General features: G+C 33.3%; 12 protein-coding genes and 1 pseudogene across 19 annotated transcripts; 7 read left to right on the top strand and 6 right to left on the bottom strand.

Moving 5' to 3' along the window:
- Positions 1-655: 655 nt before the first annotated feature.
- LOC108849808 (bark storage protein A-like) lies at positions 656-3,246 on the bottom strand (annotated as a pseudogene).
- Positions 3,247-3,703: 457 nt separating this feature from the next.
- LOC130501267 (UPF0725 protein At4g29550-like) lies at positions 3,704-8,622 on the top strand. The gene is made up of 5 exons (XM_056996156.1): positions 3,704-4,356; positions 4,439-4,772; positions 4,863-5,008; positions 8,071-8,154; positions 8,247-8,622. Exons 3-5 carry the CDS (start codon positions 4,946-4,948, stop codon positions 8,484-8,486), a joined length of 387 nt encoding a protein of 128 aa, XP_056852136.1. The 5' UTR covers positions 3,704-4,356; positions 4,439-4,772; positions 4,863-4,945; the 3' UTR covers positions 8,487-8,622.
- Positions 4,266-4,777, top strand: LOC130501265 (UPF0725 protein At4g28920-like). Its single transcript, XM_056996154.1, has 2 exons — positions 4,266-4,286; positions 4,439-4,777. Exons 1-2 carry the CDS (start codon positions 4,266-4,268, stop codon positions 4,775-4,777), a joined length of 360 nt encoding a protein of 119 aa, XP_056852134.1.
- Positions 8,623-17,235: 8,613 nt separating the features above from the next.
- LOC130501266 (UPF0725 protein At4g28920-like) lies at positions 17,236-19,116 on the top strand. The gene is made up of 6 exons (XM_056996155.1): positions 17,236-17,515; positions 17,719-17,853; positions 17,946-18,144; positions 18,235-18,383; positions 18,469-18,552; positions 18,640-19,116. The coding sequence occupies exons 1-6, from the start codon at positions 17,315-17,317 to the stop codon at positions 18,877-18,879; spliced, it is 1,008 nt and encodes a 335-aa protein (XP_056852135.1). The 5' UTR covers positions 17,236-17,314; the 3' UTR covers positions 18,880-19,116.
- A 387-nt stretch (positions 19,117-19,503) lies between these two features.
- Positions 19,504-22,037, bottom strand: LOC108849975 (protein HEAT-INDUCED TAS1 TARGET 4-like). The gene is made up of 7 exons (XM_018623569.2): positions 21,849-22,037; positions 20,922-20,979; positions 20,674-20,838; positions 20,519-20,591; positions 20,032-20,435; positions 19,744-19,920; positions 19,504-19,554 (listed from the first exon to the last, which is right to left on the bottom strand). Exons 2-7 carry the CDS (start codon positions 20,955-20,957, stop codon positions 19,504-19,506), a joined length of 906 nt encoding a protein of 301 aa, XP_018479071.1. The 5' UTR covers positions 20,958-20,979; positions 21,849-22,037.
- A 1,560-nt stretch (positions 22,038-23,597) lies between these two features.
- On the top strand, positions 23,598-26,004 carry LOC108849499 (AFP homolog 2-like). The gene is made up of 3 exons (XM_018623051.2): positions 23,598-23,807; positions 24,421-25,293; positions 25,364-26,004. The coding sequence occupies exons 2-3, from the start codon at positions 24,498-24,500 to the stop codon at positions 25,750-25,752; spliced, it is 1,185 nt and encodes a 394-aa protein (XP_018478553.1). The 5' UTR covers positions 23,598-23,807; positions 24,421-24,497; the 3' UTR covers positions 25,753-26,004.
- A 791-nt stretch (positions 26,005-26,795) lies between these two features.
- LOC108853415 (E3 ubiquitin-protein ligase ATL42-like) lies at positions 26,796-28,093 on the top strand. Its single transcript, XM_018626827.2, has one exon. It carries the CDS (start codon positions 26,939-26,941, stop codon positions 28,091-28,093), a length of 1,155 nt encoding a protein of 384 aa, XP_018482329.1. The 5' UTR covers positions 26,796-26,938.
- Positions 28,094-30,589: 2,496 nt separating this feature from the next.
- LOC108851848 (casein kinase 1-like protein 3) lies at positions 30,590-33,953 on the bottom strand. Of its 5 annotated transcripts, XR_008939604.1 has the most exons (16): positions 33,795-33,953; positions 33,661-33,701; positions 33,510-33,579; positions 33,278-33,426; positions 33,112-33,207; positions 32,963-33,033; positions 32,801-32,862; positions 32,660-32,723; positions 32,474-32,558; positions 32,263-32,389; positions 32,084-32,160; positions 31,886-31,943; positions 31,660-31,796; positions 31,334-31,528; positions 31,184-31,241; positions 30,590-30,984 (listed from the first exon to the last, which is right to left on the bottom strand). XR_008939604.1 is itself a non-coding variant. In XM_056996153.1 (15 exons), exons 1-14 carry the CDS (start codon positions 33,868-33,870, stop codon positions 31,376-31,378), a joined length of 1,266 nt encoding a protein of 421 aa, XP_056852133.1. In that variant the 5' UTR covers positions 33,871-33,953; the 3' UTR covers positions 30,590-30,984; positions 31,334-31,375. The 5 variants fall into 5 exon arrangements, 3 of the variants coding, with proteins under 3 accessions (XP_056852133.1, XP_056852132.1, XP_018480822.1); XR_008939603.1 differs by having other exon boundaries at positions 31,184-31,528; XM_056996153.1 differs by lacking the exon at positions 31,184-31,241.
- Positions 33,954-35,816: 1,863 nt separating this feature from the next.
- LOC108853302 (protein SPEAR3-like) lies at positions 35,817-37,689 on the bottom strand. The gene is made up of 5 exons (XM_056996151.1): positions 37,374-37,689; positions 36,966-37,049; positions 36,455-36,528; positions 36,255-36,330; positions 35,817-36,110 (listed from the first exon to the last, which is right to left on the bottom strand). The coding sequence occupies exons 1-5, from the start codon at positions 37,599-37,601 to the stop codon at positions 36,018-36,020; spliced, it is 555 nt and encodes a 184-aa protein (XP_056852131.1). The 5' UTR covers positions 37,602-37,689; the 3' UTR covers positions 35,817-36,017.
- Positions 37,690-51,591: 13,902 nt separating this feature from the next.
- On the bottom strand, positions 51,592-53,080 carry LOC108837168 (uncharacterized). The gene is made up of 8 exons (XM_018610237.2): positions 52,948-53,080; positions 52,808-52,864; positions 52,592-52,689; positions 52,432-52,501; positions 52,294-52,342; positions 52,080-52,216; positions 51,922-51,981; positions 51,592-51,836 (listed from the first exon to the last, which is right to left on the bottom strand). Exons 1-8 carry the CDS (start codon positions 53,005-53,007, stop codon positions 51,741-51,743), a joined length of 627 nt encoding a protein of 208 aa, XP_018465739.1. The 5' UTR covers positions 53,008-53,080; the 3' UTR covers positions 51,592-51,740.
- Positions 53,081-53,288: 208 nt separating this feature from the next.
- On the top strand, positions 53,289-54,914 carry LOC130501268 (uncharacterized). Of its 2 annotated transcripts, none has more exons than XM_056996158.1 (7): positions 53,289-53,510; positions 53,724-53,768; positions 53,878-53,936; positions 54,031-54,265; positions 54,362-54,450; positions 54,539-54,589; positions 54,682-54,914. In XM_056996158.1, exons 4-7 carry the CDS (start codon positions 54,031-54,033, stop codon positions 54,709-54,711), a joined length of 405 nt encoding a protein of 134 aa, XP_056852138.1. In that variant the 5' UTR covers positions 53,289-53,510; positions 53,724-53,768; positions 53,878-53,936; the 3' UTR covers positions 54,712-54,914. The 2 variants fall into 2 exon arrangements, with proteins under 2 accessions (XP_056852138.1, XP_056852137.1); XM_056996157.1 differs by having other exon boundaries at positions 53,294-53,510; positions 54,022-54,265.
- Positions 54,915-55,407: 493 nt separating this feature from the next.
- On the bottom strand, positions 55,408-55,888 carry LOC108849977 (uncharacterized). Its single transcript, XM_018623571.2, has one exon. The coding sequence runs from the start codon at positions 55,849-55,851 to the stop codon at positions 55,492-55,494; it is 360 nt and encodes a 119-aa protein (XP_018479073.1). The 5' UTR covers positions 55,852-55,888; the 3' UTR covers positions 55,408-55,491.
- Positions 55,889-57,348: 1,460 nt separating this feature from the next.
- Positions 57,349-60,761, top strand: LOC108849136 (fe-S cluster assembly factor HCF101, chloroplastic). 3 transcript variants are annotated; one of them, XM_018622646.2, is made up of 14 exons: positions 57,349-57,637; positions 57,709-57,845; positions 57,948-57,998; positions 58,165-58,320; positions 58,589-58,732; positions 58,827-58,969; positions 59,078-59,147; positions 59,234-59,329; positions 59,427-59,516; positions 59,603-59,656; positions 59,754-59,877; positions 59,995-60,119; positions 60,251-60,373; positions 60,512-60,761. In XM_018622646.2, the coding sequence occupies exons 1-14, from the start codon at positions 57,397-57,399 to the stop codon at positions 60,584-60,586; spliced, it is 1,629 nt and encodes a 542-aa protein (XP_018478148.1). In that variant the 5' UTR covers positions 57,349-57,396; the 3' UTR covers positions 60,587-60,761. The 3 variants fall into 3 exon arrangements, with proteins under 3 accessions (XP_018478148.1, XP_018478147.1, XP_018478146.1); XM_018622645.2 differs by having other exon boundaries at positions 57,706-57,845; XM_018622644.2 differs by having other exon boundaries at positions 57,350-57,637; positions 57,703-57,845.
- Positions 60,762-61,139: the final 378 nt, after the last annotated feature.

Genomic DNA, 61,139 nt, shown 5'->3' with positions numbered 1-61,139 from the left:
CGTAAATGACTAAAAATGTTTGTAGATAAAGTGGAATGAAATTCATAATTTTATTCCGTAATTTTCATTATCTATTCACGCGCATTTCAGTTTTTAAAATTCCTTTCGTTAATACATTTAATAGACTTGGCTACCACCTACCAGTTGTGTTACCAAAAAAAAAGACTAAGGCTACCACTTAAATTACATTCCGAAGATATGGAAAATGAGAGAGAGAGAGAAGAGAGAGAGAGAGAGAGAGAGAGAGAGAGAGAGAGAGAGAGAGAGAGGAGAGAAGAGAGAGAGAGAGAGAGAGAAGAGAGAGAGAAGAGAGAGAGAGAGAGAGAGAGAGAGAGAGAGAGAGAGAGAAGAGAGAGAGAGAGAGAGAGAAGAGAGAGAGAGAGAGAGAGAGAGAGAGAGAGAGAGAGAGAGAGAGAGAGAGAGAGGTTCTTTGTTCAAAAATATTTTTTACGTGTATTTGGGATCGGGTGGAGATTTTTTTTTTGAATTTGGTTATTTTCTTTTATTATAACAAAATAATTATGTATCGTTCTCTCCGTTGTAATTGAAAGATTGCAATTCCTATTATTTTCTTCTAATAAATTCTTCTATTTTGTTTGTAGTTTTTTCTAGAAACCCCGATATAGATAAAACAAAGCTTCTAATTTTGAACCAATAAACAAAGCAGAGCTCTTATTACTGAAATAAAAAAGACAGACACTGATACATCTTATGTTTTACGTTACATGCATGCTCTTTATCAAAATACACATTTTTCTTATTATTCTGACGGAATCTCGCTTCCGTATGGAGGTAACAAACTAACGAACTTCACGAGAACATCCACGGAGTTTTGCGCGGCGAGACTGCCGAAAATGTCAGCCTCATTGGAGACGTCGGAACCGCCGCCGGCCAGATCGGATAGGGCACGGATGACGACGAAAGGGATGCTTTGCTGGTGGCAGATTAGAGCAACGGCGGCGCTTTCCATTTCTACCGCGGTGGCATTGAATTTAGAGCGGAGGAAAGTCCGGTAAGCGGCGTTGTCGACGAAGACACTTGCACTCACTCCACGGTCAACAATGGTTACCTTCGGTGGTCGAGGGAGGCACGTGGTGTTTACGCACTGTGCTAGTTTCGTATCCTGTTTTTGTTTTGTTTGAATATTCATATCAATCCACGTACAGAAGACAATAATTTTTATATAACAAAACAATGTAATAATTGTACTTACGGATTTTTTATATATTGATATAAATCTAACAAATCTTTGACCAGGAAAAGAAATGAATATAAACAAATCCAATGAATACTATATTTAGCACTAAACGTACATTTTCGATTTTACTTATTCTATACTCGTGGAATACTTACGTTTGATGGACGACACCTATGACCTATATATGATATCTTTATTTTCTGAATTATATAGTTCGATTTGTGAATGATTGTATAGTTTCCATTAAATTTTGAAATTACTTTTTAGTCAATTATGTCTTAATATATGGAGAACTGGTCACAGACACAAGTAAATGAAACATTGGTCTACAAACCTCAAAATTTAACAAAAAAGTTGTTTAAGTTTCAAATCTAGTAAGGTTAGGTGTAACCTCAAATTTAACAAAAATTTAACAAAACTTTCTTCTTTCTTTTCAAAAAAAGTTTCAAATTTGTAAAAAAAAATCTTTTTATTAAAAATTCTTACTAGATTGTCTACACTTTTAAAAATCACAAAGCCGACTCTTATCTAGGTTACACCTAACCTTAACAAAACGTGTTCTATATATTTTCTGAACAGTATAATAAATGTTTTACCAAAAGAAAATACTAATGCAACTTGGATTCAAAATAAATTACAAGTATTATCAGCAAAACAAACCTCGAGTTGGCGTGCAAGATTCAAGTAAGACTTATCAACAGGAACCCAGAAGACGTGTTCCCGGACTTCCGGGGTTCCGGTGACCGGAAAGATTTCTTCCGGTTGGTACCAAACTCGGTTGAGAACGTTGTCGCTTCCGTTACTGTACTTCGAAAACTGGAGATAACCAATATCACGAGTATAGTCTCCAGGGGATTCCAAAGCTAGTTCATCGTCAATCCCAGCTCCATACCTCTGTAATCAAATTTTCAAATGCATTAAGTATATTAGATACCAAGAAAATATATGCAAGGGAATTTTCCACATGGGAATGTCAACATATATACCTACACTTGGCACAAAAATACATATATACCTACTTTCTATAAAAAAACATTAAACATATATACAAGGTCTATAAAGTTCGAAAAGGTTAACATCAAAATATGATATATGAGGTCCAATATGGATTCTAGAAAGCATGTGCATATGATATATGAGGTCCAATATATCAAAATAACTGTTTTTTTCATACAACCCTACCTGCCAATTCCAAAGACCAGATCGTGTGCCCAATATTTAGGAATAGTGACGTCACCAATCTCAAGGTTAACATCTGCGTTTCCAGCGATTCCATAATGCAACACTCCTTTCAGCCTAAACAGGCTCACTAGTAATTGTGTTGTTACTCCTGCATTAACCTGTTCATATATGTATATATATAATTTAGTGGAATCATATATTAAAAGATTAAAATTCTTTGATATGATATAAAAAAAATTCTTTGATATATATAGGGGGAAAAGAGTTGTATTTGATCAGCGACCGAACCATTCCTAATCCCGTCATCACGATCACCACCCGTTGGTTTGATATGTTTCCAAATCGAAATCTTCTACCTATATAAACCCGATCAGTATCTACATGTGTATGTATATTATAGACATACACATGAAAAATCCTCTTAGTAGTTAATAGACCCCTAATGATATCGTATTTTGAAGTTTTCTTTTTTTTGTTGAGAGATATCCATTTTGAAGTTTTGACGCAAGGAAACAAAAACACTTATTAGCTACGTACATACAAGACTGCGTACAAGCAAGCATAATAATAAATAGTTCAAAAATAATGAAGCTATATATAGTTAGATTTGAGAAACATTGTTCCTATAAAAAAAGATTACCTGCAAAATCTATGAAAGGCAAAGAGGGATATGGAACATAAGCTTGAGAAGCGAGAAGAGGATTAAGCTCAAAGTTATTTGGAGCTACAATCCCCAAATAAGGACCTCTCTTGTTCATCCACTCTATCTTGCTCAAAACTGTTGGAGGGATTTCACCATTTGCTTCTTCAATAACATTTACAATCAACAAAACAACGACAAGAAGACCAATCAAAAAGTATCCCATAGCTTATCTCTCTCACCCTTTCTTTTACGCTTAATTATCGTGATGAGTCTCATATCTCTCCTTAGGTTCCTTTTATTGATGTAATACATGAATATTCTAATGCACACGTAACGATCGTGGACATTTATATATGTTCAGCTTTTTTTTTTTGAAAAAAGATATATGTTCAACTATTGTGTGCCTAGAACCGGAGAAAGATTTTTGGACGTAATGTGATTAGTATGTGTATTAGAGTAAAAATAGGTGAGGGAAAAGGAAAGGATGGAAAGACAGAATTGTGGGGGTAATTACGTTTTTAATCTCTTTTTCCTCTATTTCAGTAACGCCGTATATTCTTTTTGCTTGAGTAATTTTCATCTGAAACATAATCACAAAATATAACTTGACGATGATGACCAAAAAAATAGTTTGTTGAAAGGAAAAAACATAAAATAGTCACATAATCACAAATGGTTACATAGTTATTAATTTATTACGATCTTAACAGAAAAAAAGAAGAGAAAATCAAAATCACAATTGTGATTCTATTTAAAACCGTGGGGAAACATCATTAGGCCAAGCAGCCCAAAACCTCACGTTACGATAATGATCTACTACAGTAATATTTTCATCCTAATTGATTTGATTTTGGTTTGGACGTTACGGCTATTGAGCTAAATATGGGCTTAATGATTTGATAGTTTAATTACTAAAATAGATGTTCAATTTTTTTCTGACAATATGAGCTAAATACTTGCTTACATATTTTGATAGTAGGATATGCTTTCAAGGTGTACAGTTACTTACAAAAGCACATGAAGTAAGTTGTCTGATATAGTATTGAGTTAGAGTTGAAAGAAGAATTTAATTGATAAAAATGTTTATTTCCAAAACTAAATAAAAGAAGCTGGGGGGTCTTCTGCGAAAGTTGGAAAACATAGGGGTGTAAACACACAATATAAGTAAGTCAATTAATCGCGTATAAAAGCCTTCCTGTTTTAAAGCTCGAATCGATCAGAGTTTAGACGAAATCGGAGACGATGAGTGAGATTGCGAACTTGGTTCCAAAGCCGCAGCAGCGTAAACGGAAATTGGAATCTTCACGAAGCTCAGGAGCTGCTCAAATACAGCGTAAACACAGCTCTCTCTAGCATTCTTTTTTTTTTAATGTTAAATTTGATTGGCATTGATCGAATGGCTTTGTTATCTTCAGGGGTTCGATGTTGATTACTTCTATATTCCTTATGGAGGTGAACTAATCCCTCACATAGTGGAAGACAAGTATGATTATCCATACGACGTTGGCTTGTTTAGTAGACTTGGACTTCACTGTTACAATCTTGAGAAGGGAACCAGCCTCAGATTGGCTGCTATAAACAAATACAACGATGAGCTGAGGTTTACTCGGTGCCTCTATTACTACATAACGTCGGAGGCCATTGACACATCCACCAACTCTCTTTGCGATTTTCAGACGTGTGTTTTCAAAGATTTCCTTCCGGAACATGCGTCCTTTGTCGCACAGACCGAAATCTCCAGACTAAAAGGTTAATAACTAGACTGGTCATATGCTTTATGTTGTCTAGTATTATACTTCCCCAGTTTTCAATAAGTTGTTGGAATATCTGGTTAATTAGTTCCTAGTGGCCCTTGAACTACGTTTTCTGGGCCGGGGAGAAGATGGAAGGAGGAAGGAGTAGACGATTTTTACAAAGGTAAAATGCCCAAGTGGTTGACCAATGATGAGATGGCTGCAATCAGCGATAAGGGGCAGTTTTATGAGGTATGTTTATGTAATACCCCGATTTTCCAAAATATATAATAATAATAAATAATAATAAATAAAGAAATAATCCTGAAATCTCCATTTATTACTCCACATAAATAATGTCAAATCTCCATAAATCCAATAAATAATATTAAATCCAAATAGTATAATAAATCTCAAAATCTCGGTAAAGCACAAAACCGGAAATCTGGAATAGAAATAAAGAAAACGCCCAAAAGCACCAATCCGATATCAATCACTCCTGTATGCCAGGCTCACCTGAAAGAGAAAAGAAAGAGGGATGAGCAACAGGGGAGTCACTCAGTGAGGTATGGGATGCTAACCCGCAAACCACAGACTCAGTACATAGCACTACGACTATTTAGGAATAGCTCTAGCATGAACAGACAAGATGCCTAGCACATCACACAAAACAAACAATACGCTGATGGTACATAGCTAGTCCACACACCCTGCTTTCTCCTCATACGGATATACGATATCATAATATGCGTCGATAGTCCAGACATCTCTGGACCCCCGCACTCCACCAATATGCGTCGATATGCAAACGTCTCTGCACCCTGCACCACACAATATACGTCGCTAGCTCAGACGTCTCTGGGCCCCCGTACTCATCCACTATGCGTCGCTAGCTCAGATGTCTCTGTGCCCCCGCACTCTATACGTCGCTAGCTCAGATTTCTCTGGGCCCCCGTACTCATATGCGTCGCTAGCCCAAATCACTCTGGGCCCCCGCACTCACCACATAGTCCTTACTATATAACTACACATATACATATATATAATAATCTTTAACATCAATCATTTCACACAATCGTTGAATCCTCTATTATCCTATTTCCAGTTTAACAATCAAAATAATAATAAGCAACCAAGACTTTCAAACATACTCGATTCACAAAGACGGATCATGTTTCGAAACTAGACTTTCAATAATAATAGTACTAAACTAGCTCAGGATTTAACGGAATAGCCCTCACCTTAGCAATAGGCTGGAACGAACAACGGAAATGATCAACTGAGGTCAATAGAAAAACCCACCGAAAGCTCGCCCAGAAATCCGCCGGAAGCTCGCCGGAAACCTCACCGGAAGCTCGCCGGAAACCTCACCGGAAAAATTGACTAGTGACTGGTCGTTGAGTAATTTAACAACCACTTGTCACGCGCAAATAAATACTTTGACTTGATGGGAAAAAGGAGAAGAGAAGGAGTCTCTTATATAGGAGAAAGAAAGAGAGGTAGGATGCTCAAACTTCCAATGTGGGACAAAAAGAATAGAAAGGATTTTGGGTTTTAATTAAAAAAAACAAAAGGGCCACTGCCATGGATCAGGGTCGTTACAATTCTCCCCCGCTTAATCGGAATTCGTCCCGAATTCCAAAGAGATGAAGAAAGAACGTCCACAGCTTCAAAGAAAAGAAAGATACAAAGTAATAGACAATGAAAACAAAAGAAACTTGGTCTTCACCTGCAGAAGAAAAGAAAACCAGAATCTCTAACGACTAACCAAATGATGCTCGAGAGAAGGGTGCATTTTTTTTTTCCAAAAACCCCCACTCCCAAAACATTGAAAAATCACTGAAATCCGAGTCCCATAAATCGCCGTCCCGGGTCAGAGCCGGGACGGAACCCCGCTCTGATACCAAATTGTAATACCCCGATTTTCCAAAATATATAATAATAATAAATAATAATAAATAAAGAAATATCCTGAAATCTCTATTTATTACTCCACATAAATAATGTCAAATCTCCGTAAATCCAATAAATAATATTAAATCCAAATAGTATAATAAATCTCAAAATCTCGGTAAAGCACAAAACCGGAAATCTGGAATAGAAATAAAGAAAACGCCCAAAAGCACCAATCCGATATCAATCACTCCTGTATGCCAGGCTCACCTGAAAGAGAAAAGAAAGAGGGATGAGCAACAGGGGAGTCACTCAGTGAGGTATGGGATGCTAACCCGCAAACCACAGACTCAGTACATAGCACTACGACTATTTAGGAATAGCTCTAGCATGAACAGACAAGATGCCTAGCACATCACACAAAACAAACAATACGCTGATGGTACATAGCTAGTCCACACACCCTGCGTTCTCCTCATACGGATATACGATATCATAATATGCGTCGATAGTCCAGACATCTCTGGACCCCCGCACTCCACCAATATGCGTCGATATGCAAACGTCTCTGCACCCTGCACCACACAATATACGTCGCTAGCTCAGACGTCTCTGGGCCCCCGTACTCATCCACTATGCGTCGCTAGCTCAGATGTCTCTGTGCCCCCGCACTCTATACGTCGCTAGCTCAGATTTCTCTGGGCCCCCGTACTCATATGCGTCGCTAGCCCAAATCACTCTGGGCCCCCGCACTCACCACATAGTCCTTACTATATAACTACACATATACATATATATAATAATCTTTAACATCAATCATTTCACACAATCGTTGAATCCTCTATTATCCTATTTCCAGTTTAACAATCAAAATAATAATAAGCAACCAAGACTTTCAAACATACTCGATTCACAAAGACGGATCATGTTTCGAAACTAGACTTTCAATAATAATAGTACTAAACTAGCTCAGGATTTAACGGAATAGCCCTCACCTTAGCAATAGGCTGGAACGAACAACGAAAATGATCAACTGAGGTCAATAGAAAAACCCACCGAAAGCTCGCCCAGAAATCCGCCGGAAGCTCGCCGGAAACCTCACCGGAAGCTCGCCGGAAACCTCACCGGAAAAATTGACTAGTGACTGGTCGTTAGGTAATTTAACAACCACTTGTCACGCGCAAATAAATACTTTGACTTGATGGGAAAAAGGAGAAGAGAAAGAGTCTCTTATATAGGAGAAGGAAAGAGAGGTAGGATGCTCAAACTTCCAATGTGGGACAAAAAGAATAGAAAAGATTTTGGGTTTTAATTAAAAAAAACAAAAGGGCCACTGCCATGGATCAGGGTCGTTACAGTTTACTTCATCTGGTTGATTGTGTTTGATTTATGAGATATCTGATTTACTCATGGCTTCACAGTTGCAAGAATCAGACTTGCAAGGAAATGAGTGGCTTCATATGTATGCTGAGTTTGCTTTCTACTCTACGTGGATGGCACATGAGGTAGGTTCTTCTTTAATCGAGTGGCTTCTCATGCAAATCACTGATGGGGTGGGAGTTTTCTTGCCATAACTTTTAGTTTTTGTGTATTGTAGAGTAACCTGAGGCCATTTCTACCATTGGAAATCAAGAAGGTAATAATACAAACTAAGGAAGAGTCGCAGCCATGCATGAAGCTCAAGGCCAACAATGCGATATTCTACATTGTCTTCAAAGGCAATGGTGATCCCAGTGGTGCTCCCGTGGAGTACCAAGCGGTTGTAAGAAAGACCATGGATGGGAGTCCTGGACATATTTGCTTAGAAGTCGACTGCTTGGCCTACAAGTCCAGTTGAAAGAAAATTTTCTTCTGAGGCTAATAAAATTTGATGTGTTATCTTTTAGTTTTATCAAAACTGAATAATTAGTAGTAGTGATACTATTGTGTGTCAAATTCAGAGAGACCAATCAAATGGCAATTTTTTTCTAAAATGCATAATTTTAAATATGTTTAGTAAATTCAAAAATTGTTAGTCAAATAATAAGTTCAACAACACTGAATTTTTAAAAGTTCTAAAATTCATTTTTGAATAATATTGAATTTATAATTTTGATGTAAAACATTTCAAATTTCTGATTAAATTCACTCTTGTTAATAAATTATGTATCCGCTCTGTATTTCCAGCAAACTTAGTTTTAGTTTTATAATATTTGTAAACTTTGTTTTTAAACTACTAAAATTTAATTTATAATAAATCAAGTATAATAATTTGAGTTGTACTTATAATTAGGGATTGGTCGGCATTTCATTTCGTGCACAAAGTTAATCTTAATTAAATATGTTGTTTTTTTAACGTCTGATTAATTATGGTACTATTACGCTATTACAATTCTACCATCATATGAGAATACATGTTTTACTGCGTTATTTCAAACCGTTCTATGAGATTCATGTTCGATGATACATCCTACATCATTGAAAACTTTTTGTAACTATTTTTTCCATAATCTGTATAATATGCGTTTTCTGAGATTTAGAACCACATAACTTTTGGCATAGAAACATTAATGAATTTTTAGTCAAATCGTTGGACTAATGAGATTTTCACCATTAAAGTTTGGTAAGATATTATGTGTTTTTTTTGTAACACAGATATGATATTATGTGTAAATGGTTTATTTTAATGATTGTTCTTCTTTATTCAATTTGATTGTTGTAGTTAACTGATTTTTTGTAATACGATTCTTCTTTTTCTTTTTATCGGATTAGATTTTTTATTTGTTTATTTTATTGTATGTTATCTTGCTTTATTTCTACTTTTATGTGTTACTTATCAAATTATTTATATTGTGTTTTCTTTTCGGTTGTGCAACTTTATATCTTTACTAGGTAATTACCCGCGCTACGCCGCGGGATTTATTTTTGTTTTATTGTTAATAAAATATTTTCATTTTATAAATGAAAAATTATCTTAATATAAATTTTCTATAGATATTTCTAATCTAAACATATATTGTATTTTTTTTTATTTTGGTTACTGTATAACAATTATGTTTTTGATAATTTTTAAGGAATTAGCTTCCAAGTTAATTATTTTCGAGTTTGTAGCGTAAATATCATATTGTTCAAAAAAATGAGGGTTTTAATTTCCCGTATGTGGTCTCAAAGACTCTAAAACTATTATCCTTCTGTTTCATATAAGTATTTTGTATTTTCAGATTTATTTAAATAGAAATATTAGTTTTATGTTTTTATATATTAAAAATCAGTTTAATCTTTATTTTTACCTGATTTATTGATTAAATAAAAATTAATTTGAAACTCTAACTAAAAATAATATAAAGAGCTTAATCATTTTCTTAATATATGTATTTGATAGCCGACTTAATTACGAGACTAATGTATTTGATTCTTATTTCGATTTTGTATTCTATCCTTTTTACTAAGGGGGTGTATTGAATTAGAAGTTTTAGGAGATTTTAGGTTTTTATTCAAATCTTCTATTATTCAATTAAAGATTTTTAATTTTTTTTTTCAAATCACCTGTTATTGGATATGGAATTTGTGTAAAGTCATTAAAAACCACTTGAAATCCCCTGTTATTCAATCACAAATTTATAAAAGTTCTTTCAAATCAAGTCTTATTCAAAGCTAAACAATATTTTGAACAAAAAATTTGTAAATGGGATTTCAGAATACTTGCCATCCATTCCTAGTTCATACGAAATCACACCTCTATTGGTGTTATTTGGAGAAACTCGTAAAAAACATTACAGAACAAAAAAAATCAGAAATATATCAGTTTACTTCATTGTTCATTCGGATCCCAATTCTGCTCTCGATCGATCCGTAAAACATCTCAAATTCGTGCAAATGAAAATCTGTTTCAACTTTGAGTACACATGTCACGTATCTTCTTCTTTCTTGTTCTGGGTCAGTTTAGATGCTGTAACATTATAATTTTTTGCTCTCTTCTTGTCTCTTCGTTAAGAAAATAAAAAGCTATGACGATAGAAAAACTCTGATTTTGTTAGATTACTTTAACTCTTTACAATCAATTGCTTTTCGTTCTGAAAAGTATTTTAGCTACCAATGGTGTCTCTCCACTTCAAATTGGAGGTGATCTCACTGATTCTCTTGAGGTACCAGTGATTAATTGACACAATATATATAGTATATGACTCTGTTCTAGTTCTGGAAATGGGTTCTATTGATGAATCGTAGTGAAGGTTAAGGATAAAAGTCTAAATATATATCACTTTTATATTTATACTTATTATTTATTTATTTTCAAATTGAGTTTAAGGTTAAGGATAAAAGTCTAAATTTATAATTGAGAAATTTGCAAAATATAATGAAACATACATCTTTGTCTCTTTAATATAAATTCTTTATTTTTGTATCTTTTTGACTCAATTACCCTTTTTAGTTTTCAAACTTGGTGAAAAAATAACTTTAAAAAATGAAAAATAGAAAAAATAGATGAAATACTTATATACACAAACTGGTATCTTTTGGGTTGTAAGACTTGTTAAATTAAATTTATTTAATTATGTTCTACGGAAAAAAAATCATCTTCTACGGAAAATAGTATAAATTAAATTTCACGTTAAACAGGTTATTATACTTCATCTAGAACCAATACCTTTCGATTGACTGTATGAGGAATGCGAAGTCTACGCATTCTAAAAAAAAAAAAAAAAAAGTCTACGCATTCTAAAGATAACTACATTATTTATAAATGCAACTTCTACTTTTATGAGTAATTCGAAAGTTCTACGATTTCGAAATCTACACACAACTCAGAAGTTTACACATGGTAGAAACTGCTTATGGAATAATTGTCTCTTATTTACGCAATGTATAAAGTACATTCGACGGATAAGAATAAAAATAAAAATATTTTCGAAAATATGGTAAGTTCAGTTACAAAATATTCCAAAAATATTTAGAAATCTTTTTATTTTCCCAAAATGTATTTCACCGATTTTTTGTCAAAAATAAAAATAAAAATTGATATTCATTTATTTTGATTTAATTTCAAAATTTGATTTTCGAAAAACTAAATAGTAGACAGCTTTCATTTATTTAAAATTATGTTAAAAATATATATATGTAGATATTTAAATTATAATCTTAGATATATTTTAATTTATTTATTTTGGTTTAGATATTAAATCAAGTTGTAGAGAACTTATTTAAAAAAATGATATAAGATTTTATAGTATTAGAAGTAAATATTCTCCATCACCAATATTTTGTATTGGCTTTTGAAAAAATATTTTATGTAGAGTATATTATGTGATATTTTCGATCAAATTCTTCACATAAATGTTGGTGCATTCTTTATTTGCTGATGTCCATTTTGATGAACTTGGCTAGTAACTTTGAGAATGAGATCGATCATCTGCATCAGAATTAGACCATAGCTCAGATTAGTTTGAGCTTGACAACTCATCAAATAATTCCATCATTGGTTTGATACCCATGGAATTATGGATTGTGGATTTGTGGTCTTCTGCATTTTTTAATGTTACTAATGATCCCTAATAATGCCATGTTACATGGTCTTCGATTTCACCAATTTAATAATAAATTGTAATATCTCGGTTTACTAAAACCGGTTTGGTTTGTCTAATTAATTTTTTTCATCAGACCAAAACTCAATTCTTTTATTCACTTTAACCTAACCGGTGTATAAATTATATAAGTATATCTATCTCCTTCTACCTAAAGCCAAGCCGTCATCTCTTTTTTCTTATCTTATCTTCTCTTATTTTCCTTTTTTGCCTTCGCATGGTTCTACGTTATTCCTTCAAATCTTCTTGGTTCTCTGTTTATATGTACAAAAAGACATTGCGTTCATCGTCTCCACCACTGCCTCTTGCAAACTAATCACCACCGGATTCATCGTCCATAGAGTGATAAAGTCATCTTACTCTTGTTGATTTAATGTAGTGGTACCGAGACGTGGAGGAGAGAGCGACGTCGGAGCTGCCGCTCTTCACCATCACTCGATGCTGGAATATATCCACTGGAGATCCACACCGTTACCATATGAGCCGTACCAAACCACCAACGTCGAGAGATCCGAGCAAATGAGATCACTATGCACTCGTGCTTGCACACTAAGCATTTTCTTCTCCCAAAGAAAACTCGTATTCTCAAGAGATGACTGGTTTGCGGGTCACACAATGACATGGAAAAACAAAATGTTTTGATTGGATTTTCAACTTTTTCATTTAATGACATGTCAATCTTTCAAATTCTTAAAAATCTGACATGTCAATCTTTCATTTTCTAGATAATTATCCGCGCTACGCTGCTGTGCTTTCATATGTTTTATTTGTTATTATGTTTTTATAAAATAAAATTATTTTAAATAAATATTTTAAATAAAATATCAATATATATGTATTGTGATTAAGCAAGAAGATAAATAAAATATGTGATGTTATAACACGATTTTGGTAATTTATACATTTTCTTAAATATTATGTCTAGTCCAATTTGCTTTAGGAAAATTCTTTCAGATAGTTTTTTCTAAGTTTTTGTCACAAAATAGCATTCAAAAAATAAAATGACCAGAATAGATTTTTAATTTTAAAATTTTTAATTTTAATTTTTTAATTTTTGAAACTTAAAACTCCATCTCAAAACACACCTTAACTTTAAACTCTAAGTCTAGATTAGTTAATCCTATTTAAATGTATATTTTCCCCTGTAATAAAATTTCTTTTGGTCATTTTCTTTCTTGAAGACTATTTCCGTGAAAATAAACTAAAAATGGTTATCCGAGAGAATTTCTCTTTGTATTACCCCCATTAAACTTTTTTATTTTCTAAAATAAGAGAAAGTCGATTTTAACTTTTCTATATTTTTTCTTTTAAATTTTACGATTTTAATTTGTCTAACATTTCTATATTTGTTATAGATACGTAATTACTTTCACGTAAATCTACTGTGTTATCAATGTTTTTGAAGTTGCTCCAGCCCTGTTCTCTTAGTTACTACCATTCTTTGAACTTTCATCCATGTCGTACCAGTAAACAACTTCATTTTTGTTCTTAGTACTCATTCACATGTATCTCTTTTTCTTGTCTCCAAATCTACATATAATTTATCAGCATAGTTCACCTTTTTTTTAACACCAGCATAGTTCTCTTACTATCCATTTTTATTGGACTGATTTTGTGTACAAATGAGTTTGGGTACCTTCTCACATTTTGCTTCTAAACTTTGGATCCAACCATACTTAGACCTTCTTACAACTATTTTCCTTCTCTGTATTAAATGAGCAACAGATGTAAGCTCCGTTGTGGACCGTGGAAGCGCTTGAGAGACGGATGATCCCGTTCACGGCTAGCTACCCGGATGAGGCTCACGTCCTCCTCCCTTCACCATTATAGTTGCAACTGTTTCAGTTTTTTAAAGTTGAATCGCAACAATTATAAAAAAGCTGAAGTTTAATGACAAAACCAATCAGGTTGGTTAGTATACTTGAACCGTGAAACACTCACGTTTTGCCTTGTTGAGTTACTCTTATAGAGAGATATCTATCTCCTTCTGAATCTGGCCAGAAAAAGATAGAAGAAAAAGGATGATATACCTTCAAAGACTCAAAGATAGAACATGATACTAAATTCATGTATGTGTGAGAAGTGGAATCGTCCGAGAATTAAACCTTGGCGTGGTCTATGAAACCTCAAAGTATTGAATATAGTGTCTCAATTTTGCTGATGTGTAAACTTATGTGTATGAATAAAATGTTTTCACTGGGTTTTCAACTTTTTCATTTATTGACATGTCACTCTCTCATGTTCTTAAAAATCTGATGTGTCATTCCATGGAGAGAACCTTGTGTTATTACTGTGTGGATTTTCCTATCAATTTTTAACTATGTTCAATGATTTTTTGGAATTACTGACATAACATTTAATATACCTAAATTTACTTAGATAAAATAATCTAAGATATATGGTTTATATTATTAAAAATACATTTATATTTATATTTTTATATTTTATTGTTTTATTTTTATATACTGTTGTATTTTGGTTTTTAATGATTTCTGAAGAAAATGTTTTGTTTATCTATTTATTCTTGATTTTAGTTTTACATCAGTATCTTGTTAATTTAAGCTAACTTGAATTTAGTGATTAAAAGAGGAGAAATCTGTTAGATTTATGTCTTTTTGTTTTGTTGATTTTGCTTTAATAGACATGAATAATAAATACTGTAAATACATAGCCTATTTTATTCTTATAATTTTTTGTATATTCTTGAAATTTATGTTTTTTTTGTTATATTATGTATTTTGGATTATACTATGAATTTTAACTGAAATTTTATTTTATTTTGTTTCTATTATATTTTTGTTTTAACTATTATATATATATATATGTGCTTTAGTTATGTATTAATATTTAGTTGTGAACTTTCATTAATTTTTTATTTGTTAGAACTTTAAGTGTTTACCGAAAGGATGACAAATATGAACTAATATTTAGTTGTGAACTTTCATTAATTTTTTATTTGTTAGAACTTTAAGTGTTTACCAAAAGGATGACAAATATGAACTAATTACTAATTTTTAAAAAATAACAATTAGGTGTCAAATTTTAGATAATTTATATTAATGACATGTATCATGAGAAATCAAAATTTAACTTTACTAATTTAGATAGTGATAATATATTTGAAATAATGATGTGTTAAGTCATTCATTAAGAATAATTAAATTATTATGTACATTTTTTAGTTTTATTTTTAGTTATTTAAAGTTTTTATTAACTTCCCAATTATATTTTTACATTTAATTTTAGATTTTAGTTTTAAAACGAAACTAGATTTTTGACCCGCACACCCGTGCGGGTGTATATTTTTATAATATATGTTTTTTCATTTCAATATTAGAGCTGGATAAAAATTCCGAATCTAAAAAGTTGATCCAATCCAAAAAGAACTATAAAATCCGAACCGAAAATGATTAAATATCAAAATTTAGGTATTTAGAGAACTGAAACTGAATCCGATCCAAACCGAAGTATTTCAGATATCTGAATGTATTCGAAATAGATTTATATACTGATATATATTATTTTTTAAACTTAATGTATGTAAAAATATTCAGACTATACATGGTACTTATAAGTTGGTTTAAATAATTAAAAATATATATAAACAGTCAAATGTAAATATCTAAAGGATGTTTTTGACCCGCGCCCCCGCGCCGGTTTTCGTCTTTCCTTTTAATTCAATATTTTTATATTTTTAGTAAAATATATTTTAAAAAGTTGAGAAAACATATAGTAGTTTATATAATCTTTGTTTATAATACATTCATTTGTTTCTTGTCATGAATTACATAAGTCTGTTAGTCTATATATTTTTATTGGATTTGAATATTAGTTGGACTGATATCAAATAAAATCACATAATTTATATGGAAACATTTATCTTTAGTTTTAAAAATCAAATAAAACTTAGAATATGAATTTAAAAGTAATTTAAAATGAACTAAATATACACTAAATTATATATAATCTTTACTTTTGAAATTTTATTTTATTTAATCTTTAATATTTTATAATTAAAGCAGTATTGGGATTTAAATTGATTAAATCTACATTAACATTTTCTTGAGACACTAATCTACATTAACATATACCTAAAAAGATGGATTTGATCATAAATGGGCCAAGATAATAGTAAATATTATATTTAGCCCATAATTGATTTATTGTAACATATTATTCCGGGGAGAAATCTACGAATATACCTACCTAACAATTGGTCTTGTTTCTTTTTCTTTTTTACCTAAGCTTTTGTGCACTAAATATTAAAAGTGGCAAGAGTTACAATGGAGCACAAATGTGCTTTTAAAGACTTCTGGACGATGAAAAGAAAAGTGATTGGCTCATAGTTGATAATTAAACCAAGGCCCAACAAAGTGGCAACTTAATTGAGATCCAGAGAAAGATAACGAATGGGTTGCCTGGAATAATGAAGCCCAACAAAGTTTGTTTTGATTTCTGCAGAAATAATTAAACCAAGGCATATTAAGATAACAAACCATGTGATTCTAGGTGCACGACGTTTTGTAAAATTTATTACGCAGGATTGGTAGTAATAAAACGACAGTGTATAAGTTTAATGGCATTGAATGGTAATTTTTGTGAAAAACTTAGGGTTAAATACTATTTGTACTTCAGTTTTAATAGATTAGATGAATTAACAGAAATCTAAAAATCAATCTGTCAAATAAAGCAACAATATTTGGAACACTAGTCAAAATTTACAGTATTATTTATTGAAAATGTCTTTTATTAGTTATCCTTCATGATGCTATCTAATAATATATGGATTGTAAATCAAAACAATGTTCTCATCTTTTTAATGATGTAAAAGAAAACATGAAGTAAGTTGTATCATGTATGATAACATTGTTTTAAGAAAAAGTATGATAACATTGATAAGAGAGAGAGTTGAAAAAGGAATTTAAGGATAAAAATATATATTTCCAAAAATAAAACTTTTGTCAACTAATAAAAGGAGAGGTGGTCTTCTATGAAAGTTGTAAAATAGAGGGGTGTAAACGTAAATCTGAAATTACCTTTTCTAAGCTCTAGCTCGGAGGAGCAGAAGAGAATTGCAATTAGGGTTTAGAGGAAATCGGAGACGATGACTGAGATTGCGATCTTGCTTCCAAGCATCGGAGATGAACAGCCGCAGCGTAAGCGGAAATTGGAATCTTCACGAAGCTCAGGCGCTGCTGCTGCTCCGATACAGAGTTTCCCGAAGGTTGATTACAATCCATGGGATGACGAAGAGGATGACCCTGTGATCGAGAAGGAGTACAACCGTCAATTCGTAGAGTCCGACGTAAGCTCTCTCTAGCATTCCTTTTTAATGTTAAATTGATTGGCTTTAATAGAATTTATGTTAAAAGTGTTTGGCTTTGATCAAATTTATGCTAAAATTTTTTTGACTTCGATCGAATTGATGTTAAAGTGATTGGATTTGATCGAATGAAAGCATGCCTTAGCTATGATTATCGTAAAGTATTGATTTTGGAATGTGGGCAGGGTTTTGATGTTGATTACTTCTATCTCCCGTATGGTGGTGGACTAGTCCCTCACATAGTGGAAGACAAGTATGATTACCCATATGACGTTGGCTTGTTTAGTAGACTTGGCCTTCACTGTTACAATCTTGAGAAGGTAATTAATGTCTGGCTTTCTATTCGTGACATGGATGTTGTTGTTGATTGCTTCCTTTGATGTTTCATTCATTCGGCTGTTTGGTCTTGTAGGGAACCAGCCTGAAATTGGCTGCTATAAACAAATACAACGATAAGCTGAGGTTCACTCGGTGCCTCTGCTACTACATAACGTTGGAGGCCATTGACACATCCACCAACTCTCTCTGCAATTTTCAGACGTGTGTTTTCAAAGATTTCCTTCCGGAACAGGCATCCTTTCTGGCACAGACCGAAATTTCCAGACTAAAAGGTTAATAACTAGACTAGTCATTAGTCAAAGATTCTGATATTATCTTTCTCCAGTTTTTCAATTATATTATTTGGAATATCTGGTTATTAGTTCCTAGTGGCCCTCGACCTCCTACATATGATGGGCCTGAGAGAATATGGAACGACGATGCAGTAGATGATTCTTACAAAGGTAAAATGCCCAAGTGGTTCACCAAGGATGAGATGGCTGCGATTAGCACTAAGGGGCAGTTTTATGAGGTATATGCTAGCTTTACTTCATATGGTTGATTCGGCTTGATTTATGAGGTATCTGATTCATTCACCATTTTTTGTGGCTTAACAGTTGCAAGAATCAGACTTGCAAGGAAATGAGTGGCTTCATATGTATGCTGAGTTTGCTTTCCACTATAAGTGGATGGCACATGAGGTAAATTCTTTTTTAATCGAGTGGCTTCTCATGCAAATCACTGATGGGGTGGAGATTTCCATAACTTTGAGTTTGTGTGTTTTGTAGAGCGAACTGAGGCCATTTCTACCATTGGAAATCAAGAAGGTAATTATACAAACCAAGGAAGAGTCGCAGCCATGCATGAAGCTCAAGGCCAACAATGCCATCTTCTATATTATCTTCAAAGGCAATGGCGATCCGAGTGGTGCTCCCGTGGAGTACCGAGCGGTTGTAAGGAAAACCATGGATGGGATTCCCGGACACATTTGCTTGGAAGTCGACTGCTTAGCCTACAAATCCAGTTGAATGCAAATTTTCTTCTGAGGCTAATAAGATCTGATGTTTCTATTATCTTTTAATTTTATCAAGTGTTGCACTATATCGTAGTGGACATAGTCTTGGTGGTGTGTATTTATCTACAGTTTGGAGCTTTCCGGTGGTTCCTAATGTTTTATTTATAATGCTTATGATCTGAAACATATATCAAAATTAGCAAAATACTATGCTTTGTTTTAACTATGGAGGGATGATTGTTTCTTGATTTATGATGGTTTTTGGTGATTGGAGCGATGGAATAATTGTGAGGTCCTCTTTATGAAAAGAAAAATCACCAATCACCATGATTAGACCAAAATATGGCAAGGAAAAATACAGGGAGCTACGGTTGTGGTGGCTCAGGGCTTGAAAGATTTATGGAAGATGCAACAAAGAATGCCTATTTTTGCCTTTGGCTTGACGAATCAAGTTGAGAAACAGAGGAAGCATCGCCATTGAACATAAGTTTTTTCCTAAGGTTTAGAAGTAAGTTTCTAACAAAGCAACGCATACTAATTAAACTCCAAAACAAAAACAAGAAGACAAGAGCAGAACAAGTTTTAGACTCAAGAAATGAAAAGTTCTTCAACTGGAAACAGTTCACAGCCAAAAGTATCAATCTCGAGTGTTTGGTGAAGCCGCAAAATGTGAGAGGGAATCCACTTCCTGCAATCGACAATGTAAAATATTACACTTAACAATAGAAATATTCTTGTACTAAAACATTATCAAAAAAAAAAAATATACCTGTTGGACTCAAACTTCTCGAGGTGGAAGTTTTGGGAAACAAAAACGAGAGAGCAAACGGCATGGTTTTGCAAAATCGCGATTAGCATTTTTCCCCTTGCATGGCACCTCAACTAGCATGGTATCTAGAGATACTCTGAAGTAACCGTCATTCCCTAATTCTGTGCCGTGAGTAGACTTCACGAGCGCAATGGTCTCTCCGTTTACCACTTTAATGCCATATATGGAGACTGCATGAGCACCTATATACACAGATGCTTTGGATGTAGGCCCTCGGTAAATTCCCTTGCAAATAAAAAGCACACAACACATGATTAATAAGTTATTCATTAACTTCTCTACCATAATCAATTGTTGCTAATTTTATAATGAAATATATATATTTTTTGTCATTACCTTTTTGATAGTGGAATAATCTGGTAAGAATAGAGCCAAAGATGCCCCAATTGGATGAAATTGCAAGTTGTGGAACATCTCTTCTACAGAAGTTAATCGCTGAACAGAAGCAATGTGAACATGAGGATGATCCTTTGGTGTACGGTAAGCTGGCTGTTTCCTACAACCCTTATATTCCCAGTGTGCTTCTGTTGGTATACCTCCATCCAGTACAAAATCTAACCCTTTAGCTACAGAGTAAGTGTAGCAGTAATGCTTTTCTTTTGGATAGTTCGCTAATGCCTTTGCTGGGTTAGCATAATCCACTAAGTACTGGGCAGAGTACTCAGTGTACTTTGCATCATACTTCAGAATGAATCTTATGGCACTGATCAACTCTGCAGTTACAACAGCCCAACAAGTGTCTGCAAAAGAAAGTTGAAAGTGATAAGAAAAAAAAAACATAACAAAATCATATGATTTGGTCTAATAAGTAAAGTGAATCTACCATGGCCTCCTTGATCTCTAACACGACCCATGTACTCTTTCCAGTTTGTATCCTTCAGAAAGCCTGGCATAACCTATAACCAAAACACGAGAGTTATATATATCTTTATACAAAAACTATAGATTATTCCTAGAACATTACGAAAAGAATATTACCGTGTGATTTCTCCACCTAGCGTATGAAGTTTCTTTGCAGCTGACAACCGTGACACGACTGTTATCTGGTTTCGATGATATGATCATTCCCAAGATGTGACCAGGAATAAGCTTCTCTACACCCTCAAAGAAGTCAGAGACAGGTTTAGGTATGCTGAAATTTCCCTGCACACGTACATATACACAAATTCTGTCTGTAAATTGTAGTCACGTCTTAAATAGTATGTATGATGAATGTTGTCACTTACGCCAAGAGGCATCGGAAGTGGACCTTGGTCACTCATTTTTTGGGTCAGAAAGATGTGCCTGCCAAGTTGTAGACGGAAACAGGTTAGAGATAGACTTGGAGCAAGCATAGTTACCATAAGATTCAAAATGTAATGCAACAATTAACCAAAGCCACAATTGTTAGTAGCATGTCCAATTGCAATTCTTAATTTACGTTTACATGAAAACCAATACCGCTTTTCATTTCACATAAGGTTCAAATATGTAATGAAACAATAAACCAAAGCCATTATTCTCGGTAGCGTTTTCAAATGCAATTCTTCTTAACGTTTTCGTGAAAACCAAAACCATATTTTTTCACATAATATTGAAAGATGTAAAAAAACACCAATACCACTTTTTACTCAAGCCAATTCACATAACCAAAGATGTAATGCAACAATAAACTAAAGCCACAATTCTAGGTAGCGTTTTGCAAATTTCAATTCTTATTTATATTTTCCTCAATCAAACCCACATTTCACTTAAAAGCTATTTCTTTCCAAAAGGAAACCCATTTGCGTCCTGAAGAGTGAGATACTAAGTCTAGTGTGCGAAGTCTTATCATCATGCTCTTGGTTTCTTTGGATTCAAGCTTGACAAGTTGTTTCCCCCTCAATCTCATCTCTACCCACAACTATCTTTCTCCCCCACGAGCCAAAATAACGCAATTAAACAACACATAATAAACACATCCCATATATGTATAATAACCACATTCTCATCCTAATACCCAAAACCCAACGCCTACACCTTCTTTGAGCTCACAAATTGACCACTTTTCAAAAACGGTTGACCTTCTTTCCATGTAGATTTGGGGTTTGGATAAACAGAATTTATTGTCTCAAATTTCGTTTCTTTCCATCACAGACATACAGAGAACGCAAGAAAGGAAGAAAAGGAGACACCTTTGTCAACCTTCACTTTGCCTAAGAAGAAAAGGAGACACCTTTCTTATAGTTTCTTCCTCTTTCCACTCTTCTGTTCCCTGAAATCATGTAAGTTTCTCTTTACATGTGATTTCTTCTCTAGCCATAAACACTACAATTAAAAAAAAAATGAAGGAACAAGAAAGCTCCTGCCTTTTAGTTGCAATCGCCGGCTTAGTAAGGGTGAAGAAGAGTGGAGAAAAAGAAAAACCTTTTATCCAATGTATATACACACACACCTAAACACAAAACAAGAAACTTTTTTCTAACTCGGCTAGTAATGTTTATTTACTTTTTAAAGCGATGCTAATGTCACTTAATTCGTTTTTCACGTTAAATATATATATTCACTTACAACTCCGTTTGCGTTCCGCATTTTAGCTTAAATGTTTTGAACGATGGTGTAAGAAAACGATGTGTGTGTGTTTTTTTAATTAAAAGAACATGGTATAGTATAAAAATGTAAAAATGTAACGTCGCATGAAATACTCCATGCAGGTAGAGCTGGGAATTTGATTCATTATCCGCGGGCCCCGCCCCGTTTGACCCGCCGTGGGGCGGGTGCGGGTCGAGTGATTTGAAAAAAATTGTTCGCGGGTGCGGGTGCGGGTCGAGTGATTTTAACGCGGGGCGGGTGCGGGTCGACCGAATTTAAACTGCGGGTACCCGCCAACCCGCAAAATAAAAAAAAAAAAATTTTCTTTTTAAAATATGATTTTTTTTAGTAAAAATTATGTTTTTTTATAATAAAATAATAAAAAAATACGAATATTTTTAAAAATTTAATTAAAATATATTATTTATATTATTTTTTAAAAAAATATTAATTAAAATAATTATTTTTATTATTTTTTATATTACCCGCGGGTCCCGCGGGTTACCCGCTAATTTATGCGGGGCGGGGCGGGTCTTACATTTTTTAGATGCGGGTCAAGCGGGTCGAATTTTTGAATCGAAAAAATGAGTCGACCCGCAGCGGGGCAGAGCGGGTCGGGGCGGGTCGACCCGCAAACCCAGCACTACATGTAGGCAGGCACACGCCAACAGTTATCCTAGTCGGGCCTAGCTATATCAAATATTACGTGAAAGGATGAAGTCTAAGCTTAACTTACCTAGTGATGAAGATCCTACAAGATCCACATAGACATGGAGACTCATTATCACTAGCATCAACGGGCATCATTAGTTTAAGTCGCAGCAACCAAAAAGTTGTTATTTTTCTTGTTATACAAGTTATCGAAAGACGTGGAATGCTAAAGACAACTAAACAAATATATGTCTCATAAGACATTTGGATCCATTTAAATAGGCAGTATTAAGTATGCGAATAGTTATGGACTAGTTTTAGGCCTAGATATTGCTCACAAACAAATTGGGTCTATGTTACATGTTCACATTCGTGTCCACTATACATGTTTTGAGATCCATTATGCATTTACATATTTAAATATTGTCACTACACATGATTGGGGGAGGCGCCATTATATTCGCATGATGCATCCATCCATATACGGAATCCACATCACAGATGTTACAATCTTTTATTTTTTTCTTAAAACAGATTATTTGAAAATCACATTATTTTCGAGAGATTGAGTTAATAATGCTCAATTAATAACTGAGATGGACGAAAGAAAACGTTGGTAATGGAGTTTTCGAAAAACAAACATTTGTATTGAACTTTATGGTTACAGTTACAAATATATATGAACCTTATTTACTTGTATGTAAGTAAAGAGGATACGGTGTGACTCAGAGAAAAAAAAAACTGAATAAATCAGAAATAATAGGAAGATAAATACAAATTTGTAAAAAAAAAAAAAAAAAAAGGAAAATTGAGATCCGTACTATGTCCGATACTGAGCACCAAGGAGCGACGCCGCGAAGCTACTAGGGTTTCTGTTTTCTTCTGATCATCCGTCTTCGTCCCTGTTTCAGGTTGATTCCCTGCCTCGATTTCGATTTTTGAGCTGCCTTTTTTTTTTATTAATTCCTCGCAATTAGCTTTACTTCTTAATGGTATTTTTTTTGTGTGTGTGATTGAAATCGCTTTAATTTCAATTGATTTGGCACTTGTATGATGATTTCGAACTCGAAAGTTTGAAAATTTGGACTGATTTTAGAGGTTATGCTGCTAGTATTACCGAACATCGTTAGCTGACAGATTTGTTATTAATCATTACAAGAGTGTGTTTTTTTCTTTCCCGAAAGTGCTACTCCTTTTGGTATGTTTCCTTTTCTATTTTAGATCTTTTAAAAGAGAGTGATAGAATGAGAAGTTTCAAAACAAAAGTTGTAGAAACGACACTCCTTTTTTTTTTCTTGTCAGAGAACTCAAACTCACAAGTTGGTTCTGCTCGACTCTTCTTTCATTGGTTTTGTTCCTAAGGAATAATAATAATTCGTCGGATCAGATAAAGTTTAACTTCTGCTGCAGTCATCATCTATGATCATAAACTTGCTTTCTTCCCTTCTTGTATTGTCACTTGCTTTTAGAACCCTTTTGCTAGCTTTTTGGTTAACGGTTCCTTCTTTTTTGCTTTTGTCTCAGGTGACTCGCAAGGGTTGCTGGGATGTTATAAAGATCTGTTTAGGATTTTACTTTAAAGAGTTAGTGAACAAAAAGAAATGGATGATGATAATGGGCTTGAGCTCAGCTTGGGTCTCTCATGTGGTGGAGGGAAAGCTAAGGGTGCTAATAACAATGCTGGAACCTCCTCGGAGAATCATCATCACAATGTAGAAGGAGATAATAGAAGCGCTAAAGTGATTGATGACTTCAAGAACTTCCTTCATCCTACTTCTTCTCAAAGACCAGCAGACCCGAGTTCTGAACCTCCTCCTCCTCCTCCTCCTCAGAATTTCTTCAACGACCTCTCCAAAGCTCCTGTGTGGGTGGAGGATGAGACGCTGAGAGAAGCAGGAAGCGGCAAAAGAAAGTTCGAAAAGAAGAAAGACAATAATGTTGGTCTGCACGAGAAGAAGGCAAAGGCATCCCATGTTTCGAACGCGACGGATGAAGGATCAACAGCTGATAACGAAGATGTTGCAGAATCTGAAGCAGGTTCTTCTTCCAACCTCGCTAAGGATGTGGCGGCTCGTCCAACAGCTGATACGGATAGCATAGCTGGTCAAAGGAAGAGTAACCATGTTGGCTCAGGTGCTGAAGAATTTACTGCAAACCGCAACATTAGTTACAACGTACCTTTCACGGTTCATCCACATAATGTCATCACTGGTTTACCTTACTCACTACCGGGGAAAGAGTCTGGACAACATGGTGGAGGTACTAGTGTAACGCAGCCTGCTACTGGGAATCTCCCGGTTATGTTCGGATACTCACCGGTTCAGCTCCCTATCCTGGACAAGGATGGTTCAGGAGGGATCGTCCCGCTTTCTCAGTTAAGAGGCCCATCAAACTCAGGTGAGCAAACATCTTTCCCTTAAAATCCTTACTTGCAAAGTCATCAACTTCTCTTTTGTCTCCCTAAAAGCTACCGCGAAAGGCGAGGGGAAACAGCCGGTTGCAGAGGAAGGCTTATCAGAGGATGCTGCATCAGAACGACCAGCAGGAGACACTAACAACATCAGTACAGCCTTCTCTTTCGACTTTTCGGCCATAAAACCAGGAATGGCAGCTGATGTCAAGTTCGGAGGATCCGGTGCGCGTCCTAACCTCCCCTGGGTCTCAACCACAGGCTCAGGCCCTCACGGTCGAACGATCTCTGGTGTGACTTACAGGTACAACGCAAACCAGATCAAGATAGTATGCGCTTGCCACGGCTCACACATGTCGCCGGAGGAGTTTGTAAGGCACGCAAGTGAGGAGTATGTTGGCCCTGAGTCATCCATCGGAATCTCGGCTGCCTCTGCTCATACCTGAATAAGTCAGCCGGAGAAATGTGTTTGATGTTTTGTAAAACAATATGGAAAGGGGTTTTGTAAAACTCAGTGCCAAAGTTTTAACGGCGCTTTCCGCTGTGTTTGTTGTAATCTCTCTCTCTCTCTGCTTTGCTTGTTTTGTTACTTATTTCAACATTTGTCTCTTCCCTTATGTGTACTACTAGTGTTTGTAGTTTTGTAACCTCTTCTCTTCTTTTTTTTTGGGTTCAAATAAATGTTTAAATTGCTTTTATTCATCTGTGATATTAAACCCCCACTAATTTAAGAAATGGGCTTAGTAACCATTCAGTTTATACGTTGCTTTTAATCATCTGTGATAGTAAAGATTATTGGTTTATGTAATAATTGAAAAGAGCAAATCTAAGTCATCACTCAATCATGAAAATGACGAGCTTTTACTTTCTCTACCAGGGATTCTATGCAGCTGGTGGTCATTGCCTTTATGTACTTCCGGCGAGCGCAAGAAAACCATTTATTTTGAGTTCCTTGCCATTTAATCATTGCCAACAACTATCATTTATAAAATAATAAGAATTATAAAATTTTCTACGTTACAAGTATTTTTTTCTGTTACAAGTTAGTGATGGCTTTTTCATATAGAAATATATTGGTAGGGCTGTAATAGTTTTTTAAATAGTTTCTAGACCAAGAACCAAACCAAAAATCAGTCTAAAGAACCAAAATGTGTGATGCAAGTTGTAATTTTCAAATATAAATGACAAACAAGTTCTGTATAGTATATAATCCTAAATACGATCAAAATGATGTCAGATTATAACAACTCAACAGAAAAAGTAATTTATTCTCTAGTAGATGGAGAGAAGAGAATAGCAGGAGCAATATCGTATACAAATTCTTGTCACGTAGATGACGTAATTTATATTAATGACTACTAATCATTCTAGCATAATCTCATTTGCCTCTTCAATAAAACCATTTAAAACTTTCCTAAAAAATCAAGAAAAACATAAAAGTTTCTCTGTAATCGAAATCTTTAGATGTATCTAAACATCTTCCTCTTCTTCTTCTTCTTCTTCTTCTTTCTTACAGTCTTCTGCAGTGATTACTATGTCTCTGCTCAGCCTCCTGCTCCTCCGTTCACAAACGGTGACCTCGCCGCTAATTTCGAGCCGAGTTTGGCAGTCGTCACAGTAGTTCTCGCCATCATGTTCTCACTCACTTTCGTCCTCCTCGTCTACGCTAAGTGCTGCCGCATCGACCTCAGGCGGCCAAGAACCAACGACGGAAGACGGCGAGATCGCCGGATCATACAAGGAATATTCGTTAACCGGTCAGCTAACTCGTCGGATAGATTCTCCGGTTTAGACAAAACGGTAATAGAGTCACTCCCTCTGTTTAGATTCTCTGCTTTGAAAGGATCGAAACAAGGGCTCGACTGTTCTGTCTGTTTGTCTAAGTTCGAAAGTGTTGAGATTCTTAGATTGTTGCCTAGATGTCGTCACGCTTTCCACGTGGGATGCATCGATCAGTGGCTTGAGCAGCACGCGACGTGCCCTCTGTGCAGAGACAGAGTCGAGATAGAAGAAGAATACTCTGTTTACGGAAACAGCTTCCGGTTCTTGAATCAGTCTGAGGTACAAGAAGGTTCGAGCTTGGAGCTTTACGTCGAAAGAGAAGAAGAAGAAGAAGAAGAAGAAGAAGAAGAAGAAGAAGAAGAAGAAGAAGAAGAAGAAGAAGATGGTCAGGGGTCATCGAGATTCAGCATCGGAGATAGTTTCCGGAAGATTCTTAAATTAGGTCATAAAGAGAAACCCTTACTTGATCAACAAGGAAACGAGAACAAGTTGATGCACAAGTTTAATCATAGGATCGTTGTGTCTGATGTTGTGTTCAAGAATCGTTGGAGCAACGTGAGTTCGTCGGATTTGATGTTTTTGAATTCGGAGATGGTTAACTCGATGTCCAGCGAGCGATTCTCGTCGTTGGATCGAGTTAAGAGAGGTGATGAAGAGGATAGCTTGTCGATCAAGGAAGAGATGGAAGCGAAGAGAATGTTGGAGAGCAAGTTGAGTGGGATGAAAACTATGTCGTTGTTGTCGGAGAGCGGAGAGTCTGGTTCGAAATCTAGAAGCGTTGTGGTCGAGCCAGGGAAAAGATCGGTCTCTGAGATCACTGCAGTTCCTAGATTCAGTATTGCGGTTCATGGAGATTATAGCGGTTCAACCGCAGCAGCGTCTGCTTTGGAAACGGAGAGAAGACGGCGTTTGTGGCTGGCGATCGCTAGAAACACAGCTCAATGGTTTGCTAATAGAGAAAAAATAAATCAAATTAACACAACACACCAACACTTTAATGTTTAATTTTCTTTCTCTTTCCCTTAAGAATTGCATTTTTTTTTTCAAAATTACCGAATTAACTTATATTTAGTTTATACGATGAATTTATGTATAAACAAAGTTTTGACTCAATACATATTGATGGATTGAATTATTACGAGTTTTATTCTGGTACTCCATTTTATAAAAAAGGTGATCATTGTTTTCAATAAATGGAACATGTCAGCTTACCTGGCTACAGAAGCAAACACGTTCATTTAGAGGTTATTGTTATGACTGCATCAAATTGTTGTGAATGACTGCATCATATCCTTATAACTTTAATACACATAGATTACATCTAGTTATGAACTACCCCTTGGTTTGGTCTTTTGATATTGTTTTCTTCCGTTACGTTACTAACTCGTATATATGATGATGATATTGAGCAAACTTTATTTGTATATGGAAAATTCCAAAGAACATATCATATAATACGAAAAAAGGTAAATGACGCCAAAGATTCTTGTTGTGTAAGAAAGAAGCCATTGCATCATATCATGTGGTCCAACGTTATGACCGATTATGAATGGACTGGCAATTTTATTGTGTATATATTATTAAATTGAACCTAAGGAAATTAATAATATATAATCAACCTAAGCTGTATTATGGTTTTTAACAAACAAAAACTCTATTGTGGTATAAGGCTTTCATAATGCTCTAACGAATTATTCGTATTCAATTTTTTTTCTTCTGTGGTTCATTATAGCATTTGATTTCGAAGAGTATACATAATACAGAAAATTACAATCTCTGGTGTGACATACATGTGTATGTTAGCCCTGAGTCATCCATCGGACTATCGGAGTGTCGGCTGCCTCGGCTCATCCCTGAATAAGTCGCCGGAGAAATGTATTGATCTTTGTAAACTCAGTGCCAAAGTTTTAACGGTGCTTTCCGCTATATTTGTTGTAATCTCTCTGCTTTGCTTGTTTTGTTACTCATTTCAACATTTGTCTCTTCCCTTATGTGTACTAGTGGTTGTAGTTTTGTAAGTCTCCTTTCTTTTTTTGGGTTCAAATAAATGTTTCAATTTGCTTTTAGTCATCTGTGATATTAGACCCCCACTAATTTAAGAAATGGGCTTAGTAGTTAGTACCATTCAGTTTATACGTTGAAACAATTCTAAGATTATTGGTTTATGTAATAATTGAAAAGAGTGAAATGCTAATCTATGCAGCTGCTCGTCGGCTTCATATACTTCTGGCGAGTGCAACAAAACCCATTTTATATTTATTTTTAAGTTTATTGCCAATTGATCTGTCAACAACTATCATTTATAAATAAGAAGAATTATAAAATTTTCTTAGGTACTATAAGTTAGTGATGGCTTTTTCATATAGAAATATATTGGTTGGGTAATAGTTGTTTTTCATATTTTCTAGACCAAGAACCAAACTAAAAATCAGTCTAAAGAACCAAATGTGTAATGCAAGTTGTAATTTTAAATGTAAATGACAAACAAGTTCTGTATAGTATATAGTCCTAAATATGATCAAAGTGATGTCAGATTTTAACAATCATGCAAAAATAATAATTTGTTTTCTAGTTGATGGAGAGAAGAGAAAAGTAGAAGTCTAAGACAAATAGACAATGTTAAAGCAAATAAGGAAAATATCAGATACCAATTCTTGTCACGTAGATGTCGTAATTTATACTAATCACTCTCTATAGCATAATCTCATTTGTCTCTTCAATAAGACCATTTAAACCTAGAAAAAACTTTCCTAGAATAATCAAAGAAAAACATAAAAGGTTCCTCTTTAATCGAATCTTCAGATGTATCAAGACATTTTCTTCTTCTTTCTTACAGTTTTCTGCAGTTACTACTATGTCTCTGCTCAGCCTCCTGATCCTCCCGTTCACAAACGGCGACCTCGTCGCCAACTTCGAGCCGAGTGTGGCCGCTGTCCCTGGAGTTCTTGCCATCATTTTCTCACTCATTTTCTTCCTCCACGTCTACCCTAGGAACTGCCACAACGATCTCTGGTCAAGAACCAACGATGGAAGACGGAAAGATCGCCGATTCATACAAGGAATATTGGTGAACCGGTCAGCTAACTCGTCGGATAGTGACTCTTGTGTAAACCGAAGAATCTATCCGACGAGTTAGTTGACTGGTTAACGAACATTCCTTGTATGATCTGGTGATCTTACCGTGTTCTGTCGCGGATTTTTGATTCGAGATCGATGAGGCAGCACTTAGCGTAGACGAGGAGGACAAAAGTTAGTGAGAATATTATATTGGCGGGAACTCCAGTTACAAAGGCCAAACTCGCCTCAAAATCCGTGGTGAGATTGCCGTTTACAAACAGAGAGAACTAAGAGCTGAGCAGAAACATAGTAGTAACTATGGAAGATTGTAAGAGAAAATGAGAAGATTTGATACATTGTAAAAAGAAGAAATTTATGTTTTCCATAGTCTTCTTATATATATAGAACTATATACTACAGAACTTCTGTCATTTATATTAAAAATTTACTTGCATCACATATTTTCTTCTCTATACTGATTTTTAATTTAGTTCTCGATTTACAAACTATTACCCAACCAAAATACTTCTATTAGGCCTCACTTCTATATGAAAAGACATCACTAACTTGTAACCAAGGAAAAACCAATAACCTTAAAATTACTACTATGTCTCTGCGCAGCCTCCTCTGCTCCTGGATTCATGAGCTCTCTTTGACATATTAGTTTTGTTTTTTTTTTTCAGATTTAACTGCTCAGTCGTTATCTCTGAGTTTAAGAAAATCCCCATGTTGTCTCTCAACATCTTCCTCTGAAACCTCAGTCATTTGAAAACGAGAAATGTGTGTTTCCCAAGCCTTTGAAGACATCTCCCACAGCACAAATGCTTGGCTCTGGATTTCTGCAAAGAATATTGTTATCCATTAACATATAATATTAAGTATATATTATCAAGCAACAGTACAATAAGGTTATGCCCAACTTATGAAACTTAACACAAAGTGAGTATCTAAAAAATTGACATATATAACAAGATAACAAATCTGGTTGTAAGAATTATACAAAGGTTGGAGCAAATCTTGAATGAAAAGCAAACATACACTTCATGTCTTTGTGTGTGTAACACGAATGTGTTCATGTAGCTGCCTCTATAGCTGCCTGTGCACACACATATCTCAGATAATATACAGCAGAAATCAGAACTTGGTATCACTAACACCTTTTTTTAATCTTCCAAGGGCATGACTCACATTAATTGCTCACCATCTCTGATAATGTTGTTTCCTTTTGCATCATTTATCTGGAGACATGAATGATGAAGTCCAGCCGCCGGTTCTTTTCCCACTGTCATACCCAGCATTTGAGGTTTCCGGAGGGAACCCTGACTTTCCGACATTTCTTTTTGAGGTACCCGCAGGTGACAGTGAAGTGGATGGCATGTTCACCTGCAATTGTGTTTCAGCAAATTAAATGGTATCTTACAACAATTCACAATACAAAACGAGTTAAAGCATTTTGTCAGGGAACCAGGCATGATGATATGGTAACACAAGAGGAGAGTTGCAGAAGAACATACGTTCTTGTGGACGGGCTGATCAAAACCCAGAGTCCGCCCTGTAGCAGTATTGTTGTTGATCTGTGGGCTTGGACTAATGGCCTTGCCCGATCTGACACGCTCAGAGACTTCGGCTTCATACGATAAATTTGGTCCTCCTGTAAAACAGAGCATCAATAAAACAGAGATTTTGAAGGGGAAAAAAAAGTGCAACGAGAAACACAACATGCAGTCAACTAGTGCTAACCTCGATGATTGGTTGTGTCCATTGGCGTTGCACGAGTATTGCTAGGCCCAGGTACTGCCTGCAGAACAAATAACATATTTTGTGAAAAAGTAATACGAATGTGGCACATCAGCAACGTTAACGAACCATCTCCTGAACCGAACAAAGAAAACAAATGCATATACTTCAGATAGAGAAAACTAGATTGACATGCTATACCTGAGACTGATTTCTACTTTTCTGTGCTTGTTGATACTTAATTATAGTCCAGTCAAATATATAGTCCATTTCATATCCTGCAAAAACAAAGAAAACCGTTAGTTGATGAAGGTAAGGTAACCAATGCTGGTGAATCCTATTCATTTTCATTTCCCCCCCCCCCCCCCCCATGTACCAACCTTCCCGTGAGAATAAATCACGAAAGAGCCGCTTCAAGAATCCATAATCAGGGCGCTGATCAAATGTCAGCGTGTGGCAGTAATGAAAATATGAAGCAAACTCCACAGGGTGTCCTTTGCATAGAACCTGCAACAAACAAGATATAGATATTTAGTCGAATAATTAAGGATTTTAATAATTTTTTTTTTAAAAAGTCCACCAGAAACAGACCTCGATAGGAGTTGATATCTTCTTCTCACAAATTTTGTCATACTTTTGCTTCTTGTCAACAGCCTTAAGACCCTGCCATGGAAGACTAGAAAAAAGAGGTTCATGAAAATTAGGACACAACGTAATCCCATGCGAAATAAACACAATGTTAGCTAGTTTCTTTCAGGTAAGAAAAGCCCAACACACCTTCCTCTTAGGAAATACAGAAGCACGTATCCAAGAGACTCTAGGTCATCCCGTCGACTCTGCTCTGTGAAACAGAAACCAATATATATTAGTGGATGATCCACTTCACAAAATGAGAAAAAAAATGGAAGCCTTCCTTACCAATTCCGAGATGTGTATTGCAACTTGCATAGCGTGCAGTTCCAGTTAAATTCTTGTTCTCCCTGTATATAACAAACGCAATAAGTTATACAACACGGATTTCAAACATAAAAGATAGATAATTAAACATCTGCGGATGAAGTACAAGATAGTGACAAATACCTGTAAGGGATGTGGCGGTTGGTGTTGGCATCACGATACCTTTTGGCAAGTCCAAAGTCAATTAGATAAACCTGATAACAAAGAGACTTGTCAACGACACCACCCCAAAGTTTCAGATGAGGAAGAGAAACCCGTAGAAAACACAATACCTGGTTAGCTTTCCTCCCTAGACCCATGAGGAAGTTATCAGGCTTGATATCTCTATGCAGATACCCTTTGGAGTGTACATACTCTATCCTCGTCAGCTGAAAACAATATGATCAAACGGTATCAGTCAAGAGAACAGAGTCAAGAAACAAAAGAAAGAGTTATTACCATTTGGTCAGCTAAGAGCAAAACAGTCTTCGGAGAAAACTTCCTCCCACAATAAACAAAGAGATCCTCAAGACTTGGCCCTAACAAATCCATCACCAAAGCATTCTCCGTTCCATCAACACCAAACCACTTTATCCGCGGAATCCCACCTGCCAGAGACAAATTATTAGTTTCCTCTCTCTCTCTCTCTCTCTCGTCATGTAAAAAAATAATCAAATAATCAGACTCTCACTTCCTCCTTCGAGAACTCTGTATAGCTTAGCTTCGTAGAGAAGCTGAGGATGCTTCGTCTTGCTATTCTCCTGCCCAAAACAAAAACAAAAAATCGTTCAGCTACAAAAAAAAAAAGGAAACAGATCCAAATCGTGGAGAGAGAGACTTACGATCTTAACCGCTACGATCTCGAACGTATCGACGTGTGTAGCTGCGGGAGACAGTGAATCAAAACACACAAAGACGTTAATTCCAAAGCTTAAGAGGAGGAGAAAGGAGAAAGGAGAGAGCACAAGAGACGAACCTAGATAAATCTCTCCGAAGGAGCCGCCGCCGATCTTGCGTCCGAGCTTGTACTTGCCGCCGATGATGCGTTCCATGGCAGCTCTCCGATCAATCAAAACGAATCTGGGATCAGTTCGTGCGCGTCGATGGTGAAGAGAGAGAGAGAGAGATAAGGAGGAGGAGGATTATAGGTAGGGTTGATTGAAAACGCGAGGGTGTTTTCGTAATTTTGGGTCTGGTCAACTGTGTGTGTAGTAGTTAAGGTACTTTCGTTTTGTTTCCTAAACTGGAGATTATTTTTTTGACTTTTTCTCACTTGTTAAAATACGCATACTACTACTTTTTACAGTTTACTGTAAGGAGAAAACTACTCATGTTTGATTTTCACTCTACAAAAACTGAGTAATAATAACTTGATAAATTACGCCATTAATTTAACGAGTTAGAGAACTTGATGAATTACGCAATTAATTTAAGTAGATGATTGACATTGATTAATGTAGTATGTCTATTTAATTAACTTGAATAAGGAGAAAATATTAATCAATGTTTATTTTTTCTCTCTAATAATTGCGTAATTCATCGAGTTTAATAAGTAAGATGAAACTTTACGTAATAAGCTGCAACCGTTTCAGCAGGGAACTCTGGGCCTCTCTGGCACATGTTTGATGAGCATTTATTTGTACACTTTCATAGTAACAAATAGAGCTATCTATAGCCCTTTTGAGCGAATAGCATATCCTTTTTATAGAAACATCCTAAGTTTCTGCGCATTTATGCATCACATCTTTCTTATTTATATATCGATTCCATAATATTACAATACCTGCAGTTTTTTTTCAAGACAAGTGTGGGAAGGTTGTCGCCATTCATACCAATATGATTTTTCACCCCATGTAACAATCATATTTTTTTATCATTGTGTGCCTCCACTGATGTTCGATCTAAAGTAGCTAGCTACTGCGGCTGTTTACAAGGATTACTAGCGTTTGCATGCGCTCAGAGACCGGTCCATATATAAGCCCTTTTGAACAAACTTATAAGCCCTTTTGAACAAACTCAGGACCAAGCAATGTTGATCGGTCCAAATGATCAGATTGGACCTAAGTGGTGGGCTGGGTCCATTGAGTTGGTATTCTGAGTAATAAGTTGATAAATTTCGCTCCGACTTTTCGAAAGCAATGCTGTGAACTGTGTAACATTGTAAACAAAGATCCTTCATTTAGGTTAATCATATTCATAAAGGTCAAAATACTTAAGACATTACTAACACATGTTTCAATGATATAAATCAAATCTAGTGATCAATCAAGAATAACTTTCGGTGGGTTCAAATGCGTATGAACATTCTTATATATTATATTCACAATAAACCTCGATCAATGGTAAATAGACATATATTGTAGGGTACGATAAAAAGCATGATAATGAGTAAAAGAGAATGTTGATCACGTTTTTATAAGTCTTGTTCAAAAATCATAATTATATGTACAAAACTTTTAGTTACATTTTTATTTCTTTTCAGTACCACACCCAATCCCCATCAGTCCAGATTACTGCATCGCTCTTACTTTTTTTTTTTTTCAAATAAACTGAAGACCAACATCGATCATTTTTTTTGACGTCGCGCCACTGTTGGATCTTCTTACAACATACTATAATCATATAAAATAAGAATCACACATTTTAATCGATCCGAAATTACCTCTGTCTAGATTTTGTACACTTAGAGCAGGGAGTGAAGAATTTGGATATCTGAACTAAAAAGTATTAATGTTTTATTATAACTTTATTTAAATAATTATAATTTAATTAAAACCAATGAATAATTGTAGATAGTAACTCGTCCTCGTTCCCTCCCCCCGCCCGTTAATATACTTAGGATACACAAGTATGCTCACTCATAATGGGAAGAGCCATCCTCGTTTCTTATGTAAGTATACGTGTATATATGTTAATCCTATATATCGTTCATCATCTGTCTTTTATTGAAAATTCCAATCTGATGCATTTGCATGGCTTAACAATATAGGGAGATGACTTTATGCCTACTTTGATATATATGAAAATCATGTAGATTTACAAGCATACTTTGTCGAAAAGATAAACATCTTGATGGTATCAAAATATGATACCCACAAATCAAATGATGACCTAAATTATACTTTTTTTTTCTTTTCTAATTTTCTTTGAGTTTAACAAATCCATGGCCTCTTAAAAATAATATGAATTTATTCATTACTCAAAGTGACAATCTCAACTCCAAATCTGGCTCAGTTGCGTCACTCGTTTGGAAGTTCTCATTGCCCGATCCCAACGAGTTATGTCTCTGATCCTATATCAATGAGAAAAAATCACTCAATGATTCATATATATGTTACTAAGCCACAATTTTGAGACACTGTACACAGATTAGATGATCATGTCAAAATTAAGTTCCACTACGTCTCAGATATATGTATCTACATAAAGTACTAACCTCATGTAAGAAGGGTCTGGTTATGTTTGGTTCCAGAAAATGTTGGCTCTCCAAGATACCGTAGTTCGGGTTCCAACTGTACATATGTTGTAAAAAAGATTAGGTTTCTTTATAAATCACAGACATCTGGATGTATATATAAAGACCATACCATATAATAAAATATTATGTATGATCAAACTATAACAATGTGTACGGACCTTGGTGCTATGTGAGGCTGAGCATCTATGTATCTTATGGTTGTTCTCTCGTATTGATCATTACTTGCATTCATCTGTGAGATAACATATAATAATGAAAAGTACTTCAATAAAAACCTATAATCATACTATTAAGTTTAATTAAATGGATCTTATTTAATTTCTAATCCACTTCTATAATTAGTAAAATATTTTTTGACAAAGTAATTAGTAAAAAGATTAGTATTCGATATGGAATATGTTTAAGATTTCTTTCTGTTTTGATAGCTAAAAGAATGATAATCAATATGAGTATAATTGGAGATTTTTGCATATGCTTTTTTGAACTAAAAATGATTTCAAATGCAACTAAAATCTAACTGAAATTCATATAGATCTAAAAGATATGCATTTAAGAACAATAATGTGGTGTATATCATAATTTTAAATTTTGTGAAAGCAAATAAATGATATTACTAGATACAATATATATACACACATCCACAACAATAAATGGGGCATATATATTTACCATCATGTTTGGATGAATTCCATAATGAGCCGACGATGATGAATATGGTATAGATGGATATTCTCCTTGAATTCTCATATCCTCCTACATTATTCAACAAAATGAAACAAACAAATGATGAATCTGTATCTAAAACTCTATAATTCAAAACTTCGATTCAAACCTATGAAAACATATATTCTGTTTTGTTTGGATGAATGATCATGATGTTATGCTGTAAATGCAAATATGCTTCCATTCTAAACCTTAGCTCAGAAATCTTCAAAACACTCACACACACAGAAAAGCAAATGCTTCAAACAATTAGCGATCATGATCAAAACCAGAGTTAATTCTGATAAAATTCTAAAAGGTTAGACTACATCTACATGGATCTATATATATACTATATTTATGTGAATTTTGTACCTGACTGAAAGTTGAGGGATGATAAGAAGGGTAAGCATTGAAGCTGTTGCAGTTAAGTTCGCTGTGTAATCTTATCTTTTCCAACTGTGCCACGCCAAGACCTCTCTGCGGCTGTTTTGGCTTGTCAGAACCATTCTTGTTCTTCCCTCTCTTTGCCGGAGAAGAAGATGTTGGTGATGAAGATGAAGATCCACCCATTTTTGGTCTCCCAAAGAAACTACTACCCATTTCTTGGTAACAAATAGCTAGTAACCTCAAGAAATAGAGAGAGAAGTCTTTTAGAGAGAGAAAACGCAACAATACTTGTGGGGTTAGTTGGTAAGCTTTGGGCTGAGGAATCGGAGAGATCTCCAATGGTGATCTCTTTATAAGATGTTTATTTTATCTTTTTAGAAGGAAAAAAAAAATCTTTTTTTATGTTTTGTTTTTAAGATCAGTAACTACTGCATCGCTGGATCAGATTGTGTCCAGATTTCATTAGATACGTCCCACACACATAAACATACATACATTACATAGATTTTATGCCTTTATTTTGATTTCGCAATTAATTCTGACATAAATATCATTTTATAAATTACAATGATTGTGTAATATTTTAATCATGATTTATCATATATTTTTTTGCTATTTTCCTCGGTTGTGGATGACTTCCAACACAAATGCTACAAAACATTTAAATATATAGATCGGAGCTTGGTTATTCTAATATTATCCTCTTAGTCTTATTGACCCACATAATTGCATAGATGAACATCTAACAGTTTATTACAGTATTTTCATATAGGATGTATGGTCCATGTAGGAGATTAACAGTAAAGTACAAGGTTATAACTACTTCTAGTATATATGTGAATTTACAGTACGGTTTTACGAAAAACACATAAAATACGTTTACATATATCACAATGTTATCTAATTCATGTCAGATGAATATAATTAATAATAACATACAATTAATTGGAAAACTTAATTCAATAGTTTATTTTAAATTAATCATAAAATTCTTTAATTTTTTAAAAATAATATTTTTTATAAGATAGTGTTTTTGTTATATCTTTATGATGCATTGATATCACTATTTAGTAGTAATAAAAGTAGATTTAAAAACAATTTCGAGTATTTTTTAACATCAAAAAATAATTTCGAGACATATTAGAAATACTAATCTAATTAAAATCAATAATGTACCGAAAGTTGATCTAAAAGGTAACATTAAAATAGCTTGAGGCTTGAGAAATGCCGGTTTAATATTTTTAATTTTTTCTTGATGCCCCAAGTTCACTTAAATTCTATGTCTTTATTATTCATGCAAAAATTTATGATGCTCTATATAGAAATAAAAATATTAGTTTAAATTATGATGTCCTAAACGTTCGTTTATCTTATCTATGCTCCGGACGGTCCTGGACTGGCTTGAGCATTTGTGTAGTATTTTGTTTTGTTTTTGTTTTCGTTCTGCGGCTTCATAGGCTGTCTGTGATTCACAACTTTCTCAAAGTATACTTGTTTTATCATATAAACACTTTGTTATCGAAGCCTTTAATAAAAAAACACTTTGTTATCATATTTATAATCATGTATCTGTCAATAACTTTGCTGGTTGTCAAAATAAAAGCAAGAAGATTTTGTTGGGAGATCCATGAGATAAAAATAGCTTTATGATTCTTATTTTATTTTTATGGGATGTATGTAGCTAAAGGCTTCTGTAAGGGACATACAACAAAAAAAGCTGGGAAAGGAAAGCAATCGAACTAGTATATAATATAACGTAAAACGACATAAATGTAACTAATGCATATCAAAGTCATATTCATATTACAGATTCAAATGTACTTCTCTATATAAAAAATCTTCTTGTAGTATACACGTGTGTACATTCACAAGTTTGATTTCTAGTTGCAAATTTACATTTTATACTTTTTTCTTAACTCATGTATCAATTCGAAACTAATGTAAATTAAATAATACAGTAACCTGAATAATGTACTCTAGCAAAATATATCCTGTAAGAGAAAAATGTAAATCTGATATAATCACTATCTTATATCGAATTTTTAAAATTTAGTATACGCCAAGCCTAATAATCTATTAAAAATGTTAAGACATACTTTAACCAAATTTAAAATAAATCAATGCTACTTTATCATATACTCACACGTAACTAAATCGAGAAAAAGTCCCAGTTATTACACTACATCTATACACCCTTGCTGTCTTTCTCGTATAAGGGAGTTAAAAGGTCATTATGCAAATAAATTTATGCTCTTAAAACGTGTTTTTATTCTGTTATGAATTTATGATTATCCAACTTTTTTTTTTTTTTGTCAAACATCTACTTGCATTAATAAAAAAAACACCCAAAGAGTTTAGTCTTCAGCTACAATTAGACGATTAAGGCCAGAGCTTGCTAAGGCATCTGCCTGAGAGTTTTCTAAGCGAGGTACAAAAGAGTAAAACAATGGACAGAAGAGAGAGGCAAGGTTTGTAATATCCTGGAGGATACCCGCGATCTCATTCACATCCCGCCCTTCCCGCAGGGCTGAAACTAGGACTTGAGAGTCCGACAATAGGTGAAGGCTCTGGAGATTTAATTCCTTTGCCTTTTTGAGTGCTTCCCGCATAGCTAGAGCTTCCGACATCAGAGCTGAGCCGACATATAAGCGATTGGAAGAGCCCCGACAGAGAACTTCTCCATCTTCGTTCTTTATAATCCAACCCATTCCTCCTGTTTTTGAGCTTTCCTGCCAAGCCCCATCACACCAACAAGTAGGTATCTTAAGAGAAGTTTCCCTTACCGGTACTTTCTTATTTTGTTGATGAGGTTTCTTCACATTTGCATCCTCCCAGGCTCGAGCGTCAGTAATAGCTTTTGTGATGATTTCTTCCACTCGATATATTGTGCCTTCGAAAATCATCTTATTTCTTGCAGTCCACAGATTCCAGAGCAGCCATGGGATGAGGGGGGATTCCACTAGTCCAACCGGCGGCAGTGAAATGTTTTTAACAGTGGAAGACAACCAACTTTTGAGGGAGATAATTGTTGCATTTGCTGGAACAGGGGAAAACAGAGGTACTTGAGCCCAGAACTCAATTGCAAAAGGACAGGAGATGAAGAGGTGGGCTATAGATTCTGGCTCTCCACATCTTTTGCAGTTTAGTTCTGAGTGAATTCCTCTTGTAGCAAGGAGGGTTCCCACTGGTAGTGCATTATTAAGAGCTCTCCATAGGAAGTGATGGAGCTTTGGCGATATATGCAGCTGCCAGACTAGTTTTTTCCAGTCGAACTCATCAGGGATGGGCATAGGTTTCTCTTGAAAGATCCTTTTGTATCCTGATTATCCAACTAAAAGTTAGAGACATAGTCGACGCCGTCCTTGCTTTGAGAATGATCTCACCCAAATTAAATGATTTTTTTTTCATTCCATTTATCTCTACAAAATAGTAGAAATTATATATTTTTCATAATTTATGCACGTTCTCGTAAGTTATATGAGAAGAAAAATTGGGAGTTAAAAAAACACCCAACAAAAACATCAATAGTCTAACATTTCATCTCAATAACTTTAGTTGTTTAACCGTTTAAGAAAATAAGTTCTGGTTGTTGCTCCTTACTCCTTAGACGAGTTTTCGGCAACAGTATTACATTATGGATGCTTATACAATTTCGAGCATCGGCTAATTATGTATTAGCCCAACATAATACTAATTACTATAGGTTTATATATCAGCTAAAATTATCCTATAGCTAGTTTATTATTATTGTAGGTATGTCGTGAATCATGTGATAGCCCAAACATCTCTCCTAGCCTTGATAACTCATAAATAAATAATTAAGTAGCAAAGGGTCACATTTTTAAAAGACAAGGAACTAACAGGTGTTTGCCACTTGGTAGGTAGATGCTGACGAGTTAATATTCTTTCTTAGTAATGACGCCACTTTCAATTTCATTATAATAAGTAAACTTGATTTTGAGTGATCAATGTTTAATATACTTATAGGTTTTAAATGGTAATCATATTTTACTAAACGAATTATTGAGATAAACGTAACGTCCCGGTCTCGGTCTCGGTCTCGGTCTAGAGGGGTGGACAGAGCTCACGAGTTGTCTCCATATACTAGTTGCACGTTACGGATAGTCCAGGCGTGTCGATCATATCAGTTCTTTGATCAAGTTTGCTACAAGGCTACAAACAAAGCAAAAACTTAGACGAATGAATTTTTTTTTTGAATGAATGTAAAATTTCTGTTAAACATGAACCTGTCATGTGGCTTGCGACAAATGACATGATTGTTGGTTGGTTTAGTGTGTGTTCTCAGAGATTTTGAGATCTCTTATTGATGACTATATAGGTGTGATTTGATGAGAACGTAACTTTTAATCGATCTCATCCGTGAAGTTCCATGTGGTCTCTGCTACTTTCTCCGTTTCTAAAAGATTCATATTCTAGAGAAAAAAATTATTTCTAAAATTTTTAGTTTTTGTATTTTTAATGCATGTTTTATTAAATAATTGTAAATTTTAAAAAACTTAATTGCATTTATAAATTTTTATTGGTTTAAAACTGTAAAAAAAAATAATCACAAAAATATACAAATTTAATATGTTCTTTTAATATCTGTGAAAATTCTAGAATATAGATCTTTTTAGAAACATACGGAGTATTAGTCTGCAGTAGGCATTATCTTCGCCCGATAATTGGTTCCTTTTTCCATAAAACTCGCATGAACTATCAGATAGCCCATCGATAATGAGAACTAGATTCTGATCCGCGCACCCGCGCGGGTATATTAAAACTTTGGTATTGTTCATAATCTTGAATATATGATTGGCTGTATAAGGTTATAACACTTACCATGTAGTCAATATTTAATATGATTCTATAGTTTATATATTGTACTAAACTAAAATATATGAATTTGTAAGTTTTTCTTTATAGTGGATCTCGGTTGTACACTTTTATATCTATCTCCTTAGTAGAAAGTGTTATATCTTCACAATGAAACAATTTTATTTGAATTTGCTATCCGGTTTTAAAAGGCTTAAATATTTTTGTAAAGAATAAAAGTTGTTTTAAAAGATATGTTGTTTCTGTGAGAGCATGATCGGGAATCAATTTTATATGAATGAAATATATATATATATATATATGAACGTGTAAGTTAAACAAAAAATGTTTAGTAAAATATTGCTCAAGTGGGATTTACACGTTTTCAAAAGGAAATATATTTTTAAAGTAATTATAATTATCTTTTGACAAAGATTAAAAATATTAGATTTCTTAGAAAGAAAAGATTAGAGATATAGATGTGTAACAATAAAATGGCAAATGATTCTGATGTTAATCAGTATTTTTTTTTACTTTTAAAATTTAAAATTTAAAATTTGAAATACCAAATTAGTATTTTTTTTTACTTTTAAAATTTATCTCCAAATATATTAATCATTTAATCTATTAGAAATTAAAGAAACCAGTTAAGTTAAAGGTAGATTAGCGATGAAAATTCAATTTTTTTGTTCAAAATCTAAATATCCAACCCGAACTAAAAATACCCGAACTCGATCCAAAATATAGAAATACCCGAATGGATACTATATTTTTATATCGAAATACCCAAAAATCCGAAATATCCGATCCAAACCCAAACGGGTATCCGAACACCTACTCCTAGATAATATATAGGTATATTTGGTGTTTATTTGAAAAAATATTGTGTTAAGAATGATTTATTTCATCTTTTGTTAATGTGATAGCTGAAATATAGGCGTTGTTATGGAAGGTTAGTGATTTTTTTCTGACCAGTATCAACGCATTTCGTTAAAAGGAATTTGTAGTCAATTCACGTTCAAAATACTTTCTTTTTAGATTGTAGAGCTAATTAATGATAACTAAAGAGGTTATATTAGCAAGCTCTTTTTCGAAAAGGAAAAAAAAAACGAAAGAGGTTATACAAACCATATGATTGCATTCAGTTTGCTTCAGAATTATTATATACAAATCAAAATATTAATCTGATAATGGTCTAGTATATGAAAACACATTTTCCAAGGTTTGTAATTGAGTTTGATTTAGTGTGTTAGAACATCTCCAACCCAACTCTATTTTTCACTCTAAAATAGAGTTTAGAGTAAAAAATGCTCTAATGATACTCTATTTCTTACTCTATAATAAAGTGAAAAATAGGTTTACTCCAAATATAGAATAAGTTGTTTTTTTTTTGTTTATCACTTTATTTTCTACTATAAAATAGAGTACCATTGGAGCAAACTATATCTCTATTATAGAGTCACTCTATTTTAGAGTAAAAAATAGAGTGAATCCTTGGAGATGCTCTTAGATATGAAAACTGTATTTAAATTTATTAATAATTACTATATTTTTATATATTAAAATACATTTAACTTTCATATAGGAAACAGAGGAAGTAAATGTATTTAGTAATGATGATCAATTGGTTTAATATATAGGAAACCGAGGAAATAAATGGCTTTGCTAATGGTTACGTTTCTGGTTAATTAAAAGTCCAATCCTCGGATGGTTTTAATTTATAGAAAATCAAAACACTGTATTTAATACCAGTGGCATGTTATCGTAATTTTTGTGGAAAAGTCTGGGGTAAGTACAAAATATACTTCACTTTTAATAGTTTAGACTAGTGACTTAGCTGAAAACAAATAATGAATTAATGATTTAGCTAAAACCTAATAAAAATATGTAAAATAAAAAAATAAAATAATTACCTAAAAATATGGAGAAGTTGACACATAAGTTATAATAATATATTAGAAATTTTTTAGAAAATATTTTATACAAATATTTTTGATTGATTAATATTTAATTATAATTGTTCTATATCTTAATGTTTTATAATAAAAATTATTTCTAGACAACAACAACAATATATATATATATATATATAAGAATTATCTTAATATTTTTTTAAACATGTTTCTATTTTGATGATTTATCACATTCGTTTATAATCAATTAGCTAATATACTTTATAATCTAATATTATTAAAATATAATTATTTTTAATAATATAATAATCAAAAATATCTAAAATCATGGAAAACATGATATATAAACAAAATCACAATATTTAATTATAAAATTTTCTATGTCTTAATCTTTTATGATAAAAAGTATTATTTTCATATAATAAAAAATATATATAAGAATTATCTTTTTTAAATATAGTTTTGATGAATTATCATATTAATTTATAATCAATTAGTTAATATAAAATATAACCTGATATTATTAATAGAAAATTCGTTTTAATTATATAATAAGTCAAATACCTAAAATCATGGAGAACATGACACATAAACAAATTCACTTCTCAAATTATTTTTAATATAAATGTAATATTATTAAAATAAAATTCGTTTTAATCATATATAAGATTCATTAATGGTAATTTTAATTAATAAATTAGTGACTTAGCTAAAAACAAATAATGAATTAATGATTTAGCTAAAACCTAATAAAAATATGTAAAAAATAAAAATAAAAAAATTACCTAAAAATATGGAGAAGTTGACACATAAGCCAAATCACTTCATAAGTCAAATATCTAAAAATTATGGAGAACATGACACATAAACAAATTCACTTCTCAAATTATTTTTAATATAAATGTAATATTATTAAAATAAAATTTGTTTTAATCATATATAAGATTCATTAATGGTAATTTGAATTAATAAATTAATGACTTAGCTAAAAACAAATAATGAATTAATGATTTAGGTAAATCTTAACAAAATATGTAAAATAAAAAAATAAAAATTACCTAAAATATGTAGAAGTTGACACATAAGCCAAATTACTTCATAAATAATAGTATAGATTTGTGTTTTTCACATGAATTTAAAATCATTTCTCAATAAATCATAGTTTCAAATATAAATGATTGAGAATTTAGCTTCACGTTCTTTCGGGAGTAGATGTCAAAAACATAACGTACCAAAGATACAAATATCAAATCGTACGAATATTTAAACTTGGATAGTAAAACAATAACAAAACTTATAAAAATCACTAATATATCCTGATAACATAATACCATAAACCATAGCATAGTGGAGAGAATGTATACCCCATGACTAGTTAAAAAAATATGAAATAATATCTACCGTAGATTTTTTCCACATGCATTCTACTGCTACGCTATATTACACTGTCTATCCTTTTCTTTCTGTTTTTCTTTTAAATGTTGTCATATTATTTTAAAAATAATTTTTATAAAATATGAATCCGATCGGAATCAAATCTTATTGATCCTCTTCATTACTTTGACAACTAATCAAACATAAAGTTTCATTTTACAGAACAATCCTTAATTTACATTTTATGTTAATTATATTATATTCATTTTGGTTAGCTGTTTTGATAGTAAACTTTGATGTAATCAAGTTTATTTTACTTTTTAATTTACATTCCCTCCGTTTTTAACATGAATCGTATTAGAAAATTGTTTTGTTCTAATTTGTATGACGTTTTTAGTTTTTTATTTAAAATTTATTAAAAGTTATTTGACCAAATGATAATATACATTATATTTAATTATTGGTTGGATTATTGTTAGATAAATAATTAATAATGTCTTTGTTTAGAAAATATAAGAAATTAATTATTTTCTTAATCTATGTGTCCAAGTTTATATCGATTTATATTAAAAAAAAACGGATGGAATATACGGTAAAACTGAAGCTATATTTGGATTAAATTAAAGGCAAATTTTGTTGTTGTTGATAGTATTTTTTTTCTTTACGATGAAGTGGAAAATTAAATAAGGTAATCAGAGACTCGAACTTAACAAGTACTAACATGCAAAGCAAGCAAACGATCAAACACCTAAAACGAATCAAACAAAAGAGAAGTAACAAACAATTAAGAACTAAGCTGAAGTTTGAATAGTACATTAATCATAAATAAGCATGAAGAATGATTAAATTAAGGTGAAGAGTATATTTTAAGCAGAATCATAGAGCATGCAGATTACTATTATATCTTCATCTTAATTATGTTGCACCCAAAATAGTCTTTCTTCTCTTGGATAATACCACTAAATGATTCTTTATTTTTCATAATTTATTGACGTAATGTGACCTTTATTTGCAAAATATTATTAAGTGGGTTGGAAAGCAGGGTTTTTCTAATAACTTTCATCACAGCTGTTTTGAAGTAAAATTCAGGGTGCAAGAAGATGTCACTACCAATTTTGAAGTAAGAAAATAATCTCACAAGAAAAACTATTTTCGAATTGTTAAAGAAAAAAAACTTCTGTGTTTTCATGATTCTGAGAAGGGGACATATGACATTTGGATCATGGACGCATGGCCTTTAAAAATTATTCTTTTGACACAAATAATTATCCACTGCGTAGATGCTTTCATTATATACTCAACCAATAACCTAATAAGTAATAAGGTATATCCAATAAAATTTCCTTCAGCTTGGAGATCAAATTAATTGAATAAACAAGGAGATCCCTGATCACATAAACACACATGCACAACGTACCAAAACCAACTGGCTGTTCAAATTTCAACAACTATATCAATCATATAAAAATAAAATATCAGAAGATTTCCATACATGCGATGCATTTTCTTTTGTGGGAATTTTTTGTTTATCCTTGTTTTAGCTATGCTTTTGGAGAATGTAATGCGGAGTGCATATTTTTACATTTAACTACGTTGGAGTTGGGAGTTCTGTTTATCTCCACCAAGTGTTGATGAAGTATAAAGTTTACATATAATATAAAATTTTTACAATGAACTTATAATTCGTTTAATGGATTTTAACATTACTTAAACAGTCTAAATAATAATGAGAACGGTTTATTTTTGTTGCAAATTTACGAAGTTCAATGTAATTTCTATAATAATACAGTAGCTCATATATGGTTTTTATTGCACCAAACACAAGGAAATGAAGCATCCAATATCATATCATGTAAAATATTTCGAGAAGTTCAAAATTTGTTGAATTATTGCCTTAGATCAGCCATCATATACATATTATAAGAGTCAAGTGTTCACATTTAGAGGTCTTTTAGTTAAGTTTTTATAATACAAATCGTACTTATTTAACTTGTGGAAGTAAAAAGGTTTCACTTTTAAACTAATATAAGCTTAGGAAACAATAAAGAAAACAAAAAGCGAGGTGTTTGACAAAAGAAGAGCATCTCGCCACATGCAAGGGCTTCAGGATTCAGGAAGGCGATATCGCAGTTTCCAAGGTCATCATCTCTATCTAGATGCCTACCAATCTCACTTCCGTTTATACATATTTTAATGATATGATTTGGCTATAGTTGAGAAATTACACTGATTTCGTTTAAGCTCAAACCGCTTCTAAATTTTTAAATGATCACCAAGTTGACCAGACACTTGTAAGCAAGCTATATTCTACGTCAAGATTGATTATTGGTGCAGACCGGTATATGAATCTTGTTTTCAATACGAATATTAGATTGTATCTTTAATATAGAACGCAGCCTTATATAACAATATCCACAAAATTATTGGTTAAATCGAGTTATATAGTTCAAACTTCAAAATATTCATGTTTCTTTAAAAAAAAATATATTGAAGTCGTATTCTCTGCAATCTCCTAATAACTATGCCTATCAAAAGTTCAAAAAATGCAAATCTAGTTTGTTCCTTCCTCTCTCTCTCTCTTCTATAGTATAACATAAAATAAAATCTGTAGCTAAAACGACATCCCTAGCTAGTTGTCTTGCGTGATCTATCATTGGATATGGGCTTATCGACATGTCGGTTTATTTTTAAGGTTATGCCTAATTATTTTCTAATGTTATGCCTAAATTATTGGAATTATTATTTATATAAGTCTACGAATTCTAAAATATTGTTGTATGATAATTTTTTCTTAAAAGCATTATTCATTCGTATTTATATGTTGATACCTATGGTTTTATTGCGCTGTCGAATTGAAAAAAAAGGTAAGTTTGTTCCGTCGAATAACTCAATTATATATACATGTGGGAGCTTCGTTATATACATCAAGTTGTTAGATGATTCAGATGTGTGTAATGTACATACTTTTTGAACAACATCAAGGACGATCAATTTGCAATAAAATTTGCATTCAAGATCGAAAAAAGTAACGAACCATGCGTATAGAAATCATTCATGACAAGGACAATAGTTGTATATGAAAATTAAATACATGTGGAGCTTCGTTTTGTACTATGTATAGCGCTAACATTCAGTAAACAACTGTCTTCACATGCATAACAAAAATGATTCATATACGTATTTATCATAGACTGGTCGATGTTGTTGATTGATTCAAACAAAATGTACATTTGACTAATTAATGCGACATCCATCTACCCAGTTATATTGTTCGTCCCACGTGGGAGAAGGTATATTTAAATCGAGGAGAATCGCTGAAGCCTGAATCTTTTATAAGCTTTTAAGCGAATAAATCAAGGAGTATCTCTCATATCTGTTCTATGAAGCTTCCTCCACCATTAGCCGTTAACCATACAAATATCCCCTAGTCTATATTTGAGAAGTGATTTGCCACATGTCTTCTCTACAATCGTTTTCACAAAAAAATTGTGACGTGGCTATTAAGATTGATGACATGTCATATAGTTAAATATGACATGGACAATTACATTTAATGCTGATATATATTTTTGTAAATCTTTTTAGAATATGACAATAACTCATATATTACATTTAATATTGATTTATATTTTTGGTAAACTTTGTAGAATATTGTAATAACTCATAAATCATCACTAAATTAAATATATTCAAATATGACATTATGAATTTCAAAATATTATATAATTTTACTTTTATAATTATAAAATTTTTATTATCTAAGAGTTTCTAAATTTTCTGAATTAAAAAAAAAATTAAATCGTAATATCATTAGTTTCTTTTAGATATCTAGGGGATTATTTAGTTTAATTTTTCATAACTATACAATTTTATATGATTTTTAGTAATTTTGTACAAGTTGATTTAATATATTTAACCAAATGAAATAAATATTTTTTTATCTAAGATTTTAACTATATATATATACATATATATTCTTAAATATAATTCAAAAAATTATTTTCTCTTAATTTTATGCTTAATTAATTATATTTATATTGATTATTGGTCAAAATAATAAAATATATAATATTAATAAATTACATTTTAAAATATAAAATTTAACTTTTAAAAAATTCATCACTACACATGGTGCAGGAAAACACCTAGATTAATAATTGTGACATGGCTAATAAAATTGATGACATGACTTATAGATTAATATGACATGGAAAATTATATTTAATGTTAATTTATATTTTTGATAAACTTTTTAAAATATGGTAATAACTCATATATTACATTTATTGTTGATTTATATTTTTGACTTTTTAAAAATATGGTAATAACTCATAAATCATCATTAAAATTAATATATTCAATTATGGCATTTCAAATTTCGAAATATCATTTAAATTAAAAATATTTCAAAAATATATACATATTTTTAGAAAATTATAAAAATTAAATCATAAAATCAAATTAAATCGTAAAATCATTAGTTTCTTATATATCTACAGATTTTATAAAATTGTTTAATTTTAATTTTTGACAATTATGCAATTTTACATATTTATTTAATATATTTAATTAAAATAAATAGATAGAAAAATCTACCTAAGATTATTATTTTAAATATATACATGCAAATTCTTAAATATAACTCAAGATAAACAAAATTGTTTTTATCTTAATTTTAATGTTCAGTTAAATCAAATTTATATTAAAATATTGATAAGAAAAAAGAAAATTTATAATATTAAGAAAAAATTAAATATAATTTATATTTATCTATTAAAAATATTTTAAAATTCTTTTACTGCACATGGTGCAGGAAAACACCTAGTTATTAATTAAATCACGAATTGATAAACTAATTAGTCTTATACCTTTCCAACTTTCTCTTCTCTCCTTTCTGAATGATTAGTACTTTTTAAAGTCTTAAACAATCTTTTAAATAGTACAGATTTGATACATTGGGTGATTTTATATTTTATTAACTTTGGCATCCATGCTGTTCCCTGCCACTAATCAATATTATAGTAGTTATTAGTTTTCATTAATTAATGTATCTACTAAATAATGTAGAATTTTGATATTTCATTCAGTTTTTTTTTTGACTTTCTGGAATATGTTCTATAAAAAGGGACATGTCTGTTTTTAATTTAGTTTGAATTATTCGATTTTTTAATTAGTTTGTTCAAATCGAAAAAGACTGTTACTTAATCTTTGGCTTGTAGAAGATGGTATATAAGAACGCGTACCTGGCAGCAAATCAGAACGCGTAAGGAGGAAGTTCGATGGAGTAGGATTGTATGGTTCCCTCAGGGGGTGCCTCGATTTGCTTTTATCACATGGCTAGCTTTCCGGGAGAGACTCTCCACTGGCCACCGTATGCGTATGTGGGGTCAGACGCAGTGCTGTATCTTTTGTGGCGAGCCTGACGAGACGAGAGATCACTTATTTTTTTGCGTGTCTATATACCTTTACACTATGGATACAAGTTGTTGGAAATCTCTTTGGGGGTAAGCCTGATCCGGACTGGGATTCCACCATTGCGACGATGATCAATGGTACATATGATAGAGTCACTTTTATACTGTTGAGACTGGTGCTGCAAGTTACTATCTACTACATTTGGAGGGAAAGGAATGATAGGAGGCACAACAAGCCAGCAAAGCCAGTGGAACAGCTTGGAAGGATCATAGACAAGACGATGAGGAACCGTATTACGTCGACCAACTACCACATCAAGCCGAGGTTGACGGGTTTGATGCAACGTTGGTTTGGGGCTCACATAGGTTAAAGTTTCGAGATCCTTTAACTTTGCAGTGTAAAGCACTCATACTTTTGTACATAACATTCTTTTGCGATGATCAATAAATTAAATATTTCATCAAAAAAAAAAAGATGGTATATAAAATGCAGTTTCACATTAAGCTGTTTACTTCTGTGTATGAACTTTATTCAGTCCATGCTTAAATTAATTTTTTGACATAGACATGTTCTTGTAAAATGCAATTATATTTGGAATGACCTTTTGCATGAGCTTTATCTAATGATATGATGATCTCAAGCCAATGTTGATATATACCAACATGGCTGGGATCATCTGGGACCACTAAATTTAACTGCTTAGGATTATAACAAGCTCAGCTGCTACAATAGCTTTAAGTTCTCTTAGTTGTAAGTTCATATCATAAAATCCTTCCACATATAATCAGTGTTTTTTTTAAAACTCAAAGCTAAAACAATACATAATCATGGCGGTCTAGTTCTGTTTAGGCTCAAAACGCCAGAGATCAACAGCAATGTCAACTTCTTTTCGCTTGTGGAACTTGTAGAGTTTCGGCAAGTCATACCGGAGCTGCAACGGGAACAAACATGAATAAGTTAGAATCTCCATACACATTCACATCAGAGTTTCATATGATGTTGATAGCCCCCCCAACCTCACATATAACTTCAGCACTTTTCGCATTAAAATCACGCAACGCAGCCCTTTTAATGTGCTGTGACAATGAAAAGATAAAGTCACAAAACAAAATATAGATATACTCAAAAAAGTGTAAACAGTTAAAAGGAAGAAGAAAAGGCTCCTCCTACTCACTTCTCTAGTAGATGTCTTATGCAAAGAGTAAACAGCTCGAGAGGAGACCTTCAAAGCCGCAGAGAGAAACTCCATGTCAGCTCCTTTCTTCCGTGTACCAAAGGGAGGATTCATCACAACAGTATCCACAACCCGGCCTATAAAAAAAATTCATCGATTCAGCTTAAAATAGATTCATTCCATCTTCTTAAAAACGAAAGGAGATTTTTTTTACCTTTTAACTCTAGCTTTGTAATGTCACACTGAACAAAATCTATCTCCACCTGTTAAAAAACTTAAAACCACATTTACAGCAAAAGAGTATTTTGCTAACAAACAACCAAAAGAGAAAGAACGAAACCAACAAACAAACCTCAAGCTCCTCTGCATTAAGTGTTGCTGTTTCAAGAGATTGTGGGTCGATATCGAATCCAATCACACAACTGTTTTGAAAGCAAGCAACAAAGATGGATGAAATATATAATTAGTATTTGAACGAGAGTAAAGATGAAGACTTTTACTACTACACTCACGCAGCATCTAGAAGAGCAGCAGCAGCACTAAGAGTACCACAGCCACAACCAAAATCAGCAACGACTTTATCAGTTATGTCTCCATATGAATTCTCTGCCTAAGAAAAACAAGACACATTGAAACCATTACTTAAAACTGTTCTGAATTTTCCATCTCTCTACCTAAATTAGAGAGCTAAAGGAAGAAGCTTTTGGAGGTAAAGGAAGAGACTTTACAGTGAAGAGCATGCGAGAAGCAATGTGAGGACCTGTTGGGTACTGCTCCAAGTCTACCTGCGACACACACAAATACAAAGAGTAATCTTTGATTCAGAAAGACTCGATTTTGATTCGAAAGAAGTTATTTTTTTTTTTACTTTAGGGTTAGAGAACTGTTGAAGATCACCCAACAAGCCTTCTAATTGCTTCAGCTTCATCTTCTCCGGCGCTTCTCCTCAACTACTGATGAATTGAATTGAATTGAATTGAATTGAATTCTACAAAGCAAAGCAAACTTAAAAAAAAAACATTTTGAGAGAATAAAATAAAGAAATCAAAAAGAAAAAAATATGGGCCGAAAATTTAGGCCCATTAGGCCTTGGCTCTCTCTGTTTCGCTCTGTTTTTTGCTCTTTCTCGCTTACTCAAGAGGTAATAACGAGCTCTCTTCCCTCCCTGAATCGCGTAGCTCGGTGAGAGAAAGAGCGATGTCTCCGCGAGCTGCTCAAACATGCGGAATCTGCTAGAGAGTCGTATCAAAGTACAAGTGTCCTTGTTGTCTTACTCCTTAGCAACAAGGACACTTGTACTTTGATACAATTTTCTGGTAGATTCCGCATGTTTGAGCAGCTCGCGGAAACATCTCTATCTCTCTCACCGAACTACGCAATTCAGGGAGACGACACCAACTTGGAGTACCCGTGCAACCTAGAAGCATAAAGGCAAGTTTTTTTCTTCAAGCTAAGCCTTTTTGATTGATGTTAAAGTCTCGGACTTTGTAAGTTGAGGATTCCATGAGTGTAGTAGCTTGTTGATTGTAAACGCCAAGAGAAGAAATCTGTTTGTGTGTTTTAGCTGGAAGAATCTTGATTCACTTTGGGGTCATCATCTTGACGTGTGTGTTCTAACGATGTAATCTTTGACCATTGATGCAGAGACTCCCTGTGCTAAACCTTCTTCTTTAACAGAGGAGAATCCAGGTTCATTTTGATTGTTTCTTGATTCACTAGTCTTCCTTTGCTTTGTTTGGGTTCTTCTTTGTTCAGTTGTTTAGTGTGTCATTCATGAGTCATGATCTGGTTTTTGTAGCGACTTCTCCAGCAAAGCAAGTTACAACTGATGTGGTGAGACCAAATCTAGCGGTAGTGGTATGTCTTTTCAAAACTCTAAAGTAGCCAGCTAGAGATGCTACCCCATCAGACTTTAAACTTTGGTTGGAGTCATGTTACCTAGGTTTTGTAGATGCGTCTGAAACAAAGGAAGTTCAGGTGGCTGTGGCAAGACCAGAGGAAGCAAAGCATGCTCTTCAAACTTTTAAAGCCACAGCAGACAACAAATGTTTCAAACTTTGGTTCCAAGCCACTTTACCGTGAGTTTTGGTTAGGTGTGTCTTCAACAAAGGAAGTTCCAGTGGCAAGACCCATAATTGTAGAGGATGCAAAGTATGTTGTAGACAAGACAGAGCTCGAGGCTATTGGTAAGATTTTGATATCTTTGTCTCTCAAGTAGTCGGATAACAATAAACTATTAGGCCATTTTTAAACGTGGAAACTTTTTTATTTTATTTTTGCAGCTTCTTCTAGTGAAATCCGAGAAGCACTAAAGGATGAAGCCCTACAGAAACTCATCACCAATATCGATCGCTCTTCCAACCCTCTCAAGGTAAAAGCAGCTCATATCTACACACTTCACGTATCCTCCTCTTCTTTTGGCTGTTATTGACAAAACTGTTTGTGGATTGTATCATCAGGCACTCGACGAAGCAATGGGAGATGAAGCTTTCCGCATTCTCAAAGACAAGGTACACATTCTTTGAAAGCCTGAGTTTATAACAACCAGCAGAAGAAGAGACTCTGCTAGTGTGTTAAGTTTCTCACCTTGTTATTTTTACAGATTCTATTAAACCTTTCCAAGAAGAAATGACGAGAAGAAGCAATGAGAGCAGCGTAGTCACATCCAAACAGAAGTTCCAGATCACTATTCTCTTGATTCATTGTTTTGCGTTACTAAGTTTCAGTCGCAGGAGTGAAATGTTCATTTGACTTTGTATATATAAATAACCCCACCAGAGGATTACAGATTACAGAAACTAAATCTTACATGTGTTGTGAGTTTGTTGGAGAACATGATCCTTTTTTGTTTTACTCCACACATCAACCTGCAACCAACACGATGGAGATGTATCTTCTAGTTCTGAAAATACACAATGATACGGTTTACCTAGCGTGTGACGTGTGAACCAAGAAAGCGTGTGTGTATATATATATATATTCGTATGCGAAATGAGAAACTGGCTAATTTCGCCGAGAAACAACACCATTAATAAAACGTTCTAAAGATCTAGTTTAATTTTTGTTTTTTACAACTTATTACAAGATCAAGTTTAGTATGTATGCTTTTCTTATCGTTTATATCTAATTGTTTATACCCATTCATTTCAATCGTTTTGTTTCGTGATTTTCAAGTACGATTTTCTCGATTCCAAAATATGTCTTCCATGTGTAATAAAATTCTCAGACCAAAATAATTACCGAACATAACTTTATGGTTAAATTAATTTAAAACGTTGTAGCTCCTTAAAAGTTAACGAAACAAAACATATGGGTGATTATCCAAACATTTCAAATGTAATTATATGTATCCATTAATTCAAATCGCATAATGTATATAGTTAAGCATAATTAAACAAGTACTGATTGATTATCAGGGTTTTGCTAGTTTCAACACAGAGAAACACACATTTTTTGCAATGGGATCGTAGAAGAATCCAACTTCATCTCCAACATCAAGCTCCTTCACCCTCTTCCACATCTTCTTCCCAAGATAAAATTTATCAGATTCACGATTATATCCTAAAAGTACCTCGTCCTGGCACCCCATATCGTAATCGTCGATCTTGATCTTTATAGGATCTCTTTTAACTAAGTTAGTAGACTTGCACAAAGGTTTCAAAATATAGTTCTCAACATCGCTATTATTATCAAAGTCCAACCAACCTTCACATTTCTCCGTTAAGACCTTCCTTACCTTCCACAAAGACGAAGACGAAGATGACTTATCCATTTTCCTTTTCTTTTTCTTTTGTTTTGTGTTAATTGTTTTTTAGATTATTTGATTTTCTTATAGGTGTAACATACATACACACATTTATATAGTGTGTTTTTAGATTAGGTGTGTGAAAAGATTTAGTTATTAAATTAAGTAAGGATCAAGATGTCAGATTTGATGTTATCTAGCATGGATTTTTGAGATAAGTGCACATTAAATAAATATTTGTTTGAGATTTTCATGCAAATTAAAAAAAATATATTTAGATATCTTTCCATATATTAAAAAATGATTTAAATGACATTAATAGATCAAATCTTAAGAAAATTATTTTGATTTGATTGGTCAATGAGTTTAATCATGCTATATACTAAAAAGAAATTTAAGTGGTTTTTTTCTCGCATGTCTTTCATAGATGAAATATTAAAAAAGTTGTTATAATTTAATTTGATGATAATTATAATTTATTTTAATTAGTTTTAATAAAAGTAAGTTTACAAAAGATAATATCACTTGCCAAAAGTTTACAAAAGATAATATCACTTGCCAAATAATTTTGAAATGATATTATAAATAATTATTTATGATAAACAATCATCTAAATCATATAATTATCATATTTGATAAATTATTTTTGTGTATAAACTATATAAGTTAATCAAAGAAAAAGATTATAAAAATTGATATAATGATTTCATATTATCATGTAAAGTATTACTTCCTCTGTTTTTATGTTGGTAGTTTTAGATGAATGCACAAAGATTAAAAAATATAATAAAATAATATTTGATATATAAATTATGTATAGTTAAACCAAATAATATAAAGAAATTTATATTATTTGATTGGTCACACTATATCTGATAAAAGTAAAAGTTACATAGAATAATAAAAACTATTTATGTTTTGAAACAAACAAATTTTCTTTAAATTACTTATAATATGAAACAGATGGAGTATGTTTTATATAAAGTATTACAATACTTCTATATATTAAGCTAAAAATTGCTTTAAGTGGTTTTTGCTTGCATACCGTTCATTAGTGAAGTCTTAAGAAATTATCATAATTTGATTGATCAAATTCTTTTTAATTAGTTTACAATAAAAAATAAATCAACGTCTAGTTAATATCACTTTTAAAATAATCGTAAATGATATTACAAATAATGGTTTATGATAATTAATTGTCAAAAATGTAGAAAGAGTTATCATATTTGATCAATTATTTTTAATTATGAAATATATAAAATACTCAACAAAAACGATTATATAAATCAATATAATGATTTAAGCATTATATTTGTATATATAAGATATTATACTATATTAATAATTATTAACTTAATGTATGAATGAGCAGATTTTACCAATAAATGAGATACTGAAATTGTAAAACAGTATGGGCCTGTAGGTTTTATGGCCCTGAAGATAAAAAAGAAGGTCCGCTTATTCTAACGAAGATACTAAAGTCATCACAGCCAAACACGTGTCATCACACTTCTAAAAAACTCTTTCCCTTATCCTACGCGCCACACTCTGCTTTCCACAACGAGGAGGACGATGATGAGTCAAACGGTGCATCATCTTCACTCTTATTTACGTTCGAGGGCAGGGGCAGGGGCATGTCTAGTCTTGTCACCGTCGTCTCCCAGGCCACCTCCACGACGGCTCGTATGTATTGCCACCGTAAGTGATCGTAGTAGTAACCCAAACAACGTTCTGATGTGGAGAGGACGCGTTGTATCTCACAACAGGCTCTCTGTTGCTGCTGCTAAAGCTTCTTCTTCTTCAGCTCCTCAAGGTAAAGAAAAAAATTCATAATCTTCTAATCTCATATTATAATAATTATTGTATGCAATTTCACAGCAGCAGGCAGTAGTATGGGTGGTGAGACATTAGAAAAAGATGTGTACAAGGCCTTGTCTCAGATCATTGATCCTGATTTTGGGACAGATATAGTTTCTTGTGGTTTTGTTAAAGATTTGGTTATTGACCAAGCTCTTGGTGAGGTAAATTATATTATTTAATACTCTGTATCAGGGTGCTTGCTGTTTTTAAGATCCATCCTTGTTGGAACTTCTTGAAACATGTTTTTTTTTTGTTTGGCTAAGGTTTCTTTCCGTTTGGAGCTAACAACACCGGCATGTCCAGTCAAAGATATGGTAAAAATGACCCCCCAATCCCCATTACAGTTCTCCCTTTGATCACTCACTCTTGTGAATAACTTGAATTAGGCTGAACAGTTTTAAAAATCAAACAGATCATTTCATGAATTATTTTATTTTGTTTACATAATAATGCAATATATATAATACTGTATTGTTGTAGTTTGAGAAGCAGGCAAATGAGGTAGTTGCAGTGCTTCCATGGGTGAAGAAGGTGAACGTGACAATGTCTGCACAACCAGCTAAGCCCATATTTGCAGGCCAGCTTCCACCTGGATTATCTAGAATTTCAAGCATTGTCGCTGTTTCTAGTTGCAAGGTACTACTTTCATTCTTCTTAGCTCTTCTTTAATTAATTTCTCTGTGTAGTACTCTCTGTATATGTGGATGGAGTTTTATTATATCCCAAAAATGTTGATTAGTGCTTATGTGCCAAAGTAGTCCAGATGTGAAGATTAGGAAGATTGTCAAATTATTTCTTGTTTTTTAAGATCATTTAGTGTCTCGTCATCCAAAATTAGTCTCCTCATACATATGTTTCTTTACTTCCTGATAGACTTGTGTTAAGCTGAACGTTGTTTTTTCAGGGAGGTGTTGGAAAATCCACAGTAGCTGTAAATCTTGCTTATACATTAGCTGGTATGGGTGCACGAGTTGGCATCTTTGACGCTGATGTCTATGGTCCTAGTTTACCAACTATGGTCAATCCCGAGAGCCGCATTCTTGAAATGGTATCTCTCTATATCTATTCATCTTGTGCCCTGTACCAATAACCCGAAACCCAGGGCTAAAGAGTGTTGTTATATATAATCAATCAATCAACAGGATCCTGAGAAGAAGAGTATCATCCCAACAGAGTACTTGGGGGTGAAGCTAGTCTCGTTTGGATTTGCAGGGCAAGGACGTGCCATAATGAGAGGTCCAATGGTGTCTGGTGTCATAAATCAACTCCTTACAACAACTGAATGGTTTTTGTTTCATTTACTTACATGAACTTTTTGATATCTTCTTTCAAGAACCAACAACTCATCATAATAATCTTTCTTTTTGCACTGGTGTTTGAATTGATGATGCAGGGGAGAGCTGGATTATCTTGTTATCGACATGCCTCCTGGAACCGGTGACATTCAACTAACCCTGTGCCAGGTTCGGTTTCTGAAGATTCTGTTATGATGGACAAGTTTTCTTTTTCATGATAAAACTAAAACTAATGCAAAAAATATGAAACTCAGATTGCGCCGTTAACAGCAGCGGTAATTGTGACCACACCTCAAAAATTGGCATTTATAGATGTTGCCAAAGGTGTACGAATGTTCTCAAAGCTAAAGGTGCTTCTTTTTTTTCTTGTCCTTACATGGAAACAACAAAGTATGTACAAAATCTGAGATTTTTATTTATCTGCTTGGTTTTGTACGGAGTTATTAGGTTCCTTGTGTTGCTGTTGTGGAGAATATGTGTCATTTTGACGCTGACGGGAAACGTTATTACCCTTTCGGGAAAGGTTCAGGTTCTCAGGTTAGCTCTCCACTCTCTTAGTTTCCCTTGGATCATCATGTAACACACATAAAAATGATAACTACTAAAGTCTCTGGCTACTGCAGGTTGTTCAGCAATTCGGAATACCTCACCTCTTTGACCTCCCCATTAGGCCAACGGTACATTAATACAATTTTTTAATAGAATAATTCTGTGAAAAACCAACACACAGCTGTTCGTTCTAAATAGTCCTTAGTGTTTTTGTGATTGAGTTAGTTATCTGCTTCGGGAGATAGCGGAGTTCCTGAAGTTGTTTCAGATCCTTTAAGTGAAGTTGCGAGAACGTTCCAAGATCTTGGTGTATGTGTAGTCCAACAATGCGCCAAGATACGCCAGCAAGGTTTAAAAAAAAAAAAGAAGAAAAATCCTTTATTCACAGAGAAACCTCATAATAATACTATATATATTATAACTAAGGTTTCTTGGTCTTGTGTGCATTGTTATGTTTTTATAACAGTTTCCACAGCTGTGACATACGACAAATATCTTAAAGCAATCAGAGTGAAGGTGCCAAACTCAGATGAAGAGTTCTTACTTCACCCTGCAACTGTCAGAAGAAATGATCGATCAGCACAAAGTGTGGTATGTCCTATTTTTTTTTGTTTGCTATTATTATTTCTTTCCTTTTTAAAAAAAAAAAGAAAAGAAAATTTTGACTATGGCCAATGCTAATATTCTTTGTATTTTTTGTTCTTTATCCTTTGTTAAAACAGGACGAATGGACTGGTGAACAAAAGATTCAGTTCGGAGATGTGGCAGAAGATATCGAGCCTGAGGAAATACGACCAATGGGAAACTATGCCGTCTCGATAACCTGGCCGGACGGGTTTAGCCAGGTTTAATAATAACTGATATGAACTTTGAAAATCATAATCTAAAAATTTGGATATAAAAACAGATTACCAGTAAATGAATGTTTTAGATTATGAGTCTTGGGTTCGTTAAAATGTGATTTTTTTATGTTTCTGCTGCAGATTGCTCCGTATGACCAGCTGGAAACAATTGAACGGTTAGTAGAGGTTCCTCCATTGTCGGCAGTTGAAGTATAATTCTTAAAACCATAGCGTTTCCTTCTCGAAGATAAAATTTGTATTTGTATATTATTAAAACATGAGACCTTTTTTGAGGTTTCCTTATCAAATCTTTCCAAGAGTAAATGACAAAAGCAGTGATCGAAGTCACATCCAAACAGAAGTTCAAGATCACTGTCCTTGATTCACTGTTTTTCATTAGAAAGTTTCAGTCGCAGGAGAGAACTATTCTCAGCCTAACCTTTTGTCTTGTATATATAATCCCACAGCGATTACAGTAACTAAATTTTACATGTTTGTTGTATTTGCTTGGAGAGATGATCCTTTTGTTTTACTCCACACATCAACCTGCAACAACAACAAGATGGAGATGTGTCTTCTAGTCTTGTACATTACTTATCTCGTAAGATAAAATGCATGTGGCCATTCCTTACAACCACTTTGCATGGCTAAGCACTTTCCCTAGCTGAAACTCAGCCATGTGGTACATGAACTCTTGAATATTATATTTGATGTTACATCGGTAGCATCATACAGCCGCCTCCCATGGACATCATCTGTTTACAGCATT

The sequence above is a fragment of the Raphanus sativus genome, unplaced genomic scaffold, assembly GCF_000801105.2.
Source record: "Raphanus sativus cultivar WK10039 unplaced genomic scaffold, ASM80110v3 Scaffold0140, whole genome shotgun sequence".
NCBI lineage: Eukaryota > Viridiplantae > Streptophyta > Magnoliopsida > Brassicales > Brassicaceae > Raphanus > Raphanus sativus.
Note: the sequence above shows the minus strand (reverse complement) of the source record. Positions and strands in the feature narration are given on the sequence as shown.

What these genes read in the sequence shown, in the direction of transcription:
- LOC130501265 (XM_056996154.1), top strand. Translation starts at nt 4,266, where the DNA reads ATGAGTGAGATTGCGAACTTG. An exon ending in TGAGTGAGATTGCGAACTTG is followed by an intron (nt 4,287 to 4,438) that starts GTTCCAAAGCCG and finishes TGTTATCTTCAG; the next exon opens with GGGTTCGATGTTGATTACTT.
- LOC108849977 (XM_018623571.2), bottom strand. Translation starts at nt 55,851, where the DNA reads ATGGATAAGTCATCTTCGTCTTCGTCTTTGTGGAAGGTAAGGAAGGTC.
- LOC130501268 (XM_056996158.1), top strand. Translation starts at nt 54,031, where the DNA reads ATGCGTCTGAAACAAAGGAAGTTCAGGTGGCTGTGGCAAGACCAGAGG. An exon ending in GACAGAGCTCGAGGCTATTG is followed by an intron (nt 54,266 to 54,361) that starts GTAAGATTTTGA and finishes TTATTTTTGCAG; the next exon opens with CTTCTTCTAGTGAAATCCGA. An exon ending in TCCGCATTCTCAAAGACAAG is followed by an intron (nt 54,590 to 54,681) that starts GTACACATTCTT and finishes TTATTTTTACAG; the next exon opens with ATTCTATTAAACCTTTCCAA.
- LOC108849499 (XM_018623051.2), top strand. Translation starts at nt 24,498, where the DNA reads ATGGATGATGATAATGGGCTTGAGCTCAGCTTGGGTCTCTCATGTGGT. An exon ending in AAGAGGCCCATCAAACTCAG is followed by an intron (nt 25,294 to 25,363) that starts GTGAGCAAACAT and finishes TCTCCCTAAAAG; the next exon opens with CTACCGCGAAAGGCGAGGGG.
- LOC108849975 (XM_018623569.2), bottom strand. Translation starts at nt 20,957, where the DNA reads ATGAGTGACCAAGGTCCACTTCCGATGCCTCTTGGC. An exon ending in CACTTCCGATGCCTCTTGGC is followed by an intron (nt 20,839 to 20,921) that starts GTAAGTGACAAC and finishes GTACGTGTGCAG; the next exon opens with GGAAATTTCAGCATACCTAA. An exon ending in TAGATACCATGCTAGTTGAG is followed by an intron (nt 19,555 to 19,743) that starts GTGCCATGCAAG and finishes TGTCGATTGCAG; the next exon opens with GAAGTGGATTCCCTCTCACA.
- LOC108853415 (XM_018626827.2), top strand. Translation starts at nt 26,939, where the DNA reads ATGTTCTCACTCACTTTCGTCCTCCTCGTCTACGCTAAGTGCTGCCGC.
- LOC108853302 (XM_056996151.1), bottom strand. Translation starts at nt 37,601, where the DNA reads ATGGGTAGTAGTTTCTTTGGGAGACCAAAAATGGGTGGATCTTCATCT. An exon ending in ATCCCTCAACTTTCAGTCAG is followed by an intron (nt 37,050 to 37,373) that starts GTACAAAATTCA and finishes TGAATAATGTAG; the next exon opens with GAGGATATGAGAATTCAAGG. An exon ending in CAGCCTCACATAGCACCAAG is followed by an intron (nt 36,331 to 36,454) that starts GTCCGTACACAT and finishes ACATATGTACAG; the next exon opens with TTGGAACCCGAACTACGGTA.
- LOC130501267 (XM_056996156.1), top strand. Translation starts at nt 4,946, where the DNA reads ATGCCCAAGTGGTTGACCAATGATGAGATGGCTGCAATCAGCGATAAG. An exon ending in ATAAGGGGCAGTTTTATGAG is followed by an intron (nt 5,009 to 8,070) that starts GTATGTTTATGT and finishes ATGGCTTCACAG; the next exon opens with TTGCAAGAATCAGACTTGCA. An exon ending in CTACGTGGATGGCACATGAG is followed by an intron (nt 8,155 to 8,246) that starts GTAGGTTCTTCT and finishes TGTGTATTGTAG; the next exon opens with AGTAACCTGAGGCCATTTCT.
- LOC108849136 (XM_018622644.2), top strand. Translation starts at nt 57,397, where the DNA reads ATGATGAGTCAAACGGTGCATCATCTTCACTCTTATTTACGTTCGAGG. An exon ending in AGAGCCGCATTCTTGAAATG is followed by an intron (nt 58,733 to 58,826) that starts GTATCTCTCTAT and finishes ATCAATCAACAG; the next exon opens with GATCCTGAGAAGAAGAGTAT. An exon ending in GGAAAGGTTCAGGTTCTCAG is followed by an intron (nt 59,517 to 59,602) that starts GTTAGCTCTCCA and finishes TGGCTACTGCAG; the next exon opens with GTTGTTCAGCAATTCGGAAT.
- LOC108837168 (XM_018610237.2), bottom strand. Translation starts at nt 53,007, where the DNA reads ATGAAGCTGAAGCAATTAGAAGGCTTGTTGGGTGATCTTCAACAGTTC. An exon ending in AACAGTTCTCTAACCCTAAA is followed by an intron (nt 52,865 to 52,947) that starts GTAAAAAAAAAA and finishes TGTGTGTCGCAG; the next exon opens with GTAGACTTGGAGCAGTACCC. An exon ending in TTAATGCAGAGGAGCTTGAG is followed by an intron (nt 52,343 to 52,431) that starts GTTTGTTTGTTG and finishes GTTTTTTAACAG; the next exon opens with GTGGAGATAGATTTTGTTCA.
- LOC130501266 (XM_056996155.1), top strand. Translation starts at nt 17,315, where the DNA reads ATGACTGAGATTGCGATCTTGCTTCCAAGCATCGGAGATGAACAGCCG. An exon ending in CGAAATTTCCAGACTAAAAG is followed by an intron (nt 18,145 to 18,234) that starts GTTAATAACTAG and finishes TCTGGTTATTAG; the next exon opens with TTCCTAGTGGCCCTCGACCT. An exon ending in CTAAGGGGCAGTTTTATGAG is followed by an intron (nt 18,384 to 18,468) that starts GTATATGCTAGC and finishes GTGGCTTAACAG; the next exon opens with TTGCAAGAATCAGACTTGCA.
- LOC108851848 (XM_056996153.1), bottom strand. Translation starts at nt 33,870, where the DNA reads ATGGAACGCATCATCGGCGGCAAGTACAAGCTCGGACGCAAGATCGGC. An exon ending in AGATCGTAGCGGTTAAGATC is followed by an intron (nt 33,580 to 33,660) that starts GTAAGTCTCTCT and finishes TGTTTTGGGCAG; the next exon opens with GAGAATAGCAAGACGAAGCA. An exon ending in GGACACAACCAATCATCGAG is followed by an intron (nt 31,797 to 31,885) that starts GTTAGCACTAGT and finishes TCTGTTTTACAG; the next exon opens with GAGGACCAAATTTATCGTAT.